The sequence below is a fragment of the Plecotus auritus genome (assembly GCF_963455305.1).
Source record: "Plecotus auritus genome assembly, chromosome: 1".
Classification (NCBI taxonomy): Eukaryota; Metazoa; Chordata; class Mammalia; order Chiroptera; family Vespertilionidae; genus Plecotus; species Plecotus auritus.
In genome coordinates this window covers 63052911-63124999 of record NC_137770.1, presented here as the reverse complement: position 1 = coordinate 63124999, position 72089 = coordinate 63052911, and the positions used below count along the sequence as shown (strand labels likewise).

General features: G+C 42.0%; 1 protein-coding gene and 2 pseudogenes across 3 annotated transcripts in view; all 3 read right to left on the bottom strand.

The window, feature by feature from the left end:
- Positions 1-23465: 23465 nt before the first annotated feature.
- On the bottom strand, positions 23466-55354 carry CYP19A1 (cytochrome P450 family 19 subfamily A member 1; the record flags this gene model as incomplete). Its single annotated transcript, XM_080659597.1, has 9 exons — positions 55189-55354; positions 49259-49409; positions 37627-37781; positions 34443-34619; positions 31495-31609; positions 28443-28557; positions 27838-28000; positions 25214-25455; positions 23466-23717 (listed from the first exon to the last, which is right to left on the bottom strand). Exons 1-9 carry the CDS (start codon positions 55331-55333, stop codon positions 23466-23468), a joined length of 1515 nt encoding a protein of 504 aa, XP_080515723.1. The 5' UTR covers positions 55334-55354.
- Positions 55355-63377: 8023 nt separating this feature from the next.
- LOC308252984 (large ribosomal subunit protein uL22-like) lies at positions 63378-63917 on the bottom strand (annotated as a pseudogene). The gene has a single exon. The product of its transcript is annotated as a large ribosomal subunit protein uL22-like (transcript).
- A 7305-nt stretch (positions 63918-71222) lies between these two features.
- LOC308253935 (endosome-associated-trafficking regulator 1-like) overlaps positions 71223-72089 on the bottom strand; it is a 1150-nt pseudogene continuing 283 nt past the window's right edge. Inside the window, exon 1 of the transcript in view lies at positions 71223-72089. This exon is cut by the window's right edge and continues 283 nt beyond it. The product of the transcript in view is annotated as an endosome-associated-trafficking regulator 1-like (transcript).

Below are 72089 nucleotides of genomic sequence, written 5' to 3'. Positions count from 1 at the left end.
GGTGGTCCAACGAAGTACCGATGGGGTGGTCATAATAATCTGGCCACTCAGTGTATATTATCTTACTTAATTTTCACATCCCACTCCCCACCAGAATGGTAGATACTGTGGTATTATCAACATTTTAAAGAGGAAGAAATGAAACTTAGGAAATTTAAACTAGTTGTCAAGTTTGCAAATCTAGGAAATGAACAGAGAAAGGACTTAAACCCCAATCCTTCAGAATCCAGGGGTTATGCCTCCCGGTTAGAGCAAATTTTGTCTGTTTTGCAGGCCCCCAAGCCACTAAGCAGCCTGAGAGGATGCCTATCGCCCTGGCTTTGCCAGAATCCCTGACTGCTCAAGGTTGATTGCTTTCAGGTAGGCCACACCTTCGAAATTCCAACCAGCCTTTTGCTGTCCTCTTCCAGTGGCTCCCAGCCTTCTCCACACAGTCCCTCTCTAGTTTGTTACACAGAAGGTCCGAGGCCAACCCTGCGGAGGCTCCACGCACCAGATGTTTGGGCAGCCCCTTGCGTCTGGGCATGCGCAGCGGCCCTTGGGGCGTTGGCCCGCGGCTGGAGGCGGGAGGCCCGGCTCGTGGGGAGGCCCTGTGGTTCCGTCTGCTCCCTTTGCTCCCTGTGTTCCGAGGGAAGACTCCAGGCAGCGTGGCTGGGAACCCTCATGGTGACCTTGCAGGTAGGCCAGACACCGGGGAAATGACTACAGAAGTGGAAGGGACGGAATGATGGCGCTCTCTGGCTCGTGGGCCCGGTCGCTCCCTGGCTCCCAGCTCCCAGGTTTCCCTATTCAGGCTCTTCCTCTGGTTTGTTGTCAGAAGCTGTTCATTCAGCCCTCAGTTGCCTCGCAGGACTAACTGCTCTGACTTTACGAGTATATTTGAGTTTGCTCCTGGGAGGGGGCAAGCCCCAGTCCGAGTCTTGGTCGGAATCTGGGTCTGAGTCCTGGTCCGAGTTCTGCTTCGAGCCCAGTCAGAGTTCGGGTCCGAGTTCGGGTCCAAGCCCGGTCCGAGTCCTCCACCGCCATCGTGGAACAGCCGGGTCATTTGCCGCCCTGTGGCGCCGTGTGAGGTCCCGCGTGGCCTCTGCTCTCCTTGGGTCCCGCAGTTTCAAGGCCCCAGGATGTGCTTGTGTTGTTTGGTTTTACTTTTTATTGAAAACATGATTACGTATATGCGTGTACGCAAGAGATCGAGAAAAAACATGACAGAAACCAAGCTGTGTTCTGCCGGTCACTGCCCCCATGGGTGACCACTGCCCTGACTTCTACCACCATGGTCTCCTGTCTTTGATCTTTATGTAAAGGCAGCGATGTAGTCTGTGTTCTTTGATGTCTGGCTTCTTTTATTCAACATCTGCTTGTGAGATTCATCCATATAGCTGTATGTTGTTGTAGTTTGTTCATTCTCATTGCCGTATGAAAACACAATTTATCCATTCTGTAATTGATAGACATTTTGGCAGTTTCCAATGTATGGTTCCAGCACATACCTTTTGGCCCTCAGACGTCCATATTTTGTGGGGTCTGCTTAGTTTCTAAAAGAAATGTTGTGAGTTGTTGTTTGGCCAAGACATTTTTTTTTTTTTTTTTTTTTTAGTTTCAGTTTTTTTTTTTTTTTAAATTTCGTTGTTGATTAAGGTATTACATATGTGTCCTTATTCCCCCATTAACCCCCACCTCCCATTCATGCCCCCACCCCCCTGTTGTCTGTGTCCATTGATTAGGCTTACATGCATGCATATAAGTCCTTTGGTTGATATCTCCCTCTTACCCTCACCCTCCCCTGCCTTCCCTGAGGTTTGACGTTCTGATTGATGTTTCTCTGTCTCTGGATCTATTTTTGTTCATCAGTTTATGTTGTTCAATATATTCCACAAATGAGTGATATCATGTGATATTTATCTTTCTCTGCCTGGCTTATTTCACTTAGCATAATACTCTCCATCTCCATCCATGTTGTTGTAAATGGTAAGAACTCCTTCTTTTTTACCACAGTGTAGTATTTATTCCATTGTGTAGATGTACCAGAGTTTTTGAATCCACTCATCTGCTGATGGGCACTTAGGCTGTTTCCAAATCTTAGCTATGGTGAATTGTGCTGCTATGAATATAGGGGTACATATATCCTTTCTGAGTGGTGTTTCTAGTTTCTTGGGATATATTCCTAGAAGTGGGATCACTGGGTCAAATGGGAGTTCCATTTTTAGTTTTTTGAGGAAACTCCATACTGTTCTCCACAGTGGCTGCACCAGTCTGCATTCCCACCAGCAGTGCACGAGGGTTCCTTTTTCTCCACATCCTCGCCAGCACTTGTCCTTTGTTGATTTGTTGATAATAGCCATTCTGACAGGTGTGAGATGGTACCGCATTGTTGTTTTGATTTGCATCTCTCTGATGATTAGTGACTTTGAGCAGGTTTTCATATGTCTCTTGGCCTTCCTTCTGTCTTCATTCGAAAAGTGTCTATTTAGATCAGTTGCCCATTTTTTTGATTGGGTTGTTTATCTTCTTTTTGTTAAGCTGCATGAGTTCTCTGTAAATGTTGGAGATTAAACCCTTATCATTGATATCATTGGCAAATATGTCCTCCCATGCAGTGGGCTTTCTTGTTGTTTTATTGATGGTCTCCTTTGCTGTGCAAAAGCTTTTTATTTTGATGTAGTCCCATTTGTTTATTTTCTCTTTAGTTTCAATTGCCCTAGGAGCAGTATCAGTGAAGAAATTGCTTCGGCATATGTCAGAGATTTTTCTGGCTGTGGATTCCTCTAGTATTTTTATGGTTTCTCATCGTGTGTTTAAGTCAGCCGTGGGCAAACTATGGCCTGCGGGCCGGATCCGGCCTGTTCGGCTGTTCTATCCGGCCCACGGAGCCGAAAGAGCGGAGGGTTCTCTTGCTCTCCCCTCCGCTCCTTTACTTTGAATTTATATTAGTTCACACAAACACTCCATCCATGCTTTTGTTCCGGCCCTCCGGTCCAGTTTAAGAACCCATTGTGGCCCTCGAGTCAAAAAGTTTGCCCACTCCTGGTTTAAGTCCTTGATCCATTTTGAGTTTATTTTTGTGTATGGTGTAAGTTGGTGGTCTAGTTTCATTTTTTTGCATGTATCTGTCCAATTTTCCCAACACCATTTATTGAAGACACTGTCTTGACTCCATTGTATGTTCATGCCTCCTTTGTCAAATATTAATTGAGCATAGTGGTTTGGATCAATATCTGGGTTCTCTATTCCATTCCGTTGGTCTATATGTCTTTTCTTGTACCAGGCTGTTTTGAGTACCAGGCTGTCTTGAGAACAGTGGCTTTGTAATACAGCTTGAAATCTGGTATTGAGATCCCACCTACTTTGTTCTTCTTTCTCAAGATTGCTGTGGCTATTTGGGGTCATTTTATTCCAGATGAATTTTTGGAGAGTTCTTTCTAGGTCTGTGAAATATGCCATTGGTATTTTAATGGGGAGTGCATTGAATCTATAGATTGCTTTGGGTAGTATGGACATGTTAATGATGTTGGTTCTACCAATCCATGAACATGGTATGTTCTTCCATCTGTTTACGTCTTCCTCTATCTCTTTTTTCAGTGTCCTTTAGTTTTCTGTGTATAGTTCTTTTACCTCTTTAGTTAACTTTATTCCTAGGTATCTTAATTTTTTTGGTGCGATGGTAAATGGGATTGCTTTTTTAGTCTCTCTTTCTGTAAGTTCACTATTGCTGTATAGAAATGCCATAGATTTCTTGGCATTAATTTTGTATCCTGCTACATTGCCGAATTCATTTATTAAGTCTGTTAGTTTTTTGATGGAGTCTTTCGGGTTTTTTATGTACAATATCATGTCATCTGCAAATAAGGACAACTTTACTTCTTCTTTTCCAATTTGAATGCCTTTTATTTCTTCTTCTTGTCTAATTGCAATGGCTAGTACTTCCAGTACTATGTCAAACAGGAGTGGTGAGAGTGGGCATCCCTGTCTTGTTCCTGTTCTTAGGGAAAATGGTTTTAGTTTTTTCCCATTGAGTATGATGTTGGTTGTGGGTTTATGATACATGGCTTTTATTATGTTGAGGTATGATCCTTCTATTCCCACCTTGCTGAGAGTTTTTATCAAGAAAGGGTGTTGGATTTTGTAAAATGCTTTTTCTGTATCAATTGATATGACTATGTGATTTTTATCTCTCAGTTTGTTTATGTGATGTATCACGTTTATTGATTTGCGGATATTGTACCATCCTTGCATCCCTGGGATAAATCCTACTTGGTCATGGTGTATGATCTTTCTGATGTACTGCTGGATTTGATTTGCTAGAATTTTGTTGAGGATTTTGGCATCTATGTTCATGAGGGATATTGGCCTGTAATTCTCTTTCATTGTGTTGTCTTTATCTGGTTTTGGTATTAGGGTGATGCTGGCTTCATAGAATGAGCTTGTAAGTGTTCCTTTCTCTTGAATTTTTTGGAATAGTCTGAGGAGGATAGGTTTTAGTTCTTCCTTGAATGTTTGGTAAAACTCCCTTGTAAAGCCGTCTGGCCCCGGGCTTTTGTTTGCTGGAAGCTTTTTGATGACTGCTTCAATTTCTTCCATAGTTATTGGCCTATTGAGATGTTTAGATTCTACCTGATTGAGTTTTGGAAGGTTATATTTTTCTAGGAATATGTCCATTTCCTCCAGGTTGTCCAGTTTGTTGGAATAGAGTTGTTAATAGTATTTTTTAACAATCCTTTGTATTTTGGTGGGGTCTGCTGTTATTTCACCTCTTACATTTCTGATTTTGTTTATTTGGGTCCTCTCTCTTTGCTTCTTTGTGAGCCTGGCTAGAGATTTATCGATCTTGTTTATCCTTTCAAAGAACCAGCTCTTGGTTTTGTTGATCTTTTGTATTGTTTTTTGGGTCTCAATGTTGTTTATCTCCGTTCTGATCTTTATTATTTCCTTCCTTCTGCTTACACTGGGCTTTTCTTACTGCTCTTTCTAACTCTTTGAGTTGTAGGGTTAGGTAATTTATTACCATTGTTTCTTGTTTTTTTTTGCAGTAGACTTGTAGAGCTATGAACTTCCCTCTCAAGACTGCTTTCGCTGTGTCCCATAGATTTTGGATTGTTGTGTTTTCATTGTCATTTGTTGCCATGATTTTTTTATTTCTTCCTTGATCTCTCTGGTAACCCAGTCATTGTTAAATAGCATGCTGTTTAGTCTCCATATGTTTGATTTTTTTGGATTGTTTTTATTGTAGTTGATTTCCAGTTTTATGCCACTGTGATCTGAGAAGATGCTTGATATGATTTCTATCTTCTTGAATTTGAAGAGACTTTGCCTATGACCCAAAATATGGTCTGTTGTTGAAAATTACCCATGTACACTTGAGAAGAATGTATATTCTGTGGCTTTGAGGTGAAATGTTCTGAAGATGGCAATTAATTCCATCTGGTCTAGTGAGTCATGTAAGATTGATGTTTCTTTGCTGATTTTTTGTTTAGAGGATTTGTCCAATGGTGATAGTGGGGTATTAAAGTCTCGTACTATGATTGTATTGCTGTCAATCTCTCCTTTGATATCCTTCAGGAGTTTTTTTTTTATGTATTTGGGTACTCCTGTATTGGGTGCGTATATGTTTACCAGAGGTATTTCTTCTTGTTGGATTGCTCCCTTTAGTATTATGAAGTGGCCTTCCTTATCTCTTGTTACGTCCTTCACTTTGAGATCTAATTTGTCAGATATAAGTATTGCTACCCCAGCTTTTTTTTCAGTTCCATTAGCCTGAAAAACCTTTTTCTATCCCTTCACCCTCAGTCTGTGTGCATCTTTTTTTCTGAGGTGGGTTTCTTGGAGACAGCAGATATATGGGTCATGTTTTCTTATCCAATCCGTTACCCTATGTCTTTGATTGGGACATTTAATCCATTTACATTTAAAGTTATTATTGATAGGTACTTATTTGCCGCCATTTTTATTCTTTACCCCTGTGTTCCTTCTTTGCTTCCTATTTCTTTTTTTTTTTTTTTACAGCAGACCCTTTAGCATTTCTTGCATTGATGGTTTGGTGGTAATAAATTCCCTTAGTCCTTTTTTTTCTGTGAAGCTCCTGATTTCATCTTCAATTTTGATTGATAGCCTTGCTGGGCACAGTATTCTTGGGTTCAGACCCTTCCTTTGCATGACTTTGTATATTTCATTCCATTCCCTTCTGGCCTGATGAGTTTCTGTTGAGAAATCAGTTGCTAGTCTGATGGGGGTTCCTTTGTAGGTAACCTTCTGTCTCTCTCTGGCCACTTTTAAGATTCTTACTTTGTCGTTGGTGTTTGCCAATTTGATTATAATGTGCCTTGGCGTCGGTCTTTTAGGGTTCATTTTGCTTGGGACTCTGTGAGCTTCTTGGATTTGTGTGGGTTTTTTCTTCCCTATAACAGGGAAGTTTTCTGTCATTATTTCTTCAAACAGGTTTTCTATTCCTTGCTCAGTTTCCTCTCCTTCTGGAACCCCTATTATGTGGATGTTGTTTTGTTTCATGTTGTCCCAAAGTTCCCTTTGGCTCTCCTCCTGCTTTTTAATTTTTTTTTTTCTAGAAGCTGCTCTACTTGGGTATTTTTTCCTACCTTGTCTTCTAGCTCACTGATGCGGTCCTTTGCTTCTTCTAGTCTACTCTTGATGCTTTCTATTGAGTTCTTTACAGCAGCGATGTCATTTTTCATTTCTTCTTCGTTCTTCTTCATTTCCTCTTGGTTCTTACTCATATTGTCGAATTTGTCTTCCATTCTTTTCAGCCACCTTATGACCATTTCTCAGAATTCTTTCTCTGGAAGGTTGCTTGCCTTTATTTCGTTTACTTCCTTTTCTGGTGATGCCTGCTTTTCTTTCATATGTGGGCTGTTTCTTTGTCTCCCCATGGTCTCTCTTCTCTGGGTTTCTTGTTATGTAGTTCTCTCTCTCCTGCATTGATTTAAAGGCACAAAATACAACACAACCGGGCACAACACACAAGGCACTGAACAGAAATGTATTCACGATATTAATAACCCCAAATAAAGGTGACCACCAGAGAAAGGCAAATTAAGGGATAGGAGAGAAAGAAGAAGAGAAAAAAAAAAAGAAAGGAGTGCCAAAATGAAATTGGGAAAAGGATAAAAAAAGTAAGAGAGAAAAGAAAGAGAATAAGAAAGAAAAGGGGAACAAACTATATATATGGGGAGAAAACTCCAATAGAACAGCCACTAATCCCAGCAAATTCCAGCAACAAGTACCTGGAGATGATTACAAACTACAAACAACAACTAATATCAAGCGAGGTGAAGAAAAACAGATGCAAAAAACAAACAAAAACAAAGCAAATATAAAAACAAAACAAAAAAAGAATAAGCAAACAAGCATAAAATATCAATATAATCAACATTCAAGAAAACAACAACAAAAGGACAGAGAGAAAAACAATTTTTTGGATAGTGAAAACAGAGAAGAGAGAGATGTGTATGAACTTGGAGCAGGGGATTGGAAATTAGATATATAAGTAGGGTGAAATTTTAACTGGGTAAAAAGAAAGACTAGGGAAAATCTAAAGCAGGAAAAGGGTAAGAGAAACAGGACAACAAAAGGGGAAAAGTTAGGAAGAGAGTGATGCCATAAAGGTAGAGTTGAGATAGAGTAGAATGATGCTAAAGGAAAGATGAAAATAGAATGTAGAACACTAATCTCAAAGTCAAGTAAAGAGAAAATAAAATGACACTTTTTTTTAAAAAAAAGGTAAAATAGTAGTAGTAATAATACTGATTGAAAATAAAAATGTAAAAATTAAAAAGGTAAAATCAAGTGAGGAAAAAAGAAAAAATTTGTTTCTTAAGTAAAAGATGAAAAATAAAAAAAAATAAAAAATATAAAAATAAAATGTGCAGTAGTGAAGGTCATTCGCTTCCTCTATTGTTCTGTTTGGCACGCCTTTTTCCCAGTCAGGACAGTATTGCAGTTCCCTGCATTCCACTGCTCCTCAGTGTTGTAAGCCAGTCCTGATTTTTAAGCAGGCGGTGTGTCTTACTTTCTTGTATTCCTTTATTTGTGATTACACAAGAGTCAATTTGTGATTCAGCCCCTGGATGGCAGTGTTTCTGGACTGACGTCCGGGTCTATAAGTCCTCTCTATCCTGTGCTTAGATCCTGCTTTCCCTGTGACACTCAATACCGGTTTGTGTGAGTGGGCTGCCCCAGAGCTGGTTCTCCGACGGTCACTCCCCGCTCTGATCCCCAGGCTCCAGAAAAACAACTTTCCCCTGCAGTCTCCTAGGGTGTCCCCAACTGGGTGATTGTATGTATTGGGCTCTGTAATCAGAAGCAAGGATTCAAAGAGGAAAAAGCGCAAGTGTGCGAACTCCGGGTCAGGCAAGTGTGCGAACTCCGGGTCAGCGCGCAAGCCTGTGCAATCCCTTTTTCCCCATTGTGTCCAAGCAGCCGGCACACTCCCAAAATTTTTAGGCTGTCCTTCTGTGTCAGATCAAAATGGGTTGCTTTTTAGAGATCCCCTCTGTTAGCAGCTCTGAGGACCCCCTTCCACATTCACGGATCACGCCAGACCCAACAGCCACGGATTTTTCTAGGTGCAGACTTCCCCCAGTCCTCCAGCTTCCACAGTGCGCATGTTTCTCTGTCCTGCTGGGACCAGAGACCTCACCTTATCCCAGGCGAAATCTGACCTTTCCGTGGTGGAGTGTAGAGCTCCTCTGAATCTGCATGTTTGCGCCAATTGGGGACCGGTGCTCTGGGGTTCGCAGCTGTTCGGTGGGTGCCGCAGTTGTAGATTTTCAGGCTTCTGATAACATCCACTTTCCCCTTCAAGATGGTGCGGTCTCCACGTCCGAGCCGGTGGCTTCGGGAGGGAAACCAGCAGTAGTGAGGGCTGCCTGGTCAGGGGACCCCCATCCAGCAGTCTCCCACCTTCTCCTGGAGTATAGCTGTCCCTTAACTCTCCAACAGACATTCCCCATGCGACCCTCAGCTGTTCTTTCTATCTACTCCGGGACAAGGCTCGGGACACGTCTGTCTATTCTGCTGCCATTTTTTTCCTCCAAGACATTTTTTTAACAGATGGGTTGGCCTGCTTCTCCTTCACCACAATAAAGCAATTTTTCTTTTGTGCCTTCAGGTCAAGCATGCCAGCCAATCTAAAGGCCTTCTCAATGTGTTCTGAGTAAGACCAATGGCAGCCTTGCATTTTTAACTTATGTGGTGACTAGCTCTATATACACCTCCTGGCTCATGGGAGTGGGGATGGAGAGATGGGAGGGTGGGAGGTGCTGTGAACATCAGTGACCCAAGGCCTGTTGACAATCACAGGGGAACTTGGAGACCCAGCTGTGTGACCAGATGACCCTGGGAACTTCTCCCGTCTGGGCACTGGGTGGGGGTAGGGCAGTGACTTCTGCTTCCTCATCTTCTTAGGAAACCTATTGCTGGTTGTCTTCCCTTCCCCTCATCCCTGAAATGGATACCAAGCAACTTCTTTCCTAACCTCAGCTTTTTAGCACACATCTGCACTGCATCCCCTCCTTTTCCTTCTCTTCCATACTGAAGGTGCTCCTGGGCAGTGTCTTTATTTTTACTTGCTTTTCACTTTCTTCCCAATGCTGTCTTCCTCAGAGATGTTTTGACTGTTGCTGTTTCTGCTTCATCCTTCTTCCTCTCAGGCCCCGTTAGCCTGGAGGCTGGCACCCTCCTTTCCCCAAAGTGCTCCAGTCTCTGACCAAGCAAGCCCACACCTCTGGACAGAGCAGGCCGGGGCAAAGATTTATACAGTAACTTAGTAAACTATGAATATAAATCTAATATAAGAACCAACAAAAAATAAGAACGCAAATCTGCTAGCCACAAGCAACAAAACAGCAGCCAAGACTGGCCTTCAGATATGGTGCTGAGCTTCCTCATAACAAGGACAATAAAAGAGATCAAAGAGATTTAGAGAGTTACTCTTATTAACATAATAGCTAAAAGATAAAATAGATAAACCATGAAATATGTTCATTGTGATATTTTTGGAGAAGTGTCTTTTTCATTATTTTATCTCTTAAACACCTGGCGTAGGGCCTTATGCAGAGTTAGGTGCTCAATAAATATTTATTTAAGGGATAAGTTAATGAAGTAAAATCACTATTAGCTGCTGGCTAATATACACCGAGCGCTTACTATGTGGCAAGCAAATTCTAATCTGTGCCACTCAACAACCCTAACAGGTGGTCACTATTGTTTCCCTTCATTTTCAAATGTAGAAACCAAGTGTAGAGAATAACTTCCCCCAAGTCACAGCTCCTCTATGGCCTGGTGATGATTTAAACTCAAGCGCCTTGTCTGGAGCCAGCCAGACACTCAGGAATCTGAAATGATAGAGCAAATGAGCATTTATGAGAATTTTCATTTTACTAGACAGTAAAACCAATCACACTGGCTTTTTACTGCTGGTCTCTAGCTGACAGCCCGATTTGCTACGAGGCAGGCTGCCCTCCCCTCTGTTAGAAGCTGCCCCACTGCAAACCTGACAACCCTTTCCCAGGTCTTCCCCCTGCTGGCTGATGTGAGGATAGCAGGGCTTTCTCCCAGGTTGTTGCAAGAGCATGTTCGATGAGGATGAGGTGGGGGCCCATTGCTTGGCCCTTCTGCCGGTTTAGGGGGATGTTATATTACCCAAACCCCAGATTGGGACATGTGCCCTGATAAATAGGAATGCCTTAGGATAGACTGTTTAAAATTGGCTGCTGTTTTGGCAGATCTAGTTTGTGTGGTTACTTGACATAGGGTGGAGGCAGCATGGAGGAGCTAAAGTGCAGTTTTAAAAACACTGGAACAAGAACCAGGAGACCTGGGGTCTGGTCTCAACAGGGCTACCTACCAGAGTGGCAGTTATCCTCATTTTTCAAAACAAAGTATTGGACTGTAGGACTCTGTAATGGCCCTTCAGTCCTAAATCTCCACCTCTAAGTCCTTTGAAGATTCTCCCAAGTCAGGTCTCCTTCAGGTTACCTTCTCACTCTAAACCTCCTCCCCAACACCCATTTCTGGCTTGCTGACCTGTGTCCCACTGTGGCCAGATAACTTGCTCTGTCCCAGGTGTTACCCATTTCTCCTGACCCCAAGCCTGGCCTTTGTAAGGCATCTTCAGGTTCAAACTAACCAAGGACAGGAATCTTATAGTTCAGAAGGCAAACTAGGCTGCATTTCTTGGTATTTGGGCCAGCTTGCCTCCCACCCATTGGCAAGACCAAACTCAGGATGTAGAAAGAGAGGAGCAGAAAACAACAGCTTATATGGGATTTGGGGGGTGGGGTAGGAACTAAAGAGTGAGTTTAATGTAATATCAAACCTTTGCCCAATGTGATCATTTACCAGGCATTCTGCTAGTCTTAGGATAACCCTATAAAGAAGGCATTTCTACCACCCACATTTGTTCGTGGGAATTGAGGCCAAGAAGAGCTACAAAGTCCACAGTCACATAGCCAAGACATGGCTGAGCTGAGACCCAGGACCAGGTCATCTACACCAGACCCACAGCTTGCCCCATCAGAAATGTGCCAGGCCCGAGAGTCCCAGATACTGGTAATTAGTCTGAGAGGGAAGCAGTCCCAGTGAAGACAGGCCCACTCACGCCTTCTTCCAGATGAGAGCACCTGATGACAGTATCTCCTCTCCTTCTGGAACAATTCTGCACTTGGATTTATTACATATTAGAGGCCTGGTGCATGAATTCATGCATGGGTGGGGTCCCTCGGCCTGGCGAGTGATCGGGGCTGATGGGGGGGCAGGGCTGGCTGGCTGGGAGGAGGGACCGCGGGAGGTTGGCCAGCTGCAGGAGGTTGACTGTGGGAGTGCACTGACCAGCAGGGGGCAGTTGAGCGTCTGCCCCCTGGTGGTCAGTGCGCATCATAGCAACTGGTTGTTTGATCATTCCATCACTTAGGCTTTTATATACAGTATATATAGATGCCTAGATGTCTCTTGCTCAGGCCTTTTGGTGCAGATCCTGGTCTAAGCCGGGCTTGTGTCGTCCTGCACTGACTGCCTGTGTGTGGCATAGTTGGAGTCAGGCTTTGGATGACTGTCATCTTCGCCGACTCTCGTTTCCTCATCTATTAGGTGGGGGTGGTAATACTCATAACAATAGTAGAGTGAAGAATTAAAACAAGATCTGAGGGAAAAGCTTTTTACAACGTGCAAACCCATCATGTGTTAGAACTTGGTGGGGGTTAGGGGGTAGAGGAACTTACCTGCCAGCTCCTCTGATATGCTGTCCCACCCCTGCACTTCTGGGTTGGGTCGCTCATCCCATCCAGCAGCTGCTGGGGAAACCAGACCCTATACCCTAAATACAAGGGATCAGGAGCAATGAGCTGGGCCAGAGGCCCATGGGTGGGACCTGGGCACAGAGCTGCTGAGGCTCCAGCTGTGGCAGAATGAGCTAACGCCAGGCCTTAATCAGGAGAAGCAGAAATGGCCAGAGGTGTCAAGAAATAAGGGCATGGTAACTGCTGGTGCTTTCCATTTGAGCAAATGCCAAGGTCCTGGGGAAACTGGTGCCAAGGAGATCTGGAGAGGCACATAAAGTTGTTGAGGTCTAGCGGTGGAGACCTGAGGAGCCCAGAAATCCCCAAGAGAAATGTTGTGGGGGCTGGGGTTCTGGCGCCAGCAGGAGTGGGAGCTAGACCCAGGCAGACATAGCTATTGCTGTTAACATGACTTCATGGTCAACCTTGGTGTTATCTGGGGAACTAAGAGTTACCAAAGAATTTTTGTTATTTACTTTGGAGCACACACAGTATACACATTTATTTAGCCTCAGACAGAGGCTTCTGTGGTCAAGGACAAATTATTTTTCTTAATTTTCAACCCATCATGAACCAATAGTTAAGAAAATTTAATAAAATTAAAATACTAGAAAATGAAATAAAAATGTCCAAATCAGTCTCTACCCTCTTAGTGAGACAAGTCCTCTGATCATGTGGTTGAAACATGTGGTCATGTTACGTTGCCTTAAAATTTCTAAGTGCTGACTCTTTGCATCTATGACATGACTGTGGTCATTCCTCACCTACTGCCCTGAGGCAAATGTTCAAACTATATAGGCAAACGCTTTGCTATTGAAGAAAAATCTGACCTTTGTGTTTGTTTTACTTGAACTACACAGACCAGATATCAGCATTGAGAGAATTCCCTGCTTGACTCCTTTCCATAGAACGCCAGTTTCTAAGCAGAGTCAGAATCCAATAGAAAAAGACTATGGATTAAAAGTGGGTTTTCAACCACTTCACACTCATTAGGATGAATACCATGAAATAAAACTAGAAAATAAGTGTTATAGAGGATGTGGAGAAATTGGAACCCTTGTACACTGTTGGTGGAAATGTAGAATGGTGCAGTTACTATGGAAAATAGTATGGTTGCCCTAGCTCAGTGGTTGGCAAACTGCGGCTCGTGAGCCACACGTGGCTCTTTGGCCCCTTGAGTGTGGCTCTTCCACAAAATACCATGTGTGGGCGCGCACGTACAGCGTGATTGAAACTTTGTGGCCCATGCGCAGAAGTCGGTTTTCGGCTCTCAAAAGAAATTTCAATCGTTGTACTGTTGATATTTGGCTCTGTTGACTAATGAGTTTGCCGACCACTGCCTTAGCTGGTTTGGCTTAGTGGCTAGAGCGTTGGCCTGCAGACTGAAGGGTCCTGGGTTCGATTCTGTCCAAGGGCACATTCCCAGTAGGGGGCATGCAGGAGGCAGCCGATCAATGATTTTCTCTCATCATTGGTGTTTCTATCTATCGCTCTCCCTCTCCCTTTCTCTCTGAAATCAATAAAAATATATTTAAAAAAGAAAATAGTATGATTGTTCCTCAAAAAATTAAAAATAGAGCTACCATATGATCTAGCTATTCCTCTTCTGGGTATATATAAAAAAATTGAAAATAGGAACTTGAAAATATGTGTATGCACCCATGTCCATAGCAGTATTATTCACAATAGCCAAAAGGTGGAAGCAACCCAAGTTCCCATCAACAGATGAATAGATAAACAAAATGTGATGTATACATACAATGGAATATTATTCAGCCTTGAAAAGGAAGGAACTTGCTATAATGTAGATGAACATTGAGGACATTATACTAAGTGAAATAAGCTGGTCACAAAAGGATATATAATGTGATTTTATTTCACTTATATGAGGTACCTAGAGTAGTCAAAATCATAGAGAAAGAAGGTAGAGTGATGGTTGTCAGGGACTATGGGGTGGGTAAAATGGAAAGTTATTGTTAAATAGATATAGAGTTTCATTTTGCAAGATGAAAGGAATTCTGGAGATGGATGTTGGTGATGACTGCACAACAATGTCAATGTACTTAATGTACTGAACTGTACACTTAAAGATGTTTAAGATGGTAAATTTTGTGTCATGTGTATTTCCCAGCAACACACATTTTTTTAAAAGGGAAAAAGAGGGGGGAAATGTGGTTTTCCACTTATGCCTCCCGATCTGTGCATCTCATGACTACTATTACCACAAGCTTGATGCCAGTCCCTTAGAAATGCAAGGATGACTTGAAAAATTCATGTGCCAATTTATTTCCTCCAATTTCCCCTGTAATAGAACCACAGTTCATGGGAAAAAGAAAAGCAACTTGAATATGGGCCAAGTAGATGAGGCTGGCCCACATCCAGACCTTGGTGGAATGATGTGTTGAAGTAGTCGGCTGCATTCATCAACGGGCAAAACGTCCTTTGCCATTTCAGTCTTGCTTTATTTATGCTTCAGGAAGGGAGGGCCAAGGTCAGGCCAGGAGCAGAGGGCAGGGAGGCCCCTGCCCTGGGAGGCAGCCTCAAGAGCTGAACTGAAATTTAGACCCCACCCCTGGTGTAGTACCACGGCAGAGGCAGTGAGCAGCCCTCCATGCTGGGCAGAGTGTAGCTCAAGCCTTCTTGAGAGCTCAATCAGCATACCTAAGAAGCAGGAAACTAGCCTCTCCCTTGTCTTGCTGCCCATGAGCTGTGTGGCTTTAGGCAGAGTTCCTAACCTCTAAGATTTCACAGTTTGTTGATGGTGGACTGTGTCCTCTCCAACAATAACATCCCATATATCTATGAAAACAGTAAAAATCCTATAAAGAATTTCTTCTGAAAACCTGAGATAATATGCAATTGCTTGCTTCATCCTCATAAACTTATGCCACTTCTATTTCCATAATCTATAATTGAAAGATCTTTTGAAAATGGCAGTTGATTAACTTCTTTTCTTTCTTTTGTATTTTTTTCAGAGAAGGAAGCTTCTTTGATTGCCTTTGTAGCCACTCTTAAATTATGTATAATTGGATCATAAGTAACTGGAAGCTCTGAGAATGTATCAGCGTTAAGAGTACATCTTGCTGAGTCTGAGTAAAGATCAGGTTGTTCCATAAGAACTATTTCTTGATCTGCTATTGTTAGATGCTTCTAACCCAAGAGGTTTTATTGGGAATCATGCTCATAAAGGCTGAGCATTATAATTATAATTTAATTACAATCATAATTTAATTATACTTAGAACAAAGTATCTTAACTGAAGTAAAAACAGCAAGATGGGTCTTCTGTGTTCACTATTGCCCAGCCTTTCCATGTGGTAGAAACAATGGACACTGGCTCCATCTATGTGCTTCCCCTACCCTTTTATTTGCTTAGCCATGGGCAAGCCATTAAACTTCTCCAGGCCTCAGTTTCCACACTGAGCAGAGGAAGGTAAGGCAGGGGCTGAGCCATAGGGTTATATAGGTCCTTCAATTCTGAGGGTCTTTGAAGCTGGCTCTGATTCATTTGGGGGTCTCGACAGTGAAGCCTGATAATGATGGTAATTTTGAGTGAGGAGGAGAGCTGGTTGCTGATGGAAAGTTTAGGAAATCAAGCCCTGGGAGCAGATTAAAAGGGCAAAGTTTCTACCTGGGGAAGAGGATACAAAATGCAGGCCTCAGTTGTGACAGTAAAATGAGCACTTGATGTTAAGAGATCTGAGTTCAAGTTTCTTATTAGATCCCCCAGCTTCTATTCCCATTCCTCTGGGAGCCATTTTCCACACAGCAGCCAGAATGATTACTTCAAAATATAAATTAGGTCATGTCACCCTCCTGCTTAAACACTCTGGTGATTTCATGTTGCACTTATACTGCACATACCTCATTAGTGTGCTGGTAAATGTTTAACAACAGGCTTTATTGGAAGGGAGGGAGCATCTGGGAGGAGGGAGAAGAGCCTTGATATACAGCATCTGTCAAATTTCCATGGAGCAAGTATTCCCACTAAGGCAATTGCAAGACACCAACTTGATGTTTACAGCTCACAAAATTCCTGAAAACTCAACAGTTGACTTTCATGAACTGAAATGAGCCAGGCCCAGCATACCTCTGCTTCAAATTTAGCTTCTTACTGTGGCCCTCATGGTCCAGCATGATCTGCTTAGTCAGCTCAGTCTGCCATAACAAAATACTATAGACTGAGTGGCTTAAACAATTGAAATTAATTTTGTTACAGTTCTGGAGGCTGGAAGCCCCAGATCAATGTCTGGCCAGTTTGGTTCTTGGTGAGGACTGTCTTCTTGGCTTGCAGAAGGCTGCCTTCTCACTGTTTCCTCATGTGGTAGAAACACATATCCAGTGTCTCTTCTTATAAGAACAATAATGCTATTATGTTAGAGTCACAATCTTTTTAAAAATATATATATTTTATTGTTTTTTTTATAGAGAGGAAGGGAGAGGGATAGAGAGTTAGAAACATCGATGAGAGAGAAACATCGATCAGCTGCCTCCTGCACATCCCCTACTGGGGATGTGCCCACAACCAAGGTACATGCCCTTGACTGGAATTGAACCTGGGACCCTTCAGTCCACAGGCTGACGCTCTATCCACTGAGCCAAACTGGTCAGGGCTAGAGTCACAATCTTATAATCTCATTTAACTTTAATTACTTCTGCAAAGATCCTATCTCTAATTATAGTAACATTGGGAGTTAGGTCTTCAACGTATGGACTTGGGGGGCATACAATCTAGTTCATAGCATCTGCCTACCTCATCAATCTTGTTTCATGTTTTCCTCTGACCACATCACTGCAGCCCCTGTGCTGACCCTTACATGCACAATTCTATCTAATACTCAAGGTCCATCTAATCATATGTTCTACCCGCTTTCACAAATGGGTAAAACAAGGCCCTGGGATGTTAAGCAACTTGCCCCGGGACACACAGTTGCTACTAATGGAGGCAGGATTTAATTCTAGGTTGACTAAGTTGAACCTTCATTGTGTACCTCCTGTGGAGGCAGCAGGCTCATGGGAGGGTCTCTTTCTGAGCAAAGAAGCCATATAAGTAATGATGACAGATGCCTAATAGATTTTTGTTGTAGGAACCTCTTTTTTACATTCTTTGGGACACATTTAATAGTTTGACTCCTTGACAGTAAAGCGTTTGATGTGAGCATCAGAAGAGTGGAAAAAGCACATTTAATTGATCCCTATAGCAGGAAGAATGACCAGGATTGCTGGAAAGTTTTGTAGTGGTTGTTTTGTAGTGGTAGCTTCTGTGTGTATCACAACTGCTCTGTTGGTATTCCCAGCCTTGGGAGAAGTGGCTGCCTGGCTTGACACTTAGGGTGTGGCTGTTTGTGCAATAGAACTGAGTGCAATTTCTAGGAGTTAATTTCTAGGGGCTTCCCCTCAGGGGCTCAGGGAAATTCCCACCATGCAGAGAACTGAAGTCCTGCCCTAACAGGGCTGAAGACTCCACAGGGCAGGTGCAGAGTTTGGTGGAAAGGGTCTTGGTTATATAGTAGGAAAAAAAACCACACACACACACACACCTAATTTCATTTTTTTTTATCAGAGCTACTTGAACTTTAACATGCAGACAAAGCACTTGGGAATCTTATTGCAGTACAGGTTTGGACTCAGTGGGTGTGGGTGGGGCCCAAGAGTCTCCATCCTAATGGGGTTCCAGCTGCTGCTGCTGCTCTGTGAACCACACTGCTGCAAACTCTGCTCACCTTGGACCACCTACTGCAGTATCAGTGTGACCTGGGAGCTGGTTAGAAATGGAGAATATCACACAGACCTATTGAATCAGGTTCCCAAGTGTCACAAAAGCCCAGGTGACTCAGATGTACATCCAAGTTTTGTAAACACTGCTCTGGAAAATTAGAACTGCCAGTCATGTCCTGGGGTGGGGGAGTGTAGTGAGCTGAGTGATGGTCTCCCAAAGATATGCCCACATCTAAATTCCTGGAACCCATGAATAAGACTTTATTTGGAAAAAGGATTTTTGCAGATGTAATTAATGGAATCCTAGATTACCTGGATGGGCCCCCATTAAATGATAAATGTTCTTACGAAAGAAAGGCAGAGACAAATTTGAGACAGACAGGAGAAGGCAACATGATCACAGAGGCAGAGGTCAGAGTGATGTGGCCACTCGACAGTGAAGCCTCCAGAACTGTAAGCCAAGGAGACCTAGAAGAAGCTGGAGAGGAAAGAGTCTCCTCTAGAGGCACCAAGAGAGAGCAGCCCTGCCAGTGCCTTGATTTCAGACTCTGGTCTTTAGAACCATGAGATAATATATTTCTCATACTTGAAGTCTTCCAGATTATTATGGCAGTTTGAGGAAAGTGATTCAGGGAGGAAGTGCCACACCTCATCTAGGTAAGAGCCTGTGGTGGTAAAAATGGGGGTGAGCACTTCAGCTTCACCAGCTCTGAATAAAAGGGCCCATGGAACGTCTGAACCAGTGACCTCTGCTCAGAGCAGTTCAGGAAGGTGCCTGGGGATTGTAAGAGAATAAGGAAGGAGACAAAAGAGGTCTAGCAAGACTATGGGAAATATGGAAAATATGGAAGGTAGGTCTGCAGAGGAAGAAGAAAGAGAAGGACAAAAAACAAACCCAGATCAGATTTTCTGAGAGAGGAGCAAGCCTGGGGCTAGGAGACTGTGCAGGGGTTCCCTGAGCACTGCATCTGAGCCAAACTTAGGGGCACTGTGTAAGGAAGGGGCTACCAAGAAGACTCCACGAAAGATCTAAGAGAAGTAGGAATACAGAAAGAGACTAGAATGAAACCTAAGAAGGAGAACCAGGAATAATTGCATTGAAATAGGATGAAATGTGCTTTTTTTCATTTATTTGGAAATGAATTAGACTTGCAAATAGTTGATGTCTCCTGGTAACCGGTGGACATCAAATATGATCATTAAGCACAAAAATACTATATATTTATGAGTTTATGATTATGACTGATTACTAAGCTAAGAGAGGTTGAAAGATGACCTCTTTGATGTTGTGTGTTCCACAGGACCAACTTTTTGGCTTCTATTACAAAATGTTAAAATCCTCACCACTTGGTGGTAGAGGAATCTCAAGTTGCAGACGGAGTTCTAAGGTACATCTAGTCCAACCCCCTAATGAGTAGGAACCCACTACTGGCTTTTTTTTTTTTAATGCATAGCCAGTTTATTCATTGTGTTAGGCTGGTTTGGTGGTATTTGGTAGATTGCAAAGACCACATTTGAGAATGTATGCATGTGACACCAATTATTATTGTGACTTTAATAGAATTTGCTTCTCTTTTTAAAATATGTTTTATTGATTTTTTTTTTTTTACAGAGAGGAAGGGAGAGGGATAGAGAGTTAGAAACATCGATGAGAGAGGAACATTGATAAGCTGCCTCCTGCACACCCCCTATTGGGGATGTGCCTGCAACCAAAGTACATGCCCTTGACCAGAATCGAACCTGGGACTCTTCAGTCCACAGGCCTATCCACTGAGCCAAACCAGTTAGGGCTAGGATTTGCTTCTCTTACTGGCTCAAAGATTCTTCCATCACTCATACACCAAAATGTATTGAGTTCATGTTGTGTGTCAGACACTGAGACGAAAAAAATATGGATGGCTAGAAAAAAACATTGATCAGTTGACTTTGACTCCTTAATATAGCCAACTCAATATAACTGGTTTGATCTACCCTGGACTGGTGTTTAAAAAGACAGGCAAAAGTCCCAAGTCATTGTTTTTGGACTTATCCCATGGTGGAATGGCCAGTCAGGGCTAAAATAGGAGCAAAAATTTGTCAGTTTTCTCAATACCTGATTTTCTACCCCACCCCCAATTTTAATACCTATACCAATTAAAATATAGTTATTTATCATTATACTATATTTGGTTTTACAAAGGATCAAATCCCACTTTTAGTTAGTATAGCATACCAGAAAGATCATAGACTTTGGGATAAGTCAGGGGGTTCAAATTTCTAGCTGAGAGGGGCAAGTTATTCTTTAAGAATCAGTTTTATCACCTGCAGAATGGGAGATAATCTCTATCTTGTAAGATTGTTGCAAGGATTAAATGAGATAACCTTGTCCAGGGTGAGTACTTGGTGAATGAACAGCTATCAGTCGTGGCACCTTAGTGATTTATAACAATTCCTCTTCACACTTGACAAAGATGTGTCAGCCACTCCTGCATTACCATGGGCAGGGGTTTCTGATAAGTGAGAGTTCATTTCCCTTTTTTTTGGTTGTTTTTTGAATAGTAAAAGCAGCACGCTGCATTTTGGGAAAGTGATGAGCATGCCAGAGAGAAAGTGTTGGTGGCCAGGGAAAGTGTTAATTTTAGCAGGGAATAGAGGTACTATTGAGCTCTTAGGGATCCAGTTGTTTTGAGTATGAAACCAAGAGCACTCAGGAAAAAAGGATTGGCCGAACCGGTTTGGCTCAGTGGATAGAGCGTCGGCCTGCGGACTGAGGGGTCCCGGGTTCGATTCCGGTCAAGGGCATGTACCTTGGTTGCGGGCACATCCCCAGTAGGGGGCGTGCAGGAGGCAGCTGATTGATGTTTCTCTCTCATCAATGTTTCTAGCTCTCTATTCCTCTCCCTTCCTCTCTGCAAAATATCAATAAAATATATTTAAAAAAAGAAAAAAAACGATTATTTGCTTCAGCAAATCCATTGACTTGCTCACAAGTTCAAACAGGGCATAAAGTGACTATCTGAGTGAAACTTACTCATCTCGCCCCTATAGCACTAAGTTAGGGCTATATGCAGACACATTAGTGTTTGAGGGCTTACAGTCTACCAGTTGACCCACACTGAACTATTCAGTGGCCAAATTGTATGTTTGACCTGAAAATGAGATTGTCTTATACACTTAATTTGTTATTCAGGCTTAGATACAAAGGGAAAAATGGTGTTATGTTTATGAATAAAATAATAGTGGAACCAAAGCATTGGAAATGACTGTAGAGCACCACGGTTGTCATCCGTATTTATGGATGAGTCTACTAAGGTCCAGATTGGTGAGAGGACAATATATGTTTTTGTATAAGTATTATCTATATACAATTATATCAACCTCCCATTTTACTTTGACAGTATAGACATAGGCCTTGGCTACATAGATATATATATAATACAATAGATGGCCCAGCTGGTATGGCTCAGTGGTTGAGCATCAACCTATGAACCAGGAGGTCACAGTTCAATTCCCGGTCAGGGCCCATGCCTGGGTTGTGGGCTCAATCCCCAGTGTGGAGCGTGCAGGAGACAGCCAATCAGTTATTCTCTATCATCATTGATGTTTCTATCTCTCTATCCCTCTCCCTTCCTCTCTCTCTAAAAATCAATAAAAACATATTAAAAAGTAAAAGAAAAATATAATGTTCCAAGGGAATTAGATGGGTGAAGTACACTGATCCAGTCTGTTTTTCTCTACTATGCAGCTTTAGCCAGAGCAAAGTAAACAACGTGTTAATAATCATTGAGTGAATTAACTTGGATTCATTAATTCTAAAATCCTGGCCTTGCTTTCAGAGGTCTGAATTATTTAGCTGATTGTCTAGACCTGACTACAGAAATATCTAGGCACACAGGCATATTTATGTGTATGTTGGGGCCATATAGATGATTCAAATAATTTTAAGTTCAAATATTTCCTTCTTTACTAATGCCCATCCTTGAATTCTTAGAATACCTGCCTCTTCTCTACTTGGTTTCTAGGGTCAGTTGAGAGTATGAGCAAGCGCCTATTCAGTACTGATCTTGACAGTAAGTATGGGATGGATTACAAAAGAAAGAAAAGAGCCCCTTCTTTCAAGGAGCTTACATTCTCATTTTATACTCAGCTGTTGCCCTATTGCCAAACAGTAGGATGAAAAGAATATTCAAATGTTGCGGTGGCGGTTGACGCAAGGGCAAACATTTACATTTTGTAAATGAGTTTAATTTTTCAGCCTTTAAATGACATTCAGTTGAAACAGTTATACTATAACACAAGTGGTATTTTAAAAATTAACTAATCTATTTGATTCTCTCTAGCGAGCTACTTCCATGGCTACATATAACGATTTAATAAACTAGACAATTGTTCAATCTCTAGAGCAACTATTAAATCTGAGGTAGGATAAATAATGGTTGCAGGGGTTCTACACTAATCACATTCTCTACTAATCTGTTGCCCTTGGCTTTGGGGTCATAGAAAGAGAGGGGGGAAATATTGAGGGAGAAAGATAATGCAGTGGGAGTAGCACTCCATAGAAGTTTGAACCCACTGGGCTATAGAATTAGAAATAGATTTAGAGGACTTCTCCTCTCCCAAATCATTGGAGCTGCTGTAAGAGTTACTGAATGCCATTATTTAAACTTATCTCTTGGTTAGCCATACTAATGGAGCTAAGAAACAATGCACACATGAAAAAACATTTGAATTTGAAATGCATGGTGTGACTTTCTGTTCCTATAGCAGATATATGGTCCTAATTATATTTCACTTGAGTAATTGCCAAGTCACCTTGTATTACCCAAATCTACATCTATTATAGAAGAGGTAAGTGGCTGAAGAATGAATTGAGAGACTGAGAAAGGATAGTCTCCTATTTAACTTTTGCTACAGACAAGTCACATGTGGATAAATAAGTTAATTCAATATAATTCATAAGAAAAGTCAAATGCTGAATTTGTATTTTTCCAAAGACTATGAGTGCTACAGTCCCACTGAAACCAAATCAAACACTTATTCACACTAGTAGGTGTGTTTGGCTCTAGGCACCCAGACATTGGCCTGGTCTTTTCTAATCAACTTGCGTGCTTCTGCCCCAGACATTCAGCTGCTCTTGGGGCAGGGCAGTGGCAATCTCATGGGCAGCCAGATGTAAGTTTTGCTGATGGTCTTTTTTTCCAACACGTGTTATGGAATTGGGCCTTTAAGACTGCAGTTTCTTCGCTGACCATTTCCCCTGCAAACTCTTGGCCTCTATGTTTTCTCTTGCTCTGTTTCTCTGGTTTGGACAAGATCAGGCGACCAATATCTCTTAGTTCGCTGACAACCCACAGGAGGTATGCCTGTAAAATGCCATAGACCACCAAATGTTCACTATGGGAATGATGCTATCTGGCAAAGATGAATGGTTTTCTTGTGAACTACTGATGAGAAGTGTTCCAGAGTAGGTACTGACCAATCTTCTTTAGCATTTGAGGCACTTGTCTGAATTTCTTGGGATAAAAATCATATCCAGGAAGTTGCTAGTCTCATCTGGGTGCACGGCCAAGTCATTTTTTACCTGCATCTCATCAACACATACTCGACCTGGTGGTATCTGCACGTGGAATCGTCTCAGAAGTGTAACCAGGATGACTTTCATCATCACCATGGCGATGTATTTCCCTGCACAGCTACGGGGCCCAAAACCAAATGGCTGAAAATACCTGTAAGGAACCTATGAAAATGATCAGACAATTAGCCAGAGTTTTAAAGGTTAGAATCATATAGTCGCTGTTTGATTTACCCTGAAAATACTGGTCAATCAGAATCCTCTGGTTTGGGGTCTGAGCCATACCGCTCCTTCATTGAGATGAATGACTGTAACCCAGTAAGCTCCTTTGTCTATCTAGTTTGATTCACCCCCTGTGCTACACACCCAACCTTGGTCAGTACCCAGTTTTGATTTTCATATAAATGTGCTAGGTAAAGCAATGCAAATCATTTTATTACAGCTAGTTACTCAGCTAGCTCTCTGAGATGGCCACAACTTTACTACTGTTCTGCAAATCACCAAAACAAAGACTACTTTTGTGAAATGTCATATAACTTGATGACATTTAGGGAAAGATGCAGATTTCTGACCTAGTAGTGCCAAGTATCTAAATATTTTTAGTTATGCAAAAAATTAATGGATACCACATCTTCTGTCTTGTTCACATTTGGACTTATATAGTGCCTGCCATATAGTAGATTCCCTCTAAGTCTTTTTTTCTTAATCCTTACCCAAGGATATGTTTTTTATTCATTTTAGAGAAAGAGGAAGGAAAAAGGAGAGAGAAGCAGCGATGTGAGAAACATCGATCGGCTGCCTCTGCACATGCCCCAACTGGGGATGGAACCTGTACCCTGGGTATGTGCCCTGACTGGGAATTGAACCTGTGACCCTTTGGTGCGTGGGATAACATGCTAACCAACTGAGCCACACCGGCCAGTGCCCAGTAAGTTTTGTTGATCAAGTGTCAACATGGCATGGGTCACTCATACAGAAACAGGAAAAAAATTAGAGAACTGGATTATCATTTTTCTATACCATATGCAAATGAAAAAAGAAGGCACTAAGGGAACTATCTGTATAATATGGGTTAAAAAAATCATTGCCTGAAATTTGACAGGAAGGAAGCAGATCTCCAGTATATTTCAATGACAGAAAAAGAAAAAGCTGAAGCTCTTCTAGTTACTGAATCCTGTTTAGAATGGGAAGTAGTGCTAGTGGGGCCATTTGGTGACCCAAAGGCAGACTACAAAGACCAAATCTTTTGGTCTCATTTGATTTCCACCTGAAGCAGAAGTGGACTTTTTTTGGGGTTTAGGTACTGCTGTATCTGAATTTACATGATAACAAACTGGTAACTTTAAATAGAAAAGTAGTTGGTTGGGTTAAACAAAATTTGCCTAGTTTTAGTCAAATTCAGGTCTTGACTTTTTCACATTTTGACCTGTTATGTGGCCACCATGTAGATACTTCCCAGAGCTAGAGACACAGCATCCTTGGCTTGCAGACAAATGTGGTAGCCATGATTCAAGCTAGGGAAAATGTGTGTTTCTGGTGAGGATACAGAGGGTAACAAGTAAACAGAATGAAATGTACATGGTGCAAACACAGAACCAGAGAGGATTTAACAGCTGACATTTTAAAGAGTGGTGTACTTGGTTTTAAGGAAGGGCACTTACATTTTTTGCAAAGTTTTCAAGAGTAAATTCATTAGGCTTGGGGAAAAACTCAAGTCTATGCATTCTTCCAATATTCAGGATAATGTTAGTCCCCTTTTTTACTGGGTAACCATCTATGATGTCATCCTGTAAGGCTTTGCGCATGACCAAGTCCACAACAGGCTGATACCGCATGCTCTCATATATGAAGTTTTCCACCACTTTCAGTTTCTGAGTATCATCAATTCTTATGTCTCTATCACCTATGGGAGCAGATAAAAAGGACAAAGAGGTAATGTTAGTTTCAACATGTGATGGGCATTAAAACTTCTATAGCTTCCACTGAACAGTTTGCTCTTGGTTGGAAAAAATTTTACATTTATAATTCTAATGCAAACCAGCCAATCTGGGCCAAATATGTTATATTTGGCCTACAGAGTGTTTTATAAAAATTCATATTTGAAGCCAATTATCTTAAAAGCTGTGGGATTTTATAGAAAAGCCTGGATTTTTCTAAAAATCCAGGTAACACTGGACTCACCTCCCCACATGGCAACAATGGGCTAAAGTAGAGTGGCTGATGAGCCTTTAGAGGGGCAATCCCTCTGCAGTCTCATGTAGACCTACCCAATTTGCTCCAAACATTTATCTGCCTGGCCTCTGTAGTCTTCGTGTTTTGCTCCCTACTCTAAATTCTTGGGGAAATTTACTCCTCTCTGGTCAAAGCAAGACAGTGACTTTAGTCAGTTTCAATGACATTTTCTCCTCTGGTTAACTGTGCAGTCATCTGCCAGAACACATCACTGATGGCCTCTCCTCCCCATCTTATTAAGAACAACCTGTTGTGATAGAGTGGCAAGAAGCCCCCTCCCACCACAAAAAATGGGTACCTCAGATTAGCCCTGGGTGTGCTGGGGATTGAAGGACACCCCCACTGTCTCAGACTGGCCTGACACTAGTCAGAGAATCTCGAATTACTCCAAAAATTGGTAAAGCTTCAGAGTATCCTCAAATGGGCTACCACTTTTTGCAGAATCAAAAATAGACCAGGGTCCCGAGGCAGCCCTGTCTCCTGTACAACTATGCCATGCAGGAAAGGTCTCATTTGGTCAGAGAACTCTAACAGCCTGGCTCCTCACATGCTGCTCCTTGTATACTCTAATGGGTCTATGGAGCATGTTAATCTGGGATGAGGAGGTAGAAGGGAACATGACGGAGAAGGTAAGCAAAGGTGTACCCTAGGAAGGAATTACTATGAGTGTATATCTAGAGGCAACATGGACACATGTGCTTTGCAGAGGTCTGTTGAAGTGTCAGAGGGACATCATGGGTCACAAACACTTTTCACTTCTCAAGGAAATTGTATGAAAGGCCGTGTTCCCAAGAGTAATTCCCCCACCCCCTCCCACTTGTTCCCTGAACACCTCCTATGATCCTCTCTCTTCACTCCACTGAGCTTGCTTGTTGAAGTCTTCTCCCACCAGTCTGTGAGTCCCATGAGTACAGGGATGACACTGGCTTGTTCACTGCTGTGCTCTGCACCTGGCATAGTACCTGTAACCTGATGGGGACATTCTGGGATTTGGAGCGTGGGTGCTATTCTGGCTTCTTGTTATCTGACTTGCCAGGCAATTTCCTACCTTCAGCCATGCATTTGAAGACCCCTTCCCTCACATATTTAAATTTTGTCAACTATTTCAAGCAGCATTGAAATTATTTTAAAAAAAAACAGTATCTTTCCACAACCAAATAACTTGTTTCACAGGGATTGGGCAAAGTCAAGAGAGAAAAGTTTACATCATTATTGATACCTTGCTACATATGTCAGAGTATGTTCCTAAAAAGATTATCCATGTGAAGGACATTCCAAATAAGGAATTCTGTTTTCTCTCAGAAAGCAATTCTGACTTCAGTGTCTGATAGCGTTTATATGGAAGGATGATGATGTCAGGAGCAGTGGGCAGAATGATGCTGAGGCTGGGGCAGAGAAGGGAAGAGGTAATGTTGGAAATTGCTTGAGCAATTACAGAAGAGGAGGAATGGGTCAAGGGAGGAGAGGCCAGCACTACTGGACTGGGGGAGTGGAAAGCCCATCACTCCCCTGTCTCTCCTCCTCTTCTGCCACCAACTGGAAATTCGTTTGCGAATGGACTGCTTGGAACCCAGAAACACTACTATAAATGATAGCCATTTCCTTAATTGAACCCACAAAAGTCTTTGTCACTGATAAGGTAGGCAAAAAATTGTGCTTGATAAAATTTTAAAAATACAAACAAATATGACCATAGAGATGTGTTTATGTGCACATAAGAAAAAAAATGCACAGTGGTTTCCCCTGGGGAATGGGAATGAGGCTGGAGAGGAGAGTGGAAGGAACTAGGGGATGTCACTTTCTATTTTATACATCTCTCTATCATTTGATTTTTTCAATGAGCATGTATTATTTTTATAATAAAATAAAACACAGAAAGAATGATATTTTTAATCTATCTGGCACCATGAAAGTGAGACAAAAATGACTTGCTTTATTGTTCTCTGGGTAGATTATTACAAAGATTTTGTCTGACATCAGATTTTCAGGACATAAGCTGATATTCAGAAGAAATTGTTTTCTAAGCTTTATTATTTATTTGATGAATTCTTACCAACAACACTCTGGATTTCCTTCATTATTGCCTCTTCAATGTTAGGGTGCTTTGTAATGAGGAATAGCATGAAGAACACAGAGACAGACATGGTGTCTGGGGCTGCAATCAGCATCTCCAATATACACTGGTTCACATTCTCTCTTGTCAGGTCACCACGCTTCTGAATAATTAAAAGAGGGGAGGAAAATTGGAAAAGAGAACAAAAATTTCACAAAAGGAGTGGAGGTGACGTTCAAGAGTTAGCAACCTCACCAAAGTGCAATCATACAAATTACATGTCAGTAATTGACTATGAACATTTTTCATGATCTTCAGCTGAAAGCTGAACCATTAATAAGAAATTTTCTATGTATTTAGTGTCTTTGGACTCTTCCATTTTCATATCTTGTATTTTGCAGACACAGTAGCTTTAGTCTGAAAGGTCAGTCTCACCAGAATGTCTAATGAGTGGGCCATTTGAGATGGACATTATAAAAGAGCTGGAGCAAATACTTAGAAGCCGAATTGTGCAACACAATTACAAGTGGAAATCTTTACACACTGACACAAAAACAGTCTTACACATGTGTTGTGTGGAAATTATGGTTAGTTCAGGTCAGTACCTCAGCAAAAATCAACTCAGTGGCAAAATCTATACAGTCTTCCAATTTGTCTGCTGTGGAAATCCTGTGTCTTTTTTCTTCTATAAGAATTTCTATGGCATCTTTCAAATCCTTGCTGGAAAAAAGAGTCAAAATATAATCTATCTGTACCCAGTTAAGACATGCAGAAAAATTAATTTGCCATTTACTTAAATAAAATTATCTGCTGTAATTTAAAACCATTAGTGCTTATGAATAACTGAATTTATACTTAATTCTTCACAAATATCCTCAAATTACAGATACATTATACTTCATGTTAAGGAACCAGAGTTTCTAGGCACAGATAGCAAAATCAAGGCTGTAACCTCTAGTTAAGGGTTAAAAACTGGTACCAAAAGCTAAATCCAGTCTTGTTTTCTGATTTTTTATTTGGCCAGCACAGTGTATAAATGAAAAACTCCAAACCAAAACCAGCGACTGTCTCTAGTGAGGACATGCACGTTCTAGTTTGCCACGGGCACCTCCATTTTCTGTTGTCCTATATCCACCCTGCCTGCTTCTATTTTCCTGGCCTGCAAGACTATTGAGTTTGAGATTTCTGTTCTACACAGTAAAAACTCAAGTGACTGTTCATTAATTTTAATACTTAGTCTCATACCTGGCAGTATCTGCCACATAATAAATACTGATAAATAATGACTGAATGAATGAATGGCTGCATAAATATGTATAGGCATTTTGACAGTGTAGGGAGAGGGAAGAGCTCCTTGGACAAAGGGTCAGGTTCTAGTCCAGGTTGTTTTCTTTCTACAAAACCTACTGTAAGTCTCTGGGCTTTACCTCTTTTTTAAAGTAAAGGGATTAGACAAGATGAACAATGAGGCCACCTTGAGATCTAAATTCTGTTATTCTTGGCTTTGTCTTTAAGTGTATATGTTCATGGATGTGCACCCCAATCTCAGGGAACAATATTCTGTATTACAGTAAATGTAATACAAACACCTTATTAAGGTGTCCTGTGACGGAAAAGCCTTAAACTTGCCAAAATAAAAAGTAGAAAACAATATTGCTGTAATATTGGGAATCAAAAGAAGCAAACATATAAAATTGAATAAACAAGGATGGAAGTAGATATTCCAGAATCCTTTCCATAAATATATATATTTTAAGGTATTAGCATGATAGAGAAAGACAAATACTGTATGATCTCACTTATATGTGGAATCTTAAAAACAACCCCACAAACTTGAGCTCATAGATACAGAGAACAGACTGGTGGTTGCCAGAGGTGGGGGTTTGGGGCCTGGGGGACAGGCCAAACAGGTGAAGGTGGTCAAAAGGCACAAACTTCTAGTTATAAAATACATAAGTCCTGTGGGTGTAATGTAGAGGATGGTGACTATAAATAATAAAGAACACTGTATTACATATATGAAAGTTGTCAAGAGAATAGATCCTAAAAGTTCTCATCACAAGGAAAAAAATTTTTAACTATACTGGTATATGGTGACGGATATTAACTAGATTTATTGTGGTGATCATTTTGCAATATATATATATATAAATATCTAATCCCTATGTTATACACATGAAACTAATATGTCAATCATACCTCGATAAAGATACTGGCTTTATTGCAAGGCCATGGAGGGGAGGAAATTAGAGGATTTCTCTAGGTCTTTACTGCTCTACGTCATAGGAGATATAAACTAGATCACTAACCACTGACAAATGTTATATATAGCTAAGTTATTGCTTTAGAAACGTAAGAGAAACTGTTATACAGTCTCATCAATGAGTTTCTGTGGGTCTCCTGGCCAAGACCAAAGTCAAACTAATGACCAAGAACTACCACCAAACCTGACACCAGTGAAGTGATGAATGAATCCTTTATCTTTTTTTTATTATTTAATTTTTTAAATTTTTTAAAAAATTGAAGTATTACAAATAGTAGTACATATGTCTCCTTTTTTTCCCCCCATTGACCTTCCCCTGAATCCTTTATCTTAGTGACTCAAGTCACAATGAGCAGTGGCAGAAATGAAATTTCTACCTGATACTCATTTACCATATGAGAATATGTAAAGCAACATCAAGTTGGTTTCCTTCCTGGAGACTAATACTATTGAACTTAAAAATACATGAATGGGATAAAGTTGGGTCTTCAATCAAGTTTGGGAACTTTTAGAGATGGGGAATTTAAAATGAACATAGGGAAGGAGAAACTAACATATTTAGTGCCTACTATGGCCCAAGCTCTGTGTTAATTGCCCTGTGTATAGGATCTCATTAACTTATATCTCCACTCTGGAAGGCAGGTTCTGTTTTACTTTAAATAACTTCCCAAAGTCGTTTAGTTACTAAATGATAGGTACAGGTTACAAATCACATCTGTCTGCCTTTAAATCCCACAGGCTTTCCACTGGTGATTAGAGGTGGCAGTGTTTAGTGGCTGGCTACTTCCACTAAAAAACACACCCATTGATTAACTAAGGCCATTGGGCATTTGTCTAGGTTTTTTGCTAGACTAGTCTAAGATCAAAGCAAGGCCATTTAATGATGGTTTTAGGACCCCTAAATACACAAGATATATAATTAAAAAAATAAAACTCCCACACATTTTATTGAAGTTCATTATGAAAAAATTCTTTTGAGACTACTGTCAATTCCTACAAGTTGAATTAAGTTAACACAACTAGAAGAGGATTTCATTTTTCCATTTTTTCTAAACATACAAAGATAATTTTGACAGATAATAATGACAGGTTCATCCAGCCCTTCTGTTCAACTCAAAATAAACCGCAATGTTTTAGTTCCAGATATGGAGCTCTCAGACCTCCCACTTGGCCCCCTTGCTGAGAAGCTGCCCTGGCCCAAGGTTTCCTTTACTCTTTGGTCTAGCCACATCAGCCAAATTGATGTAGAAAGTGTTACATTAGCAGCTTCATCAACATCTCTCTAGTAGGCTCTTGTGGCCAGAAAATTTGCTGAAGAGGGAAAAAATAACAAAGACCCAATAAAAAAAACAATTCAATTTCACAGACAAATTTTCCAAACTTGTGTTACTTACACAGACTTTTCATATTTTTTGTATAGCCAAGAAATCTTAAAGAAGATGTCTGGTTTGAGAAGGAGAGCTTGCCATGCCTCAAAATAACCCTGGATTTTAATGACGATGGCATTTTCTAGAAAAACAAACAAAAAAGGATAAAGCAATTGAGCAAAAATGAGCCCAAGAAGAGTACTCTGAACAGAAAAGACCCCTGTAGATTCTCCTACCGGTCTGGGATTCTAAGCTGGGCAAGGTTCCACCTTCAGCAGCTTTCTAGCCATGTTATTGACACTAGACAAGGCAACATACTAATTTATTCTGCTTGGCATTTCAGTTGGTCGAGTTGACCACAGATTTGCCAGTTTTAAGCTTAGTATTAAATAGAGTCTCAAATCTTACATGCCCGTCTTTGACATGATCCATGTCTCTCCTGTTTTTCTGAACAGTGAGGAATAAAAGGATCACTGGTAATTATGGCTGTTGGGGCCTCAGTTCTGGCATGTGGGAGGGCAAAAAGCCACGCCACTCTCCTGTTAGGCTGCCAACAGCCACATTTAAACTTCATTTGGTGTTCGTTAAGCAGAGCCATTAGGTGAATAATCTACTTGGATTATGTACCTTATTAATAGCTTTTCATTGTATTCTCGCCTCATTGTGCTTTATTCAGATTTTTTCATAGTATTCCTCACATAGCTTTCATATTTATGTTCGATTTAGAATGTAGAATTCATCTTAGTGTCTTCAGTGCTTGCCTTGAGCCTTGTGCATAGTCAGCTCTTAATAAATGTTTTTTAAGTAAATTGAAAATTAGGGAAGAGAAAACCCGGCTTTTTCCAAATTATACAAACATTGATTTTCAGCTGCTAAATATGAGCCGCTGTGCAAGATGCTTTGCAAAAGAGACTTCACTTGATCCTTACAATCTTTCTAGGGGAGCAATAGTGTCATCCTTTGGCAGATGAACAAACTGCAGTTCATAGAGATTGAGAAGCCTGCCCAATACCACACAGCCAGTGTGGCAGCCCACCCTTGGGCTAGATCCCAGTTCTGTCGGATCCCAGGGTGATGTTCTTTCATCTTCATTGGGTCCCTGAGATAAACAGAGTTTAGCAAGGACCAGGGGGAGGAGAAGGGAAATAAAATAACTCTGCATGAGTTATACAGGTTCTTAGCATCACAGTCTGTATCCATAAGTTAACAGACATTTATAGTTCCCTTACATCAGTGGTCGGCAAACTCATTAGTCAACAGAGCCAAATATCAACAGTACAACGATTGAAATTTCTTTTGAGAGACAAATTTTTTAAACTTAAACTTCTTCTAACGCCACTTCTTCAAAATAGACTCGCCCAGGCCGTGGTATTTTGTGGAAGAGCCACACTCAAGGGGCCAAAGAGCCGCATGTGGCTCACGAGCCGTGGTTTGCCGACCACTGCCTTACATGATCCTTCCTAAGAATCTAGGCTAGCAGGGAACCGAGGGGCAGGGACCTATAAAATATGTTCCTGCCAAACCTGAGGAAAGATGTGTATAAAACAGGCAAGCTGGGATTGGAGTCCATGTCTGAGAGGGGATCAGGCAGGAAGGTGTGACTAAAATTCCATAGAGTGAATGGGGGCTCCTGTGGCTCTTGTGAGGAGTAATTGAAGAGCAGGGAGATGAGGTAAGGAGAGCTAGAGAAGAGGGAGGGAGGGCTTAGGGCTTGTCTGTAGTCCCTATGTGGTAAATCAGGCAGCAGGTGTTAGAGCAGGTGTGGGCAAGTTTTAAATTATGCCTTGTTCTCATGCCTGTAATGTTTCCCCTCAGGTCTGTATGTGGCTTGTGGCTTCACTTCACTTAGGATTATGTTCAGATGTCTTCTCTGCAGAGGCCTCTCCTGACCACTCTCTCCCTGAGAACCATATCCACTTCCACGGACCTGTCCCTTCACTTACTATCCCTTCACTCTGCTTTGTTTTTTCTTTAGAGCACTTATTATTGCTTAATATATTATAGGCAAAGTAATATTGCTTGCTATATTACTTGTTATATATTACAATAAGTATATATAGATAATTACTTGTTTACTGTCCGTATATCCACTGAAATGTAAACTCCCTGAAGCCAAGGACTTTGTCTTGTTCACTGCTCTATACCCAGAACCTAGAGCCTGACATGAAATAGGCAATCAATAAATATCTGTTGTATAAATGTGTGAATCAATAAACACTGCAAAAATTAATTCAGGAAGAATCACATGAAGCTGGATAACAGCAGAATGGAATTAAGCCCAGTAATTAATGTTTGCTTTTAGGTGGTGGTAGAGTTGCTTGTATGTGTTTTAATGTTTGTTTTCTATTGTAGTAAGTAAAGTGGCTTCTTGAGTGAGACATCTTGCTAGGGTTGTTAAAAATGCTAAATGACAAACTGTATGTAAAGCAACTTTTTACACTGCTTGGTACAAGGTAGATACTAAAATAATTAATCATAGCTATTGTACTTATTTCCTGCAGCTGCAAATAACACCATCATCATCATACAGAGTCAAAGTTTTCATACTTAGTAACTTTGAGGGAAGGGTGTGTATGTATATTTATGTGTGTGTGTGTGTGTGTGTGTGTGTGTGTGTGTGTGTATCATGCCCCAAAAGAATGGTTAAAAATGGTTAAATATATCAGTTTGTTTGGTAGGAGGATACATTAACGACCAAGTGAACTGATCACATTTGTGAGTTTTGACTGTGGGTAGAATTCTGTTTCCTAGAGCAAGGACGAGAGATACAAAATAAATAGATGGCCCTGCTTTATAGAAATTTATATCTTATAAGTGAACAAGGCAGACACACTGGGAAAAAGACCTTAGGAAACCTCAGAGATGTTGAAAGAACATGTAGAAAACAGAATGGTTTACTTGAGGCTGCCAGGCCTCTTATCCCCTTGTTAAGTAAAGGGCAGAATGTCAAGTCATGAGAATGAAGATTTCGGTACCGTCCAAGGGGATCCCCAGGAAGAGCATGTTAGAGGTGTCCAGCATGATGCGCCGCATGAGGGTCAGCACATCGACAGTGCCCGACTCGCTTCTGACCTCCTCCAACCTGTCCAGGTGCCTTATTATCGATTCAGCACAAATTGTCACCATGCGCACGAGGCCGGGGCCAGACAAAGCTGAAGAGAGCACATCAGAGAGTAAGCCATTGTGAACTCCAGGACACACACAAGCAGGCAATTTTGGCTTTTTATGTTCAGAGCTTAATCATCCATACTTTTTAATTCAATAACTACACATATAAAATAAATATAAAATTTTCATATTATTTAATCTCCAACTTTTCTGTAAGAATGGATCACCTTTTTTGTTAAAATGAATGGATGAACAAATCTTATTTTAAACAAACCATTCAAAGTTAAACTTTACATGCTATGGCAAATCATTTGTGAGATTGCAAGTGAAACATTTAGTACTGTGGTCATAAATAAAAAATTAGTGTTTTCTTCATATTTACTGTATATATTTTTCTCTAAAGAAGGTTTATATTTGTCCAGGGTGATATTATTTTATGTTTCAACAGGTGGCAGGATGTTGCTACAGAACCAGTCAAACTCTACCTTAACTATTTCATCTAATGTGGTTCTTTTTAAATTTAATTTATATGTTTAAAATGCTAGCCTTATAAGTTATTAAGAGTGCTTTTCTCTTAATTTTGGTTTCTCTTCAAACTATTTCCAGATTTATTTTACTTAAACAATGTCATAATAGCTAAGCGATTCTTTGCTTAGCAGTCTTCCCCCCCTGGACTGGGAATTCTTTAAGGGCAGTGACAACCTGCCATTAGCACTATACTTCAAGTCCATAGTACTTAGTGGCCCTCAAAACATATTTGTTGAATAGAGGAATGCATAAGTGGATGAGTGAATGAATGAAAACAGGTAGAGTGCACTGGCTCTGATCTCACCCTCTGCTCTGCTCCTGCCCAGTGGCTTCTGATGGTAGATGATCTATCTTGAGATTTTAACTCTTAAAGCCCCCCTTTCTCTCTTTGTTCTAAGAGCAATCTTCCTTTTTATGTTTTTATTATTCAGACTTGCTATTAAAGTCAGAGTCCTTGAGCCACACTGGCCAGGGCCTCTCAGTGTGCTTTAGATGGCCTATTGGTCTGTGCTCTGTACACTCTGCACACGCCTCAACCATACACATCATTGAGGAGTGTGTCTGGCAAGGTACTCTGCTCCCTCTCCCATTATAAATTCCTTGAGGGCCAGTATCATATCTTGTTTCTTATTGTGTTCTAGGCACCTTATTCAATGATGAGAAGACAGTAGTTTGTTAAACAAATGGATGAGTTTAGAGTTTCTATCAATTCTTGCATGTCAGAATAGAGAATAATGGTATATGATAGTTAATTGCTCCTAAATACTAGTTCGCATATTCCTAATATAACCGGACCAAATGATAAAGTAAAAAAAAAACAACACTTCTATTTCTATAGGATCTTACAACATGATTTCATTTATTTTTTACAATAACTCTAGAATTCAAGTTCTATAGTGTTTATTACTTGTTAAGGATAAGGAAACTAAAGCTCAGAGAGGCTGAGTGACTGGTCCAAGGTCATATAACTAGTAAAGTGGCAGAGCTTGGAATAGAATCCACAACCTATAATCCTGTACCCTATACTCTTTTCATTAACCAATTCTGCACTTTTGTCAGGCATAAGAGGACTTATCTTCCCCAATATGAATAGTTGTCCAGACCCTAATCCCTGGAATTTGTTAATATGTGACCTTACATGGAAGAAGGGACTTGGCACATATCATTAAAATTAAGGACCTTGAGATGGGGAGAATATTGTGTAGTATCTAGGTGGGCCCTCCTAATCATGTAAGTCCTTAAAAGCAGAAAACCTTTTTAAGCTGAGGTCAGAAAGAGATGTGATGACAGAAGGAAGGTCATAGGATGTGATATAAAAAGGACTCAACCCACTTTGAAGACAGAGGAAGGGACCACACGCCAAGGAATGTGGGTGGCCTCTGAGGCTGGATAATGCAAAGAAACCGATCTCCCAGGGAGCCTCCAGAAAGAAACACATCTCAGCTGATGCCTTGGTTTGAGCTCAGTGAGACCCATGTCAGATTTGACATACAGAATTGTAAAATAATGTGTTGTGTTAAGCCACTAAGTTTGTGGCAATCTGTTATAGCAGCAAGAGGAAACTAATACAACAGAGTCTACAACAAAGTTGTGCTGAGTCTTTGTGATGGACAGCTCAGCAGAGGGTAATCAGCACCCAGCAGGAACAAGCATAGCTTTTCCCTGTCTCAGCAGCCACGCAGGAGATATCTGGGTTCCCTGCAAGGCTGACTGGAGGAAAGAATATTGATGGTGCATGGTCATACCTAAAATCCATCTAGCCAGTTGCCATCACTGACAACATTTCCAAGGCATGACTATGTTTCTTGATGTTAATGTCAAAGTCTGGTTACGTATATCCCCCAACAGCTTCATTTCCAGCAGGACTCACTAGATAAGGACACTTGGGTTCTGGTCTCTGCTCATCCATGACTTGCTATGTTGGGCAAAAATCACAACCTCTATAGGACTGTGAATTCAATTATAAAACTCAGAGGCTGATGAAGTGACATATAGAGTCCTTCCCAGTTCTTAAATTCTCTAATTTTATTCACAAGTTGCTTTCCGTTAAAACATCTGGATGTCAGCCAGTGATTTAGCAAACACATTGTTGGCTATGTTTAAATCAAACATATGGCAGAACACTCAATTTTTAATTGAATGATCCTAAATTTAGAGCTCTGTCTCTTCTTCATGCTTATAAAATCGCTTTGTGCGTTAACCAGAGGAATGGAAGTTGTGGTAGTTAAAAACGTAGGCTCTGGGGTTGTCTCCTATGAATGTTTGGATCATGGACAAGTTATTTAACCTCCTTATTCCTCAGTTTTCTCATTTGTAAAATGTAGGTTATTAGAGTATTTTACCACCCAGGGTTACTGTGGAATTAAATTCCAAGTATTTAGAACAGTGCCTACTATATAGTAAACGTATAATGCACGTTAGCTCATATCTTTATTTCAAAACTGAAGCAGCAGAATTTAAGAATGAGTTCCAAAAAAGGAACATTCACAGACAAGAGCAGAAGGTAGCCAGGCACCTGATTACCTTTTGTAAAGAAAGGTCGAACAACTTTCCAGAGGTCTGGATTATTGTTAAATATGATGCCATTCTCATGCATGCCGATGCATTGCAGCCCAAGTTTGCTGCCGAATCGGGAGATGTAGTGATTGTGCTTCATTACGTGGAACATGCTTGAGGACCTGCAGAGAAAGCAAGCCTTGGTGTTAATTTTTAAGGATCAGGAGAACTCCTGGTGATGATTTTGACTACAGGTGGCTCTCTTAGCAAATGCATGTTGAGCTACATGCCATGCATGATTTCTAGTATTCATATTGAATAAGCACTTCTCTTAGCACGAGAACATCCCTCTCCAGTTGAAAAATGTCTTCCTTTTTTTTTACATTTCAAATTTTTTTTATTTATTTTTTGGTTAATTCTCACCTGAGGATATTTTTTTCCCATTGATTTTTAGAGAGTGGAAGGGAGGGAGGGAGGGAGAAAGAGAGAAACATCAATCTGAGAGACACATTGATAGTTGCCTCCTACACGTCCTGACCCAAGTATATGCTCTAACCACTGAGTAAAGCCGGCCAAGGCTATTTTAAAAATTATTTATTTTATTTTTTCCATCACCATTTATCCCCTCTAAGCCCTCTTCCACGTCCACCCATAATCACCACACTGTTGTCCATGTCTATGACTTCTCTCTCTCTAAAATCAATTTTTTAAAAAACTGCTTAGATATTAACCTCTGGCACTGGGAAGATAAATGAATAATTTAAGTAATTTAACAATCAGAAGGATAACAGGAAAATTATTCTCTTTAGGATAAAGGTTAGGGTGGGTTTATTGGATGAGGTGCAAGCAGCACAGGAGAGGGAGAAGGGGGAAGAGCCGGGATGAATGCTGTGTGTGTGAGGATTTGGGCAGGAGACAACTCTTGGGAGGAAAAGTCTGCTGGGAATTTATGAAGTTGAGAATTGTGGGGTAGAGGGAATAAATTATTTTTTTCTCTACCAAGAGAAAAATTAAGAAGTGCTGTGAGTGGCTGCATTTTCTGTGAAAAGGGGCCAAGATTGGAAAATAGGTGAGCATAGGGCCCAAGAGAAGCAGACCACCTGGATGAGGGCTAAGTGATGACCGTGGCCATGAACAGCGTGGGTCAGGAGACTGGAAGTCAAAGTTGACATGAGTTAATAAGCTATCTGTCTGGTGAGTAAGATGGAGGGTGTGTGAAGACAGATGGGATATTTATCAGAGGACAGGGAAGATAGTAAGCAAGACACGTGATGTTTGCATGTCCATTGTTTTCATAAATGCCAATATTGTGTTGTAGGCATAGACCAGGCACAAACACCACTTGGAGAAATCAGATGTGATTATCTAAAGTATCTGGAAAAAAGTCAGTGCAGTGAGGATACTAGGTAGACAAAATAAGGCCCAGAGAGGTGAGGTAGCCAGACCCCCAAATCCTCACTCACAGGGCTGCATGGCTATGGCTGAGTGAGTGAGGCAAGAGAGGCCACAGCTCAGCCATCTCCCTCCAAGGTCAGCCTTGTTATACATAAATCCAGAACATGCCATCTCTGAGGTAGGGGCCCACAGCCACCCCTGTGCTGCTGGGTAGACAGTTGGAGCACAGAGTTCACAGAGGACCACAGAGTCAGTGCTCGGGCATAAACCAGGTCTCATTTATCACCCCTCGGCTCCATTGCTAACAAAGCATGCTCCAACTCTTATTCAGACTCCTCCAAGAGGCATGACAACAGGTGCTTCAAATTACCAGGCCTATGTCACAGTATTTATATGTGGACAACATGGCCAAATGCAAATTTCCAACAAAATGTAAGCATAGGCAGCTTTACTTCTCTCCATATATTTTCTGCAACTTCAAAAATTTCTACACAAGTATATTCAGATTGATAGCCATTTTTCTTGCGGGTATGAGAAAAAGGGACCAGGGTTTGAGAATTTAAAAAGGGGCAGAGCCCTGGCCAGTGTGGCACAATTGGTTGGAGCATCTTCCCATGCACAGAAAGGTCTCGGATTCGATTCCTGGTCAGGGGACATACCTAGGTTGTGGGTCCTGTCTCTGGTTGGGGCATGTGCAAGAGGCAACCAATGTTTCTTTCTTCCTCTCCTTTCCCCTCTCTAAAATCAATGAAGGGGTATCCTTGGGTAAGGATTGAAAATAACAAACAGGAAACATAAAAAAGGAGCAGAGTGGTTAGTAGAGGAAGAGCAGAGGTTTTCTGCAGTGCAACTATGGGAGACTTGAGGATAGCTGAGGCAGGGCAAACTGCCACCAGTCTGTGTTTCAGTTGTGTGAACAGGGCGGGAGGCAAGCCATGTATGAGGGGTGTCCATGTGTGCACTGGTGGGGATCTGCCACAGGCAGAGCTGTGGTGAGATAGTTCTTGACTTGGGGCTTGAGAACAAATCCACACAGGTCTGCTAGGTAAGTTGAAATAGATCCCCAGAGCGTTTTCTACTTGAGGATTTATAAATTATCCTATGTTTCTGAGACCAGAAAAGAGTTCAGAGACAGCTCTTAACATTGGAAAGGGACTGCACATTAAAAGCAGAGAAATAGGAAGAAAATATGCACATTATTGCGAGAAAGCAACATATATTTATAAACATCTCTTTGGTATTTATTACAAAAGAGGAAAACCTGGATTTTTTTTGGTGTGCAAGGGATAGAAGATGTAAAGTAATTGTGCAATGCCCAATTGTGCAAATTCAAGAGGCATAAAACATCATTGGTGTTATCTTCATTTTAGACAATATTGTTATTTTTTTGGTGAACTTAATATTTATTCAAGTTTTCATGAGTTTACTGCAAGCAACTTTGGTTCTCTCTCCTCATTTCTCCACTGAAATTTTGTTTCTCCACTGCAAAATCTCTTACTATGAGGGTTTCCTGAACATATAACTCTCAAACATGGGGTATGGCTGCTATAGTACATGCAACTTGTTCTTATGAGCCTACTTCTTACACTGGGCTGGAGTGACCGGCTTAACACTTGCTCCTCCCTGTCAAAGTTGACACTTGGCTCCTAAAAGAATGACTTTGCCTTAAGGAGGTTGTTTTGTTAATGCCTGTGAAAAACACATTCTCACAGAAGACACGGGCCAAAACAACTCTGTGCTGGCTGAGCGGATTAGGCTGTGAGCTAATTAGCCAAACCCTCCCACTTGTGATGGATTCCATAGTCCTATTTAAACTTTAAAAGAAAACCCCTGAAATAATGGCAGTACCATTAAGTGAATAAATTACTTGTGAAAAAATCATATGTTCAAATCAAAACACTCTGTATTAAGGAAAATGTTCTCTTGACTTGATTCCAGATAATATTCATCAAATGATCCCAAGTTTTAGACAAGTTTCCCTCTTCCTAGAAACAAGAACAAAAACGAAAAATCCAGATGCTTCTATTTATATTTCAGGGAGTTAACTTGACTGACAAACAGCTAAAATCTTGTCCTGTATAGAAAAATCATGCTACAGAGAAGACGGAAATTCTTAACAGATTTCAGAATTCTAGCTTTTCTTACCTTCCTTGACCTCATTCTATAATTAAAGCAGAAAGAAGTACTTTGTCTATTCTTTATTTAAAAAATTTGTATCTAAAATTTTTTAGTGTTTAGAAGACAAGCCGAACACTATTTTTCTTGCTCTGACCCCTGGAGCTTTTGTATACTACATTAACCACACTGGCCTGTCCATTTATGTTTTTATTACATAAAATAATTTATGTGATTCTCTATTGATGGATGTTTGTCCACTTATTTTGAGGAATTACTAATCAATTTTAAAAAGAAAATAAGAGCCCTAGCTGGTTTGGCTCAGTGGATAGAGCATTAGCCTGCGGACTCAAGGGTCCCAGGTTTGATTCCAGTCAAGGGCACATGCCCAAGTTGCGGGCTCGGTGCCCCGTGAGGGGCGTGCAGGAGGCAGCCTATCAGTGATTCTCTCTCATCATTGATGTTTCTCTTTCTCCTTCTCTCTTCCTCTCTGAAATCAATAAAAATATATTTAAAAATAAATAAATAAAACTCACCTTTATCACAATGTTTTTTGTTGTGTGTTTTTTTTTTTTTTAAAGAAAACAAGAAGCCCCAAACTTAAACCCAATGAAATGTTAGTTAATAAAGATATAACTTTTAAAATCAATGTGTCCCCTAGGGGGCACCAACATCTCAGTTATTTTGAGTCCCAGGCTCAGCCTTGGCAAAGGACTAAGCTGTCAAGACAGAAGTGGTACACACACACAGCAAGCCAAGTGTGACTGGCGGGCAGACAAGCAATTTCAACTAGGTCTTTTATCAAAAGTAGGCTAGCTTTATCTAACGAGAGTAAACTGGGAAAATGAGTAAGAGAAGGTTGGTGAGGAACAAAGAACCAGGCCCAGAGCTGTCTGGCACTCAGTAGCACATTAGAGAACTCGCCCCCCCCCCCCGAGCTTGTACACTGTAACACCAGTTGAGGGAGATGTTAACACCAGTTGAGGGAGATGTTATACACGATGGGAAAGTAAGAATTTCTCATCTTGAGGAGAGACTGAGGGAGTCCCCAAGCTCAGAGGGATAGAGGGTAGTGTTAGTTGTCTGGTAACTGGAGTCACTGTTCTTTAAACATAACTAAAGTAAAAAGATATCTCCAAAGATAGCAAACCTACTGTTTATTCAAAATGGAAAGGAGCCAGGAAGTAAGTTCTTAAGTGGTAAGTGTTCTGAGTTTAAAGGACCCACACGTCTATGGCCAGGTTCAAGAGTAATGAGCACTAGGAATAATGGAATAATTGGTCCCCAACATTTGGAAATACTTGCCTTGTCTAGACCTATTCTGTGCCTGAAGTTTATGCTCCATCAGTCTATCACCTTTTCACTGTCCTTTGCCCTTCTAATATCCTCACTTACCCAGCTTAAGTACTGGGGTCATTGTAAGAGATCAGACTGTAACCACCCTACCAAGTGATTACATTTAGTATCATTAATAGTGGGACAACCTTTCCTTGTCTCTTGATATGAAGCAGTATGAAATGCCTGTATTACCAAGGAACTATTATTACAAAAATGTTTACCCTGAATCTAATTAAGCATTTAGACCTAATTTTCAATTTATAAGAAATGCAGGGAATAGAAAAATATGTGAAATGACACCATAATGAAACAATGTGAGAAATTCAGAATGTGGGACAGCCTACAAGACAACTGACCTGGTCTCTTCCAAAGATCAATGTCATGGCGAGGGCAGGGGAGGACTACTCTTTTATCTTTCCTGTTCATTTGAACATGTTCTCAATAGAAAGTTTGAAAAATACTTTATTATCAATCATTAAAATCACTCTCTTCCATGCATCCTCAATTCCCCTGACCCTCTCCTTACTTTGCCATAGTTGTTTGGTAAAACCACAACCCTGGCTAAACCCAGTTCTTGGCTTACTCTGTGCTTTGCAACTGGCAGTTGAATGGCAGTGGGAACTGCCTCCCACCCCTACCCCCAGCCCCACCCCCACCCACACACTGCTGACAGTTCTCAGTTACATTTAAGTGGGCCCTTAGTGCAGCTAGCAAGTCTACTACATTTCCCTAGTCCAGTGGTCGGCAAACTCATTAGTCAACAGAGCCAAATATCAACAGTACAATGATTGAAATTTCTTTTGAGAGCCAAATTTTTTAAACTTAAACTTCTTCAAACGCCACTTCTTCAAAATAGACTCGCCCAGGCCGTGGTATTTTGTGGAAGAGCCACACCAAGGGGCCAAAGAGCCGCATGTGGCTTGCGAGCTGCAGTTTGCTGACCACGGCCCTAGTCCATTCACTCCCTCACTCACTCTTCCAGATGACTGTTGTATTCTGCCTCCTCTCTCTTCATATGTTCCACTTCCTCCCCCCTCACTCTCAGTTAAAGACTTTATTTCCAATTTTACTGAGAAAACAGAAGCAACTGGAATCTCTGCAAGCTCCAACCATCAGGATCTGTGCCCATATATTCAGCCTTCCCTCCTGTTCCTGTGGATGAAATTCCTACTTTATGGTAAACTGCTTAGGAAATATATTTCACCTGCTGCCTCCAATTCATCTTCCCCCATTCTTTACTCTAGTCAGACTTTTGCCTTCACCACTCTCTTGTCCCTACCTTGCTCTTGTCGAGGTTATCTGTGAACTTCCTATTGCTAAATGCAACACTCAGATCTCTGTATTCACATGTTATGGTTAGCAATCCCCTCTTCCCTGACATGTATTTGTCACCTGGTGTTCAGACCACCATCCTCTCCTGGTTTTCCTTTCTCTATCTAGCTTCCTTTGTTAGTTTCTGACTATGGTGGAGGGTCTTGTAGCCCACAGGAAGGAATATATCTGCCAAGAAGGACTCCTTGTGGTTAACGGTGCGAAATTCAAAATCAGAATCTAGCAGCCATTGTTTACATGCACACTACATATCAGGGAAAAGCCACAGACTGAGCTGCCAGCCTCCCTGCACTGTGTTCCTGCTCACTGAGCCAAACCTTATAAAGGAGTTACTAGAATCATATTTTGACCAATGGACTGAGACCTGCCCTGTCCAATCAGAGCTGCATGGCTTTCTCCCTCACTTTCTTTATGTCTTTATGTCCTCATTTGTATCTTTTCCAACAATGAAAGCAGCTCCCTAAGACCAATCAAGATGTGCTAATCCAACCATTCAGGACAGTGCTATTTAGAACAATCAAATGATGTAAATTTGGATTTCTCATTTGCATAAAATGGATCAATCAGGGTTCAAGGTGGGCACTTTATATATGTGAGCCTCCCATTTGCTTTGGAGATGCACACTTTCAGTTTCCACTGGAGGCTGCCTTTCCGTGGTTTGCAAACTGTTTATCTGAATAAAATTACTCCTTTCACCATACCACAGACTAGGGACTCCTGTTGGCATTGGATTGGTAACAGTGAGGTTTTGTTGACAGTCAGAAGGCTTAGACTTTGCTTCTCAACATCCCACTTAGACGTCTACAAGACCTGTCAAGTCAAAATGTCTGAAATGGAATCAAAGCTGATTTCTCCCCATCCCAAACTTGTCCCACCTATCTCACATAAGTCAGTATCTTCATTCTTGCAGGTGTTCAGGCACAAACTGTGGCGTCACCTTGACTCTCACACCCAATATTCGGTCTGTTAGCACCTATTGGCTTTGCCTTCAAAATATATCCAGAATTTCATCTTATTACTTTACTGCTCTCACCTGGACGAGCCACAACCATTTTTCGACTAATTTCTCTCTTTGTACCCATCCCTTGTCCCCTCACCATCTTTTCCAAACAGAGAAGCCAGAATAATTCTGCTGAAACATGAATAAGTCAGATATGTCACTCTTCTGCTTAAACTCCTTAATGGTTCTACATCTCACTCAGGGTACCAGCCAGAGTTGTTATAGTGGCCTGCAAGGCCCAACAAGATTTTGCTATCCTATTCCCTCTCTAACCTCATCTCCACTACTCTTCCACTAGCCATATTGTTATCCTTCTTATTCCTTAAATGTTTCAGACAGGCTCTTATCTCAGTGCCTTTGCATTTGCTGTTCCTTCTGTCTGGAATGTTTTTCCTCTAGTTTTCTGCATGGCCTTCTCCCTCACTTTCTTTAGGTCTTTATTTAAATGCTATTTCTCAATGAGGTCTGCTGTGACCACTTATTTACAATTGTGCTCCCAACCCTACAACAGACCCTCCCCATCCCCCTACTTTATTTTAATTTTCTGTGTAGCATATATCTACCTGTTAACTTTGTGACCAACCATCCTAGTTTGCCTGAGATTGTCCCAGTTTCAGCAATTAAAAATCCCACATCCTAGGAAACCCCATAGTTCCAGGCAAACTGAGATGGTTGGTTACCCTACTGATATACTATATATTTTACTTCTCTATTGTTAGTATATTAACAATAGAACAATGTATTTCTCTATGACAGTAGGGATTTTGGCTGATTTGTTTATGATATCCAGGGAACATAGTAACTTCTCAGTAAATATTTATTTAATAAATAAATGGAGAACCAATAATGACTATGATAACTTAGGATCATCTAGTGTTTAGTATTGAGAATAGTAAATTCTCAATAATTATATGCTTAAAGAATAAATGAATATGCCCTGGCTGGTGTTGCTTAGTTGGTTGGAGCGTTGCCCTGTACAGCAAAAGGTCACAGGTTTGATTCCTGGTCAGGGCACATACCCAGGTTGCAGGTTCAATCCCCAGTTGTTTGGGGCGAGTACAGGAGGCAACAGATCGATGTTTCTCTCTCCCTCTCTCTCTCTCCCTTCCTCTCTCTCTAAAATAAATAAAAAGAAAACATATCCTTGGGTGAGGATTTAAAAAAAAGAGTAAATGAATAAATTTCCTAAAACATGCACTATAACCCTAATTGCTATGTTAATTGCTAATATATATGTAAATATGACCCTAATTAGCATGTCCATTGCTAATTCTGCTTTATGGATGCTATCCACAATTTTTTTTTTGTATTCATGACAAAAAATAATTTATGTATGACATATAGTGTCATGCACAACTTCTGTAGACCCTCATTGATTTAGCACATACCTGATTAGGGAATTGTGCATACTTTATGTACAGATGATTAGATGGACCTTCCCCCAAAGCCTGGAGTTGCTCAGGCCACATTCCAGCAACACTCATGCCTGCCCAGCCCCCATCCCCACCCCCGCCCCTGTTCCTGCCCTGAAGTTCTGCACCCTCACCACTTCAGAACTAAACTGGTTAGAAAAGTTGAGCCATAATCTCTACACAGTTATAATGACTATAGATCTCAAACTTTTCAAAAGAAAAAAGATCTGGCAAACTATTCATATAAAAATAAAAAGCTTTCTGAGGTCCAATGGGGTCTTTTCAAGAGGTACAGGTAGTCCTGGAAGGAACCTGAAGGACAGGCAGGGAAAAGAGATAGGGACAAACATGTCCTATTCCTGTCGGGGGCGGGGTAGGCCCTTAACAAAATTGAGTGGCTCAGAGGCAATTAAAAAGAACACAAAGACTCCAACCAGTGAAAAGCCTGTGAGGACAGGACAAAGAGAACTGGAAGAGCTGGGGGGAAGGGCAGGATGGGTTGTGTCCACGTCTCCAGCGTGAATCAGCGCCTGACTTGGTTAGGTCACTAAGATACTTTTCTAATTAAGACAGCAGAGTGGCTGGATGCCACCCACCCCTCACTGTAATGAGGGTCCCAATTCAGGAAGTGGCTTTGGCTTCCAGGGAATTTATCTGGTGATGTAAGCATCCAGAATCTAAGAGTGATTTCTATTCTGGTTCCCTGCTCCTTTCTCCATGCGTCATTCTTCACTCCAATTCTAGTCTAATACGACCACCACCTGAGCTAGACCTAAAGGTAACACAACAAGACAAAACCATTCCAACTCCACTTAGCTGTTCCCCCAGCCCCAGGGAAAGGCCCCCTGCTCTGGAAACTTCTTACCTCTTCTCCCCTCTCAAGCTCCTCAGCACATTGGAATCACCCGGAGAGCTCTAAACACTGCTGGTGCCTGAGCATTGGTGTTTCTAAAGCTCTCTGAGTGACTTTAATGTGCAGCATGGGTGAGAACCACTGCTCCAGATCCTGAGCTGTGGGCAGATAACCTTTTGGATGAATATCCTGTGGGTCACTGCACCTGTCTGCAGGGGGAAATAGGTGACAAGGAAGGCAGATGCTGACTTGAGGTGGGGAAGACAGCTTGCTGTGCTGGGGATGTCCAATTCCCACGTCTAAATGTCATCAGTCCCAGGACATTTGGAGACTGCAGTCAGTTGCAAAAGTGAGTAAAATATTGATTATTTAAAATGAAAACATATCAAATTCACTCACATTTGGCTGACCAGCTCAATAGCTCAAGAGAGTGAAATCCAAGAGTAAGCATGGTCTAGCCCTGAGAAGGTGCTTCTCAAACTTGAGTGTGCCTCCAGCCACCTGGAGAGCTCCTGAAAACACATCAGTGGGCCCATCCCAGGCATTCCTATTTAGTGGGTCAGGTTGGGACCCAAGAATGTGCATTTCTAGTAAGTTCCCAGGTATGTTGATGCTGCTGGCTGAGGGACCACTCTGTGAGAACCACTACACTAGAGTGAAGTAAAGTGACGTTTCCATTTGAAGCTGTTTACATCAGTTGTGTAAGCATGGTCCGCCTTAAAAGTGCAACATCACCAAACTGAAGGAACAGAAAAAACCGAGGCAAAAAGTGAGGTGTTAGATTGGTCAAAAATAACATTAAAATAGTTAAAAATATTTGGAAGGATAATACATTTTTCTCCCTTACTTCCTTCTTTCAGGTATTTGCTTCAGAGAATTGGGCTTTGAGGATAATAGGGTATTTTATGAAATGATATATGTAATATTGGCCTGAAAAAAAATCAATGTAGTTTCCAGAAATGCTTCACTTTACTTCTGGGTGATAGTTTATGATCTAAACAAATCATTCTAATAAATCAGTAAAAGACCCTGGCCAGCCTTAGTTTGTGGGTAAAGCCCCATTAAGGATTGTAAATATAAAAATTCATTAATGAGACAGTGTTGGCAAAGCTGCTAAAAATCTAGTAAAGATAGCTGGAAGTCTAGTCAAATATGTTCTTTCTGACATTCTTCATTTTCTATGATCCTATATAATAAAAGCCTAATATGCAAATTGTCCCCTTGACCCAGAGTTCAAATGGGATTTTGAACGCTCACTATGACATGAGCTGACCACCAGGTGGTAGCACGGAACATGGCGGATGTTGGTGATGCGGCGCTTCAGTGGAGGTGCTGCCAGCCCCAATGGGCCCCAACAAGAGTGGGACCGCTGCGGGATGGTGGAGCAGGTGAATGGGCGGCGCCAGGCCAAGGCGAGGTTCCAGGCAGGGCTGCAGGGCTGCGAGGCTAGGGGCACGAGCTGGGCCCCAACTCATGCCCCCAGCCTCACAGCCCACCCCAAGGGACCCCACCTATGCATGAATTTGTGCACTGGGCCTCTAGTTACTAAATAAGAAAACGGGTATTTCACAAAGCTAATTCTATACAATCAATGCATGTTTGATTAATCCTGGAGTGAATTCAATCTGCTAAAGTTATCTAGAAAATATAACAATGGGGGGGCATCATTTCTTCTAATAGGCAATAGTATTCCTGCTTTATTTAATAAGATCACTCAGCTGGGACACGGGCATGCAGTCATAAATAGCATAGCGTCAGATGGATGGCTTCTTTATCTACTGTCTACCCTTCTAGCGGTGCCCAGTAGCTTGGTATTAGAAACACACTAGCAAACTGGTACTGTCAGATTTTTGTCTCAGGCATGCTTAGGAAAGCAGAAAAGATAATGCCTCTCTCTAAAGTATGTTTTGTTGAAACCAGACCATCTATATTCTCCACATTCACTGATTAGAGAGATTGTGAATACTTTCCCAGCTTTCCAGAGTTCTTTATCTATGTAGCACTGGCTTCAGGCAAAGCCCATTCATTGTTTGTTCCACTTGTTTGCAATGTTAGATTTTTTTACCTAGGAATATCTCACTTTCACTGAACTAATAAAAACATAGCCTCAAGAACAAAGATGGCAAGATATCAAAATAAGTAAGTTTGTTTTTTGAATAGAAAAAAGCCCAGCTTTGACTTTAAAAATGGGTCTCTGATTATTAATAGACTTACTTGCTGATAATGAGTGTTTCCTCTCCACATACCCAGACTCTCATGAACTCTCCATACATCTTGTTGTAGTAGTTGCAGGCACTGCCAATCCCCATCCACAGGAACCTGAAGTGGGAGATGAGGGGCCCAATTCCCATACAATAGCCAGGACCTAGGAAAACCATCAAGTCACAGTCAGCATTCCACTTACACCAAAAAGAGAGGCTGCTTTTCTACTGCTGTTCTTGTTCTTTTTATACCTAAGTGTTTTTTCACATCTCCTGATGTATATCTGTGAATCACTAAAAATTAAAAAAACAACAACAACCAGTAAGCTTAACTAGAATTTCTTTACCCCTCCATGAGTAAAAAGGAATTCATTGTCCACACCATACTAGTTCCATTTGGTCTCAATCATTTCATTCAGAATGAACTAGGGCATGTGTCTACTGTTTTCTTGCCATGTTAAATGGTGTCAGTGAGTTTCAAATACAAGTTTATCAGTCTGTCAGTTATAAGCATAGTCACCAGGGAAAGTGACAAACTGACAGATCTGTTTGACTGCCTAGTTTTGTCTGAAAACTTTTGGTTTAAATCCCCCAGTTGACCTAATGAGTGGATCAGAATTAGGTTGTAGTTTTGATATAAACTTTTATAAAAAATGTTATGGTGTAACCTTTTAAACTAAGAAAAACATGGTCTGCAAAGGTAATGTCCAAACAAATAATATTCATCCTCTAAAAAGGACTCAGTTTAAGAAAAGAATCTTAAGCTAAATCTCATTAGGCAAAATAAAGCTAAAACTTGAAGTAGGCAGTGAGTCTGATCAGTTTTTAGACCAGAGTCTTAGTCCTTCGGTGTGGTTTTACTCAGCCACTTTCATCCTTGCTTATGCAGACAAAGACAGAATTTTAAAAAATTAATTTATTGATTCTAGAGAAAGATGAATGGAGAGAGAGAGAAACACTGATTTATTGTTCCATATATTTATGCATTCATGTATAAATTGGTTGATTCTTGTATATGCCCTGACTGGGAAGATGCTCCAACCAACTGAGCTACCCTTCCAGGGCAGACAAAGGCAGAATTTTGAAGACAGGAATTCAGTGAACAACTATGGAATTTTCTGTTGCATATATCAGACTAGAGACCCAGTGCACAAAATGCAAGTACTGGGGGAAGGATCCCTTAGCCCGGCCTGTGCCCTCTCGCAGTCTGGACCCCTTGCTCCTTACCGCTTGGCTCGCTGCTCCTTAGCACTGCCACAAAGGTGGGAAAGGCTCCCGCCACTGCCACTGCACTCACCAGCGATGAGCCTGGCTTCTGGCTGAGCAGCACTTCCCCTGTGTGAGCGCACTGACCACCAGGGGGCAGCTCCTGCATTGAGTGTCTGCCCCCTGGGGGTCAGTGCGCATCATAGCGACTGGTCATTCTGGTCATTCTGCCGTAATGGTTGCTTAGGCTTTTATTATATAGATATCAAACTTGGTAGCTTGAATTTACCAGTGGTGGTGAAAAGTTAGACAAAGGCTTTTTGAAGAGATTTTAAGAATTTATGTATAAAGTATTAGTTTTCTAAATCTTCTCCTTTAAGTCCATTCTGTTAGTGAGATATTTATAAAGCAAAACATGCACAACTGTGTGAGGCAGTATTCTCACTTTATGGGCAGTAGTTGTGTAATAATAATCTAGATAATCTAAGCTTTTTCTTGAGTAATCTAAATTAGATGTTTAGTTCCAAATTTGGCAAAGTTCTTAATTATGCAAGAGTTGTATTAATGTGGGCAAGACTGTTAGCTGTTTTTCTTCAACATAAAGAACTTTGTTCACATCTATAGAAGAAAAACATTTTCAAAGGGTTCTAAATCTTTTATACTAATAACACTATAAGTAGATAACTGACTTTATATAAAATAATTCCATTAAGTTCTTAAAAAGATTTAAATAAGCAAGTTTAATTGAATATGTATTTCCTTAAAAATGTCATGAGATATACTAACCTGCTATCAATTGAAATATGCATAATAACAAAATACTTTATTGGATAGTTACAACTTGAAACATTGTACATGATCTATAAATGTTTTCTGAATGAATTTTTAAAATTAATTAGATGTATATATAATATAGAAAATAAACTTTTACATGTCATTCTTTTTTAGAGTATTTTAGGTTGCACTTATATTTTTATAAAAATAGAAAAATATCATTGTATTAAATACATTTATTCCAAATGAGGTCAAACATCTGGCTATTTGGAGGTAGATTTATTCAACATTTGCTTCCTCAATGTCCTAGGCTCATGAGAAACAAAGATTGCACTTTTCATTTTTTATCTAAAAGTTTGGGAACCACCATTCAAACATAAAAGATGACAGTGCAGAGTTGTGTCTACTCAAAAGGGAGATTGCAATGAACTTTATTTAGGTTGGAAACACGAGTGTTCTAACCAGAAGAGAATCAGAGTGTTGGGTCCTTAGTGATCATTCATATGTCAGCTTAATTCATCCAACAAACACTTACTGAAACCCAACTAGGTATAGACACTAGTTCCAAATTAGGGACTAGAGATGGGATGATAAGTGTAAGTAGGTCCCCAGCAGAATCCCAGGCAGGAGGGGAGGGTAAGTAAAGAAAAAGTACAAAATCAAGCAGTTATAACACAATATGATCCTTTCATTTACACACATATCTTACACCTTCCAGCCAGAGAGAAGAATGCTCTAAGAGGGGAGAAACTTCAGTAGGACATTAGGGAAATATTCTGGTTGCAGCCACATATGAAGCTGCTCTCTGCTTCTAGGTTTTGGAGATGCTTATCTAGGCATGCAACAGATGTAGGAGCCGTTTTCACCCTAAGAGGAGCAGTAAATGCTTGACTACAATTTAGTATAGAGACAGCCTTTGTGAAGCCAACAACTGGGCCTCTTTCCTGCTATCTAATGAAGAAACTGTTGTGTGAAAGGTATTTCACATTGGGTATACACCCTAGAGAAACCTGCACACACGGATGTTCATAGCAGCACTATTCACAATAAGCCCCAAACTGAAGACACCCAAATGCCTTTCAACAGTAGAAACAGTAATTAAATATAAGATGTTTGTGTAACTACAGCCCATATGAACTACAGCTGCAGGCCACCACGAGAATGAATCTTACAAGTATAAAATTGAGCAAAAGAAGCAAGATAGAAGAGCAAGTAATATAGGATCCCATTGCTAAAACATTTAAAATCAGGCAGCACTAAACTACATATTGTTTGGGGATGTGAAATTAGGTGGTCAAACTGTAAAAAAGCAGGGAGTAATTATCACCTAACAGAAACACGTTTACTACTGGGGGAGAGAGGGTATGATTGAAAAGACACAAGAGGTGTTTTTGGGGACTCTGCTGACATTCTATTTTTTGTCCTGGAACGTGATGACATGTTTATTTGTGCTCTATTCCATAAAATATTTTCTTAGAGGAGAAAAGAGAATATATTGCAGTGTCCTTTCCCCTGGGTCCCCTGTAGGGACCTGGTGCCCAGAGCAGAGAGAGGCTCTGGGGGAGAAGACCCATGTGCAAGGTTGGGGAATAGCTGTGTGTTTTGGGGGAAGAGCTGCCAGGTGCCAGGAACTGTGAATCCTGCACAGAGATCAGTGAACTCTTAGCATTTCCCCAGAACCAAAGCTTCTAGAGCTCCTAATTCCTCACCCAGACTCTCATAGCTCTCCCTGGCATGGAGTCACCTGTCTGTGCATCATCTCTGTACCCTCATGTCTCCCTCACCTCCCAGAGCCTCATATAGCAGGGACACTCAGTACATGTGGGTTGAAGAAGCTTAGATTTGAGTCCAAGTATTATTACTTAGTAGACATGCAATATCTACCCTCTTTTAGTTTCAGGTTCTTTATCTGCAGAATAGGCAGAAATACACCCACCCCACCAGAGTGCTATGAGGATCACAAGAGAAAATGGGTATGAAGTTGCTTTGTTGTAAACTATAACTTAAACTTAAGGGCTTTGAATCATTGCACCTTCTTAAGCTCCTTTGGCTTTCACTGACCCTGAGCTTCCTGAAACCTGTAAAATTGAGAACCCAGAGACCAGTGACGAGAGGGAACTGGCCAAAGGAGTTTAGAAGTATTGGTTGGAACTACCCCAGCAAAGCCAATTTCCTCACTTTTCCTACCCCAACAAGGAACATGGGATCTCAGAGTCTGTGCCACAGGGGATTCTGAGCAGACCTTCCATTTTCAAAGGGAAAGCCTGGACCTAGAAGATCCCTGACTAGCAAAATGAGCAGCCACATGGGAAGTAGGGCTTCCGGTTGCCCCACCATACATGTGCATTCACTTTCCATGCAGCTGGGCATCTGACAGGCCATTTCTCTCTCACCTGTAAGATGGGGAGGTTGAACTTCCTGGTTTCTCATTTTTGTCAAACATTTTGCTGGGCGAGGCAGATTGCCTCTCTGGGGTTCAGTATCCCCTTCTGTCAAATGAAGGTGTTGGACTTATATCTGTGGCTCTCAACCCTGGCTGCTCAGGAAAAAATCACTTGGGGAGATTTTTTTCAAGTATCAGCATGGGGGCCCCTCTTCACGTGTGGCTGAGAGCCACAGCACTATGTGACCTGTCAGTGTATGGCAGCATGGTGTCCCTGGCCCACAGCAGGGAGCAGAGTGGGTGGCCACTGAGGCTCCTGACCCATAGCTCCAGGTATGCCAGTTCTCATGCTTGCCCCCTAGACTGACCTCCTCACTTGTGGGGCTGAGGGAGTTCTACCACCACCTGCAGCATAAACATCTGTGTGTGTGTGTGTGGCGGGGGAAGGGACTAGTTTAAAATGCACCTACTTCACCTCCACTATTCCTGGAATCTGACCTGGGAGCCCACTGGGGAAGAAGAAGTTCAGTGAGAAAGGATTTCAAGTTAAAGACCATGGAAGAATCTTCCCTCAGACCCCATCAGGGAGTAGAGAACAAAATTAAATGTTCTGTTAAATTGGGCATCAAAGTAACCTAAAGTACCAGGCTGAATTAGATAGAGAGACAGGCAGTTCTCTGGAAATTCTTAAAGAATCCAGACACAGGGCACTTTGCACCGGCCCCATACTCTGGCTCTAAATTACTCTGTGTTGAGGCACACTTCCACGCTTGGAAGTGTGTAATGACTATGCTCCTGAAATACAGCCTTACTGTATAGCTTATGGGATTGGGGCAGATGCCTGCCACAAGGAATTTTCACTGAAAACTAAAGAACTAGTCTGATATTTCTGATTCATTCTGAATTAATCTGATGGTGGTGGAGTGCTGGGGGTTTCTATTGAATTTATCCAATTATTTATATTATACTCTACTTTTGATTGACCCACAGATTTTGTTGAAGAATCTATCAGGGTGTGATGTTCAAAGGGAATTGTAGTGGTCCCCATTCTTCCAACTGCCCAGGTCTCATCCAGTCCTTATGGTGACACCATTATCACCCCCTCCCCTTAAGAACAAAAGAAAATGAAGAGGGAGGTTAATGGAAGGCAGGGAGAAGGCCTGGATGAGGCAGAGTGGGAAGGAGAAGGAAAGGAGTACAGAAGGTATTCCAGAGACTTTTCCACCTTCAGAGCAAAATTGGTATGAATTTGAATCCAACAAATAAACAACAAAAAAGCCTGAAATTTTACCTTGCTCCTTCCAGTCTCAAACTTACCTTAAAGGGTTTGTGCCAAGTCTGCCTTACCAGAGATAACCACAGAGTAGAAGGTGTTATCTAATGTATTTTAAAATACTTTCATTTAAAATGTACAGATAATTGATATAAAAATTTTCACCTGAGTCTTCATTTGCTAATGTTGCTGTGGGGTTCAGCCATCTCCCCAGGTTTGCTCTGTGTCTTTTACAAAATTTTCTTTACCCTCCTGGACCAAAAACCCAAGTAAATAATCTTAGATACAAAACTGAACGACGACTTACCTGGGATTGAGGATGTGTCCTCATAATTCCAGACCAAAAAAAGAAAGCCAGTGAGCAGCAGGATGGGCATGGTGGCAACAGGAACAGCTTCGGGCACTACGCTGGTAATGTTATAATGCACTGGGTTCAGCATTTCCAAAATCATACTCTGTTCCTCTATCTCAATGGAGGCAAGTTAAAGTCCTGTGGAAATCAAAGGGGCCGAAAAATTAGAGAATCCCTCAAGAGGTATAGCTAGGACTCCTGTCCCTTGAGAAGATGCTGTATTGTAGAGAGCTGCACTTTGTTTTATAACGTGATTGGACACTTAGACAAGACAAATTTGACTTGTGGGTACAAGTCAAAACAAGCAAGCCCAAGAGAGATCTTTTGGCTTGACATGCAACATTTCTGACCTTGATAGAGTCTCAGGTTCATTTAGACGCTTGGTCTGATAGAACCTTATCATTTTGCCCTTGAGTGGATAGAGTGACTGAATTCCCAATCGAGAGCCAAATTTCTTACCAAAATACAAGAAAATGAAGCTCATTCCAGAGGTGGAGTCATTCTGTGACTTCATCAGCAGATTTTGTGTAGGCAATCTTTTCCCCTTGCAGCCAAATCACTTTTTTTTTAAAAAAAGCAATCCCCCACACCCTTCCTTGCTCAAAATTGCTTTCCCTAAAGAATAAGCTTTTCTAGCAAGAATGTGTTTCTTGGTCATCAGTGAGGCATTCTCAGAGCCCCCCATTAGATTCTCTATTGAATTCAAGTTGACTCACTCAGGACAAGTGAGGCTTAACACCTTTTGCATCACAGGCTGAATTAAGCAATGCCTGTGGGGGCCAATGTCCGAGGTAATAGGAAAGAAGAATGGGAGAGGAAGAATAAAGAAGAGGAAAAAGAACAGGAATTGGAAGGAGGAAGAAAAGAAAGGACAGAGTAGAATGCCACCTGTGATAGGCTCAGGTGCCACTCAGCAACCTTGCTCCTCACAGCAGCTAACCTCCTGTGCAAGACGATTTTCAGTTTGATTTGCTGGTTCTGTTTTTCAACAACATAATGTTGAGCCTGTCTTTACAGTAAGGTATCCTAGTATCTATACTCTCAAGAGAGAGTTTCAGAGATGCTGATTTGTTGAAGATACCTAGATTGAATAAATTTGAATAGAGCAACTATTCAATGCAGTTGCCCAGGGGCTGATGACTACTTCAGGTTTACCTTCCCTTAGAAAGTGCCTGAAGTTTCCAGGACTTGTAATGACTCTGAAACAGATTTTGGCTGGGTTTTATCTAGTAATAAGGTGCTAGATTCTTAGCCAGGGCTTCTAATTGGATTTCAGGGGCTCTGTGAACTCCCTGAAATGCTGCATAAAATGCTGTATCTGCTCATCTGCCCTTTTCAGGGGGAAAGAAGCTAGACCTCTCATCACATTCTTAAAGACTGTGTACTTATAATTCTCCCAAGACCCATTTGAGATCTTAATCATCCAACCAAAGACCCATTTCTAGCAACTACTTTCAATTGCTTGATTCGGTCTATTTTCCCACTTTTTAAATAATCATTAACAGTTAAGTACAAGACACTAAAAATACCTGTACATGTATTGAAAAGTTAAATTGTGTGTGTGTGTGTGTGTGTGTGTGTGTGTGTGTGTGTGTGTGTGTGTAAAGTTGAGATTGGAATTCAGCAATGTTTCTGTAATTATCTGGTTCCTTTGTTAATGAGTAGGCGCTGATTTGCACAGGTTCAGTTTTTTGGTTTTTAATTTCCAGAATGGAATTTGATATTCTGAGTAAGCTCCTGTGACTTTCTAATAGCAGGACCCTCCAGGTTTCTATTCATATTGATGAGACCTGAAACCAGTGTTAAAAGCATAAGTGGAGAAAGTGATTGTGACAAAAAGGAGGATGATGTCACAAAGGAAATGATGCTGGCAGAAAACTTCACATTGAAGGAACTCTCAGATATTTCACAACATTGAAAACACAAGGGATAAAATATTGGGAGCTGATGCAGATTTATAAAGGAGTATGACAATTCACCGAGGTGTTCACCAAGGTATGCTCCCTTGGTATCCTAAGTTATACAAAGAAGGCATGACCTGTTCAGATACTCTCGATATGTGTGCTTTTTAAACAAACAAAGAAAACACTTTAAGAATTGCAGTGTTTCTAATGTTTTAAATTACAGTGTATTAAATATTAGTTTTACTATTTTTTTTCATTTTCCTATACATTAAAAGCCTACAGTAAGAGTTTTTAATGTTTCAACAAAAATGTGGAAGGTCACAGCAGTGATTTTTCTCTCTTGGTTTTGATTTGGCGCAGTTTCAGCTTGTGTGTCACTTTTAGAATCCCACATTATTGTGTGAGGTGAGGATTGCCTTGATGTCTAAACGTTTAGTGGGGCTAGGAAGCTCGGTTTCTCATCTTCCTAAAAAGTTCATGAAGGTGACTCAAAGTACCATTTAAAGACCTGACAGGCTAAGATTTTTTAAATTGATCTTTTAGATAGAGAAGGGGAGGTGGGGGAAAGAGAGAGAGATACCAATTTGTTGTTTCAGTTATTCATTGGTTGCCTCTTTTTTTAAAAAATATATTTTATTGATTTTTCACAGAGAGGAAGGGAGAGGGATAGAGAGCCAGAAACATCGATGAGAGAGAGACATCGATCAGCTGCCTCCTGCACACCCCCCACTGGGGATGTGCCCGCAACCAAGGCACATGCCCCTGACCGGAATCGAACCCGGGACCCCCCAGTCCACAGGCCGATGCTCTAGCCACTGAGCCAAACCAGTTAGGGCTGGTTGCCTCTTGTATGTGTTCTTATCAGAGATCGAACCCATAACCTTGGTGTATCAGGACTATGCTCTAACCAATTTAGCTACCCAGCCAGGGCAGGATGAGAATTTTTTTTTATGCTAACAAAGCATTTTGCTATATGTCAAGCACTTTACAAATATTAAGCCATTCATCCTCACTACAGTCATAAGAGCCAAGTGTGAGGATCCCCATTTTACAGGTGATGAAACTGAGGCAAAGTCCTAGGGCACCCAACTTGTTTGTGGCAGAACTGGGATTGGAGTTCATATAGTCTGTCTCTAGAGCCCATGCTCTTTATTTTTAAAGAATATACACACGCACACACACACAGAGACACACACGTGTGTGTGTGTGTGTATTTATTTATTTATTTTATTTCATGAAGGGAGAGAGAGAGATAGAAACATCAATGATGAGAGAGAGAGAGAGAGAGAGAGAGAAACATCAATGATGAGAATCATTGATCAGCTGCTTCCTGCATGGCCCCACTGAGGATTGAGCCAGCAACCCTGGCATATGCCCTTACCAGAATCAACCTCCTGGTTCATAGGTAGATGCTCAACCACTGAGTCACACCAGTGGGTACAGAGTCCATGCTTTTAATCATGCCATTTTGTTGCCTATTAGGGATTCATTCGGTCCCTATATTCAGGGACTTTTTAATCATTTATGTTCATTCCTAGGCTATTCAGAATGACTCCCTTTAAAGGAATAAGCTTTATAGACCTCAGAAAAAAGATTATCTTCTCCTTGTGTATTGGTTTCCTGTTTGGTAGGACATTCTGATAGGCCACACAGACAGGTTACACAGAGGCCTTTGAGTGGTGGTACCAGAACTTTGTAGAGGTTGCTTACATGTCTTGGGTGCCAGGAATCCTCTCCCCTCACCTCCATGCATATGTATACATATAATTTATATACACACACAGACATTTATTTGCAGGGTGGTCTCTACTCTCCACTTGCTGGGGCATCGTACAATGAGCTCTGGCCACCTAATGAACCAGACCTGTGCTCTTGTGCTGCATGGAGCTGCGGGCATCCTAACACCTTCACTTAATGCCTCACCAACCTCAGGGCAAGGAAATGCTAGTGCTATACCCAGAGTCCCCAGTCTGAGTGGGCCAAAGGCCCTTAGAGATATAGCAGAGCCTGTATGTCCTGGTGACTTTGGGATCAGGACACACCATGGACCCACAGTGCCAAGAGGGGCTCCCAGGTGCCCTGATATAGCCCTGACCCTCTGCAGAGTAGGGAGGCAGGCTCCAACCTTACAGAAGTTCTGCCTAGCCTGGCCAGACACTTCTAAATGCTACCTTGCAGAATAGGGGCCACCTGTCCAGCAGGGAGATGACCTGACCACCTTGGATGTCAAGCCTGCCCTCCTTCTCATTCTCTCCAGCACACCTGGTTTGTTCTTCTTTTTGCCCCCACTCCCAGAGAAATGAGACCCAGCCACCTGCTGCATCTTCTGATTTGGGTATCCACAGAGGGTTGCCTCCTGGGGCTGCTGTTAGGAGAGAGACAGATGTGACCTCAGCCACCCAGGGCTGACCAGGTCTTGGAGGGGGAGATACATACTCCTATTGAACAGTTTCCCAGGCCAGAGAATGTCCTGTCCCAGGGAGGGGCTGCTGAGTGGAGCTGAGGGCCTGGAGGGATAAAAGTGGGGGGAGAATAAGCATGATGCTAAGCAGAAAGAATGATCAGCAAAGAACAGAAAGAAGGCTGGTGACCCAGGGCTCAGAGAGTGGAGGAGTGGGGTTTACTGGGGATGGAGATAGTGATAGGGAACACCTGTGCAAAGCTTTGTAGGCACATTAAAGATATTAGAATTTGTCCTAAGAGAAATGTGGAGCCACTGAAGGGCTTTAAGCAGGGGGTCAACAAATAACCCATGCCTACTGTTTCCATTTCCTTTCTAACCATTTCCTCTTTTTAAAACTCCTGGCTTTTGCTTCAACTACACTCATGATACCAGTCTCTGAAGTTACATATGACCTTCCTACTGCCCAGTCCACACCTTTTTACCTTCATCTTTGTTGTTCTTGATCTCACCCTGTGTCATTGGACCCCTTTGGCCATTTCTCCTTCTTGAATCCTTTTGTTTACACTTACTGTGATAGGCTTTTCCTTTTCTCCCATTGTTCCTTCTTATTCCTCTGTACCCTGCGGTCCCCAGACTAAGTGCTTTGCTTCACACTTCTGAGAACTCATTACTTTTTCTGACTCTAGTTCTTACTGCTGTTCCTTCTTGGCCCTATCCTCTCTCTTTAGCTCCATATCAGAAGCCCCAAATGCCTAGTGAACATCACCATTTAGATGTCTCACCATCATTCCATACTTATGTCTAATAACAAATCTATTAGCTCCCTCCTAAACTCGTCTCACACTTCAACCTTTTTATACCTTGGTTTCGTAGTCATTCAATTTCAAAATCTTGTTTTCACTTACCCCTTAACTTTCCTACCCATATCCCTCATCCCAATCTAAACATATCCAGTCCCAAAGTTCTAAGGATATTCCCTAAAAATGTATTGTCTTTGACTCAAGGAACTTTTCTGAACTTCCTTTACTCCTGGTCCATATCTTAATTTTTATAATGGACCTTAACCCTACCATCTGCTCGGTTTATTCTTAGGGGTCAGTTGAAGTCAAATTCACATCTGCTTTCTAGATTCTTGCCAAAAGTTAACTTCAACTCTCTAATCCAATTGTTTTCAAAAGCCTTTGTGAAAAATCTATTGGGGCCCAACTGGCATGGCTCAGTGGTTAAGCATTAACATATGAACCAGGAGGTCTCAGGTTTGATTCCCAGTCAGGATATGTACCAGGGTTGCGAGCTCAATCCCTAGTTGGGGCGTGCAGGAGGCAGACAATCAATGATTCTCATCATTGATGTTTCTATATATATCTCTCCCTCTCCCTTCCTCTCTGAAATCAATAAAAATATATTTAAAAGTATCTATTGGAGATTCTTGGTGGACCCTCCACTCTGAGAAGTCCCAAGATCTGATGCCCTCAAGGGCTACATAGGTGACACAATTGAGGTGAACAGACTTGTAGCATATTATAGAGCAGAGCCCTTTTCTCAAAGTATCAGGCATGATGCCAAACAAAACATCTCTCCGTGGGCCCAATCTAGACCCCAGCCCTTTACTTAGTATCTGAATCAATTGACATGACCCAAGCAACTGCACTTAGACCTAGTTGTGTCCTTTCTGAAATGCCTTTGCCTAGCCAGGCTTTGGTGCCTGGCCATAAGCTAACTCTGAGTGACTTTATAAGATCAGCCATCCATACTGTTTTATCTAAAGAGATGTTTTCAGGATAATAAAATCATTTATATTTATCCTTCGGAATTGAATGTATTTTTGTATGTTTCCTCAAATCCCTTACATATAAGTGGGGCATTAATTCTTTTTTTTTTAAATATATTTTATTGATTTTTTACAGAGAGGAAAGGAGAGGGATAGAGAGCTAGAAACATCGATGAGAGAGAAACATCGATCAGCTGCCTCCTGCACACCTCCCACTGGGGATGTGCCCGCAACCAAGGTACATGCCCTTGACCGGAATCGAACCGGGGACCTTTCATTCCGCAGGCTGACGCTCTATCCACTGAGTCAAACCGGTTTCGGCGGGGCATTAATTCTTAAAAGTAATGTCTTTCTGTTTCCTCTCCTAAAAGGTGAGTTCCTCAAAGCGCGGGATACATGTCTGTCTCCTTCAAGCCTGTATCCCACTCCTAGAACAGCATCCAGACCTTGGTACATGGTTGCTACAAACTTGTTGCCTGAGTTTGCATTGTTTCTGCCTTTGTCCAGATTTCACTTTCTATTGTACCTCCCTGACCCCTTTCCTCTCAGGCCTTCCCTTTCAGTTCATTCTGAACACCACTGCCAGATAGTTTTTCAGCTCAGTTTTTTTATCACATCAATCCTCTGCTAAAAACCCTCTGTGCTTCCACTGGATTATAGGCTTCCAAATTCATCCTCACTGAACCTTATTTCTTGGCTCTGACTCCTCACTGACCCACAGACATCCTACCTGGGAGTTCTTCTCATATCCCCCCAGCTCAGCTGGTTCTGCTCACGGGTCTCCTGGGAAAGGTCTGTATCTTCCTTCCCTGAGCCTTCTTTTATCTGATATAAATACCCCTCCTTACTTTCGTTTGATGTGGGATATTCTTTTTTTTTTTTCTTTTTCCAACTGTTAAGTCACTCTATAACTCAGAGTCCTGGAGAATTTCATTAAACATTTACTAAGGACCCTGACTGAGTAAGGTGATACATTCAGGAACGAGAGGCATAAGTCCCAACGAAGGTGTTATGTACCAGGACTCTTAGGATGACAGGCAGAGCTGCCCATGAACTGCTACACCAAGGAAACATGGGTTACCAGAGGTTGAAAGATACTTCAAGATCTTCTAATAGTATAGTTCTCTTCCTTGAAAAATGAACCAACTCCATGAGGTCCAGGCAAGTAAGATCACTTTCAGTGGTCACTTAAAAGTGGGAAAAGTTTACCCTTGTGCACATTCTGAGATCTGATTTCCATGCTCTGGCACTGGAGTCCTGACACTGGAGGTTCTAGTCATTCTTCCTGGAAAGCATCCAGCTGAGTCACTGGAATTTTCTTATTCTGAAGCAGGTGATGTATAGGACTCAAAAAAGGAAATCTGGAGGGATAAACATTGTGTGGTTGGTGTGGACTTCTCTTCGAGGCACCACTAGGTGACCTCAGCCACTAGCATTCCAACCACATAGGGAAGACTATTGACAGTGCATAAAAGGCAAGTTACCCTCACAGGTAAATGTACAAGCTGCCAAAACCCACATTTCACATGAGCATGCAGACCAGAGCTCTTGGGCATCAGGCAGGGCTGGGGCTGTTGTACTCATCTTTGAGCTCTCACTACTTCAGTGCATTTTATGGAACTTCTTTCGTTGCAATAGCTTACTGGCCAGCCACCAGCAGGCCTGGCTGGCCCATAAAAGCTTTCATTTTTGCCCCTTTGAGGGTGCCTTCTTGTCCCTCAGATACCTAATCCATTGTCTTCCAATGGTATTTAATATCCTCTCAAATGAGAGTTTGCTTTAAAGTATAAAACAAATCATCAATGAAAAGCCTTCTAGACCTTGATCACTTAAGGCCTTTCAGGACATTAGTCAAGGGGTGGGGCTGCAGAAGATTGTGGGACCAGAGTTCTACCAGGGGGCCCTCAGATGCTGTTGTGTAGGGACTGCATGACAACTACACTGAGCCTGTCTTGTGGAGGAGGCAGAAAGGGCAAGGCTGGGTGTCATTCTTGTAGCAACAGTCATTTCTCTAAGAGATTTCCCACCCCTTCACTTTTTTTTACTTTGGTATTTTATGTTGAATTTACTCCTGGGCTTTAAGTTTTTGTTTCTTTAGTATCTTCTGGGATATCTTTTTCTTCTGTGCAAACTCCTTTTCTGGTTTAGGGAAAATCTGCTCTTTTTCAGTAATGGCAGGGAGAGCTCATGGGTGGATTAACCCACCTATGACCTCTGTAAGTTCTATGCTGAATCTTGGGAGCTTTGTTCAGCTGCATGTGCTCAATGACCAGAAAATCAACATCTAAACCCTTAAGTCAGCATTGCTCTCTGCATTTTTAAGCATGTGCAGCAAAAATTAAACACTCTTTTTGGGCCGCCAACCTTGTGTCCAGCCCCACTGTTTGGCCTGGGCACACCTACCAACTCCACCATTGTAATGACGGAATGGCACACATTGCTTCTGTAAAGTGACATCTTTCCAATACTTGGTGGCTTTTTGAATATGTATACCCTTGATGTCTTGGGAAGTTTCATGAGTGTTCTTAAAGTGAACATGAAGATTTGAACCTCTTGATTTGCATGGTTTTGTGGAGTTTTCTGGGTCAAGTGAATAGCGAGTCATTTTCAGAGGTCACTTCTGGACACTTTTGGGAAGAGCTCCCACCCCTTTACTTTTAATTCAATTTTGCAAGACCTAACATGTTGTCTTACTGCAAAACAGATAAGACAGAAGGATTTTTCAGTCCAATTTTGGCTTTTAACCTGAGGGAAAAGGCAGAAGTAACAGTGTCACAGGAGTAGGATTTGGGGCCAGGGGTCTGAGTTCAAGTCTCAGCTCGTGGCTTACCAGCCATGTGACCTCATTCACTTCCCAAGCCTCCTTGAGCCCTGGCTGACAAGTGAATTCTACCTCAGGACACTGAAGTAAAGTGAAAGTTTCAGAGTTATGCACCAGTGCTGCTTGCTGTCGTTCCTCAGGCTTACGGTCTCCGTGGCACATGGAATGGCATGACTCTGTGACACTGAAAACAACAATGACAGGTCCCAAGTGGGGCTGCTTAGGGCATCCCTGATGCTACCAGCCAGAGAGGCTACTAACCGTCTTTCTTGTGGTAAGATCCAGAGCTATTCCTTAGCCTTGTTGTCCAAGATTTATCATGCTGAGATCCCAAGAGGCCTTGTTTTTGGCTCACCCCTTGTAAGGGCTATAACAAACCAGCTCTGTAGGGAACACACCCAGCTGCCTCTGCAATGGGATGTCTTCATCATTACCACACCATAAATTTCTCCAAGGCAAAGACATCTCATTGATCGGTGGCCCCTATGGAGGCTACCATGAGTGCCTGGAACCTGTAAATGCTCAGTAAATGTTGGCAAGTGAACAGGGTTAGCAGGTTAAGTTTTTTTTTTTGTTTTTTTTTAGGACTGGGGTCATTAAAGAATGACGCATTCACATAATCCCAGCGGAATGTTTCCTTATTCTGTGATTCCAAATGCCAGCTTTCAGCAATGCAGCAGCCCCTAGCCACCACCCAAACAGTTAGATAAGAGCAGCATTTCTGCCCTTTTCTGGTGAGCTTATCTGTTGTTTAATGAACAAGCTGTGAGGCCACAGAGATGGCCTAGAGCAAAGCCAATCTTTGGCAAGGCAGCCAATGGCTGACCCCAAGTGCTAGGCTTACTTAACTTCTCTGGACCTCCTTTATCTATAAAACAAGGGGATTGGGCCATATGACCTCCTCTAGCTCTGTGTCTGATGTCCAACATTCTTACCCTTTATCTTATCTTCCCCTCCAGAAACTCCCCAGTACCTTTGCCCTGCTTCATCTTCATCCATTGTCTCTTTCTACACCCAGTGCCTTAGGTCAGCCAGGGGTGCCTGTGGGCCCAGGTCCCAGAGCTAACCTGCTATAGCAAGGAACCTGGGGTGCAAACCGCCAGCTTTGGCCATTTTCTTAAGCTCTTCTCATTCTCTCTAGAGCCTTGGACCCATACTGAGAATCTAATGAAAGCCATGGAACAGCACCCTGGAGAGATAAACTCAGGAATCAAGTGCAATGCTTTGAAGATAATTCTGGGTTCTGGATCCCCTTAAGACCCATCCACCCACTTTAAATGAACAATTTGGGTTACGTTGCTTTCTTTATCCTCCACATCAGATTCCCAATGCTCCAGAGGCTCTTTCTATATCAAAACCACCTTCAGTGACCGGTGAAGTACAGTGTCCAGGTTATAAGTGAATGGAATTTTCTTTGGGCATTTTACATTTCACCTGGACCCTGAATATGGGTGAAGATTTAATAAGGTGATAGATTATGCAGCCAATGGAACCAATGAGAAAGATTTAAAGGGAGAGTAAGGGGCATGCCTGATAACCTGAAGTCCCATGTGTGGCTTACCTTACACTGACACTCTCCATGGCCACACTTTAGCCCTCAGTGGGCATTAAGGCTCACAGGAGCTCTGGGCTTCTGTCATGGAGGGTCCCATCTCATTGAAAGTACATACATGTGCAGACCTCTTTGTTCACTCCCAAAATGAATATCTTCAATGTCCTAGCCACTATTTCAGGCTCTAACAATATAGCAATGAACAGAATGAGGTTGTTGCCCTTAAGGAGTTAATCTGGACAAGACAGAACCACCCATATTACTATTAATATGTCAAATTGCAAGTGTTCAGCTAGAGGCATAAAACAACCATGGGAAGAGAGGAGAAAATTATCCTGGGAAAGTTGGGTATGGCTTGAGACAGGCTAGTAAGCCAGGACAAGTGGGATAGGGAAACTGAGGTAGATAGTTAAAGGGCCAAGCAGTTTATAGCCATCTGATAAATCACAAGATCCTGTCTTCCCTAAACCAAGAACACTTAAGAGCAAATGGTTTACACTTCTCCTCAACCAGAGGCTAAGTAGCTTAAATCACCCTACTCAGAGAGATAGCAGAAATCTAGTTAGTGCCATTTGTGCCAACCACACCCAACGACAGATGAAGTTAAGGGAATAAATCTCATTTTGGCACATCAGCATAAAGCCCCTAAACTCCCAGCCTTTAAGACAAAAGACCCAGGACACGCTATCCCACCCAGGAGCACACTCACACCTTTCTTCCCTCTTAGGCATGCATCTCCTAAACTCTAAGGGTCCCTTGCAGATTTGTAAGCAGGGGAGTAATGGGCAGCAGCAGCTTATCCCAGGATAACCCCTGAACCTTCCCCCAAAGCCCCCTTTTCTCTGTCTTTCCAGTGAGCCAAAGCAGAGCCACCTAGGCTCATTTCTTTCCTATGACATTTCTAGAGCCAAAGCAGCCCTGCCTAGTCCCTTTCCCGTTGCTTCTTCCATCCTAGGCCTTCCTGTTTCACTGTCCCAAGCTTTAATAGATACACTCTCAAAATCACCTGGAGTCATGCTGTAAATCTTTCCTGCATGAAGTCTAGAACCCTCACACTATGGGCTGGCCTGAAACAGACCCACTTCCGGCCTGGTTCCTGTCTGTTAACATAATGAGCAGTCCTTGAAGGAGAAGCATTATTTTACAAGGTATCAAGTTAAGGGAAAGGCATTGCAGGCTGAGGGAAAATGAGAAGAGGACTGATGGGAATCTCAAAGGGGCTTCTGCATCCCTCCCTGTGCATGCATTGCTACAGCTCTGCTTCAGTTTCTTCATCAGAAAAATGGGGAACATAATAGTGTTTTGTTATATGATTGATTTTTCAGAGAGAGAGAGCAAGGGAGAGGGAGAGAAAGAGAAAAATCTTTGTGAGAGCAGAACATCAATGGGCTGCCTCCTGCACATTCCCTAAGGGGGATCGAGCCTGCAACCTAGGTATATGTCCTGACTGGGAATTAAACCAGCAACCTCTTGGTACAGGGGACGACCCCAACCAACTGAACCACATTGGCCAGGGCCATAATAGTGTTTCTTGACCTGGTAACTGTGAGTAGGAAATGAGTTAAAGCATATTGGGGTCTTATGGGAGTAGCTAGCACATAGAGTTCAATACAACAAGAGCATAGGTAATAAGAGACAGTCCTGGAAGTCGCTGGAAGAAGCAGTCTTTGGACTGTAGCAGTGTCCTCAGGGGCCACTGTAGACTGTGTGCTTTGGGTAGGTCACTTTACCTCTCCTGGGTACTCTGAGGAATAAGGTGGTCTCTTGGTGGCCTGGAGGTCAGTCGTTCTATGACCCTTTATCATGTGAGATGCTGAGGTGGCCTAAACAGAATTGTGGAACAGTTGACATTAGCCTTGAGTGCCCCTCCTCACCCCCAGTTCCTTTTCTGTATCATTTCCCCACATTTCCTCTCTACCCACTTTCTTCTTCCCAGTCAGAGGCAATCGCCTCACCAAAGTAGTCTTTGGGGCTAATCCTTCAACTTGTTCTCCTTCCTGGGAATATTTTGATTTTAATAGGTGCCTGGAGTGGTTCTTTGGGGGCACAAAAGAAATGTTTAGCACTCTCAGCTCTTTGAAAGCCAGTAGTCTAATAGAATAAAAAACAAACAAACACCACACTAATAGGCATGATACTGTAGACAAGTCCAAAGAAATATTAGCATTGAGATGTGGCCAAAGCTTTGTATGAAAGGTGGGACTTGACCTGGGCTTTGAAACGTGGTTGGGATTTTTATGGTGAGTAGAGGAGGGACTTTATAAATGCTTGGAAATCAGAGTGAGTAAGGAGGAATGAATAGGCAGCTGAAGGTAATGACACTCAAGAAGCTGGATTCATGCTGGGAAACATTACTATCTACTGGTGGCACTGTAAGTAGGGTTGGGGAGTCTGAGGGAAGATATGGGAGAGGCATTGGTCTCTGGCTTTTAGTTTGATCATGTATTTCTATGTTAGGAAAGTAGCATACATGTCCTCCCATTCAAGGAAACTAGAGGAAGTTTTGAGAAAATAGAAAATTCTGTTAGCTAAACTGCCTATGTGGGTACTAATAGTAGATAGAGGCAGGCATCTTCAGAACTAATTTGAGCCTTGCAAAAATATTTTAAATTTACATCTTATTTAACTTACATCTCATCTATAGTAATAAAAAGGGTAATATGCTAATTAGACCAGGTTGACCTGACATCTTCCAGTCGTCCTGACTTCCTTTGGGACAAAGCCATGGTGGCCAGGGCCGAGGCAAAGGTGGTTAGGGGTGATCAGGCCAGCAAGGGAGAGCAGTTAGAGGCGATCAGGCAGGCAGGCAGAGGGGTTAGGGGTGATCAGGCAAGCAGGCAGGTGAGCAGTTAGGAGCCAGCGGTCCCGGATTGTGAGAGGGATGCCCCAGATTGGAGAGGGTGCAGGCCGGGCTGGGAGACCCCCCTCCCATGCACGAATTTCATTCACTGGGCCTCTAGTTGTCAATAAGAACTGAGTTTGATTATCCATCTTTTCAGCCACATTTGGCTTCAAATGACGGTTTGCTACTTCCCCAATCAAGTCTGTGGATGACAGAATTGGACACACAGATATCTAGGTGTGACTTTTATACTCTGAAAATTCAGGCAGTCCTCTTCAGTTCTGGGATATTCTTGGATAATCAATAAATATTGCCTCCCCTCCATGCTCACTAGTTTTTTTTATTACAATATGAATTAGACAAATGTTGGGTCTTATGGATTCATCCTTTATGTTTACCTATTTTTCACATTTCCCATCTATCTTATTGTGCTGCATTCTGATATAATTCCTTGATTGAAATCTCCCAGCTCTTCAACTGTTATTTAATTTTTCCAGTCAGATTTTATTACAAAAATAAAAATATTAATGTCTATTATCTGTTCATTTTTTTAATGGATGTAATATCTGCTGGTATTTCTGATAATTCAACATATGCTCTAGTCTGGTTTTGATGGATCAGCACATCTCTTTCCTCAGGTACAAACCCTTCTGTTTGCTTATAGTTTGTGACTCTCTTTGGTGGTGTTGGCATTAAACAAATGTTTGGTCTTACTTATGTGCTCACTTTTGTGGCTGGAATTCCTTAGGCAGCTGGCTGCTTCTGTTTGTTCATCTTTTGGAGGAGGATGAGAAGAGGCAGGATATTTTGCTACAGGTCATACTTCAATCTGTTCCAGGAAGAGTGAGGAAGTGGTGGAACATACTCTCACTGGTCAGAACATCTTAGCAGTTGGGCTTCTGGGCTTGGGTGTACACTGATCTCCAGCTCTAGCTCTCTATGCTAGTGGCTTCTTTGGGCACAGCCCCATGTTAGATGCTGCTTGGTAAGGGGAAAGATGTACAGGAACTCCTGAAGCCAGTTCCCCAAATCTGCTGTTGCCCTTGGTTCTCTTCTGTCCTGATAAATTCACGTTCTTTAGGTATGGAGCTTTCCAGGGTTCTGTCTTTGTAGGGATGCTCTTATTGCCTGTATGAACTCTGATTTGTTTCCTTTATCAGGTTAGTCCCAGCAAGTTTGTATACTTCCAGGATTTCTGGCCCAAGGAGGACATCCATTCTTGGTTTATAGTTCAGTTGTGGATTTAAAAAATATCTTTTCTATCTATTCTGGAGATTTGGGGGTGACAAATAAAGTCTGTCACCTGTGCTTTATCCACCTTCTTGAACCAGAAGTTTACTAAGGATGTTAAAAATAAGGTTTCACAGATTTCTGAAAACAGTTCTAAAGGAGCTCAGGTGATATTCTGGTGATATAGTGGAAGCAAGTGATTAGGCTGCATAGGAGAGTCACATGTTTGGTGGCTTGAATGTCTGATGTAGACACTAAGGAAAGACCCTGTGACAGTGAAGCAGCACTCAAGGAGGGCTCTGAAGCTGAGATATGTAAACAGGGGAGTCTTCAGGGGAAATAAAGAGATATGTTTGGAGACTCAGAAGAGCAAACACAGATTAGATATGGAGGCTGGTGTCCCAGCTGGAGAAAAAGAAGCAAGCAGAAAGGCAAGCACATAGAAATGGCTTCTCAGAGAATGGGTAGAACAGAGAACATGGGAGATTTTGGCCAGGCATGAGAATTCCAATAAAATAATAAAAATTTCTGTAAGGCAGGGTAGCTTGCAGAGAGGCGATGGGTGAATCCTTTTTTTTTTTTTTTGCATTTTAGAATTTATTAAGAAAGCTGTCAATCTGAACAGGAGGGAACATTTATTTTAAAAAATAACATCTGCAGGAAACAGCCACAAGGCACTGAGTGCACGTCATGCCTCCCTCTGTCAGAAGTGGCTGGAACGGCAGGGGGAGACTCGTGCTACCAGGAGGCTCTGCACGTCCTCTGGATTCGACTTCATTATACAAAAGGCTGCTTGGAACATGTATCAAAACCCTCCATCCAAAACATTTTTTCAAACCCGAGGCCCCCTAAAGAGGTGTGTTTTGATGGCTTCACAGTGTAGAATCCGTGCCAACCTTGGTCCCTACAAGAGGACAGCAGCATCCAACCACATGGGGTGCCCACACTCAGGCCGCCAGTCGCAGGGCCGCCCCTGTGAAGGCTGCCGGCATGGACTGAGCCAGAGGGGCACTGAGCAAAGGGGAAACGGCACGAGGCCCTGTCCAAGGCAATCATTTGATTTCGGCTCAGTTTCCTTTACTTGTGAAATCAGGGACAATCGATCGAACTTATCTTAGAGTGAGTGTTCTGGAATAAGAATGGAAGACTCGTATCACAGAACTGCTGTTCCCATGTTCAGCACTTAGAACCATCGGTGGCTTTTATAAACACGTCTTCCAGTGGGTCATGTCTTACTGCAGGGATTCACCCGGGAACAAGGGCTGCATGGACAGAAACCTCAGGAACGCTCACCAGCTCCACCGCTCCTTGCCGTGGAGCTAGTAATACTGTTTTCAGTCATGAAAGTACCATCTCGGGATAAACAGCTTTACTGGGAAGACTGCGTATTTAAAAACACAACGGCGTTTCACATCCAGGGAGCAGAGACTGCAGGATGTAAACAGAGCTGCGAGCTAGAAGCTTCTCAAGACTCCTCCTCCCCTACCTCCTTGATTTCAGCGATTCTGTCTATAGATTTAAGGATCTCAGCAGCAAGGTTCAGTGTTTCGGCTCCGGAAACCAACTGCTTGATGGAGGTGTGCGCATTGCTCATGACCATGCGCAGATTCTGCAGGGCCACGTCCGTGTTCTGCTTCACCACCGTCAGGCTGGCGCCTTGGCCCAAGCGCAGGGCCTCATTCTCCCTCTTGAAGTTGGAGACCTGCGCCTGGCGCAAGATTATGTCTTGTTTCAGTTTCATGATGTGACTTTCCGCCTTTACCGCACATTTGGTCATCAGCTCCAGGTTCTGCTCTATCTGCTGGACCACAGATTCCAGGTCGTGGTAGTCACTCTCCTCCTTGATCATTTTTGCTTCTAACTTCCGCTCCAGCGTCCTCACCATCTCGGTTTGCGTCTCCGAGAAGCTCTGCACCTCCGTCAGCTTCCTCCTGAGCTTCAGGTTCTCGTCTTTCAGTGCTTCGTAGCTGATCTGCAGCCGAAGGTGCCTGTCCCCCAGACACTCTTCGTGGGCGGCAAAGTCTGCAGTGGGACTCGCCACGGGAGAGACCCGGGAGTTGGAGTCACTCAGTGTCCACGGGGGCAGGGACTCGGGCCCTGCCAGCTCCGACGGGCTGGAGAAGAAGGAGATGTACGTGCTGCAGGGTGATGCGCTGGCAGAGACCCTCGAGTGGGTCTGCTCCACTGCGGACGGCAGGTAGGCACCATTCCACCAATCCTCATCCTCGTCCTCATCTAGGAGGTCGCCAGCCCCCATTGGGTCCTTGAAAAATGGCTGCTGGAACTCCAGGCCAAAGCCCACGGGCTGGGAGGTTGGAGAGCTGCAGTCGAG